Here is a 72,089-nt window from a genome sequence, read left to right as displayed (position 1 = left end):
GGGTATTTCCCAGTCAGTAGCTCTTGTCTCATACCAGACCAAAGATGAGCAAAAATCCCACAGTAAGGAACCATCTTCAATTTCAATTCTTTCTCTTTGAATTCTGGCTGTTGTGCATTAAATAAGATATTTTCTTCCTTTGTAACCATGTGATAGAAGTTCCCATAAGCACTTTCCTTTCATCAAGAGAATATTATTTAGACAGCCAAAAGGAAGGTAATTGTAGCATTGGATGATCACTAGGAAGAGAAAAGAACGCCTCCTTATATTTACATTTTAGAAAGCATGAAATTCTGTTTCATTTACCCGTCATTATCCAGTATGAGCTAAGACATTTGCAGAATATGCGCTCTCCAAAACAGTTTTAAAAGATAAAGTATTCTGATTGCTCTGAAGTGTAGAACAATATTTTTCTCCATATTAGTGTTAGAGAAAAATAGCACCAAAATGTCAGGAACTATAACTCATTGCTCTTTTTTCACATAACTTAATCATGTGCCTTCATTTTGAAGCCCACATCCAACAAAGCAAATTCACTTTGAACGACATCTTTAAGAAATCATCCTTCTGTACCATCACTATTACTGCTTGGCCCCTTTTGTCTAAGTTTTTTTCTTCTTGTAAATGCTATTGTAGATGCAGATCTTTAATATCACATTGATACCTAGGTTTTCTCCTTGAGCTCCCTTTGTTGTAAGAGAAGAGGAACAGTCTTTACTTGTCACAATGACAGACGGATACAACCTCTCACTCCCAAGAGGCACTGGTTTGCTGCAGAGAGGCTAGAAAAGCACAGTTAAAGAAATGAACACTTGAGATGGCAGAACACTGCAAGAAAGGTTTCAAATGCCATGCAGGTTATAGGTCTTTAAAAGGTGCATGGATCTGTCATATTCCTTCCCAGAACCCAATTTTGTCTGCACAAATATGACATACAACTATCATTCCTCTCACATATTAGGCTTATCATGTCCTTGCCCTTTATAGACTTCCTCATGTCCTCTGTTAGCTCTAATAAAAGCTAATCCATAAGAAAAGGCTCCAAAGACCAAGCAGAGCAGACCAAGCTCAATTAGTTCTTTGATTAACTTCATAATTGAGCAATAAAGCCACAGAGCCAGACCTTCTTCAGCTGAAAGGGATGACACTCAGTAAGTTAGAGCTGCCCAACATGAATTTCTGAACAATTTTATTTATTATTTTAATTATTTCATAGTTTTTCTAACTTAATGAATACATGCAGGGGTTAGGGGTGTATACCTTGGTTAACACCAGGTAGGCTGCCCACAGCTGTGCCCCAAATCTCTCTTGGGCTCATGACCCTTTCCCTGACACCACACTTCCATTTCCAGGGTTTGGTAAAGGGGTAGCCTGGGTGCAACATGAGCTTTTATTAGAACACCAGGAGATAAGCAGCCAGACCTAGACATTAACTTTTAAATCTGCTTTTAAACCTGTGGTGAGAATGTCCCTCTGCAGTGTACTGCAGAAATGCCATCCTTTTTGAAGCAGCTCTGTAAAGAAGCATTATATTAAAGAGGGTGAGAAAAACAAGCATTTGGGCTGGTCCAGGAAAGGTGCTGAGACACCAGTGTTTGGGAGTAAAATCTAGATGTCTGTTCCTGCAGGGGGGAATCTATCCTTCTTGTCACAGTGTGCAGTGTGTGGGGTTTTCCATGCATGTTCCTGCACTGAGGTATCCACTGAGATAGACAAGGCACTATACGTGCTTGGAGATGAGACAGAGCAATATATTTATGAGGACTCTGCAAAGAACTCAGACTGGTTTTCACAAGTTTTCTCCTGAAATTGAATATTCCAAAAATTCTCTCACAATAAATGTATGCCCATCTGTGATATTCACAGCTTGTTTTAACTTTATGATGGCGGAGGCAGACCTCTAATCTCAGCTGGTGCATTCTCGCTGAAGAAATGGCCCTATAAAAGATAATGGGTAATTAATATAATAAAAAAATTCCTCAGTAATGACTGGGGATATCAGAACTTGGCTCATATTTCCTTTTGGGACCCTGGAAATAAAATTTTATATTTCCCAGCCAAAAAAAGGCTGATCTCTGTATTTTGAGTACATGCAACAGCAAATAGTACACTTCCACAGTTTTGTAATGTGCTGGCTGGAATTTAATTTCTTCCTTTATTAGTAAAGGAAGGAAGATCTGAAACATCCTCAAAGTCTAACAAGATGCTAATATGCTAAAAAGAGCCTTTGAATGAGCTTTTTTTAGTCAAAATATTGCAAGTGTGTTAATTCTAAGACCTCTAATGACACTAAAAACACTCATTGACAAATGCTTCATTTTCTCTTAATAACACTTGCTTTAATGTTGCTGCAAATGATGTCAACTTTGCCATAATGATACAGCACTAGCATTTAAAATCTACTTTCAATGGTTATTTGTATTTTAAATTTTGCATTTTCATTTGATCCCATATGCTTTTGACAATGCTGGATTGATTTAGAGCCGGCTGATTGCAGAACACTGAATTAAAGAGGAATCTCAGGTACATTACAGAGGTGAAAGAGCAGTTAGATCCTATGCAACACCTGAGCTAATGTCTCTTTTCTAATTGAGTGATAGTCAGGCAGTTTGCAGTGCCAGCAAGTATGGTTAAATCAAATTGACTTTTAGTGTTAGACCAATGGTGCTAATAGACTGGGTTCACTGTCTATAATGGATATGGAAAGACAAATACATTAAAAGCAAAGGTCATTCTTATCTTTTGCTCTTGGCAGCAAAGACTTAACTGTACAAAGTTAGTTTCCCCTCCAAGAAATTATCGTTCCTACAGTTTATCTCAAATGAGTTGGTAATGAAAATCTAGAAGGATTCTTTTCTTTCCATGTCATCCTCCATAACTCAAGACTTATCACCCCTATGCCTGGATGCATTATTTGCCTTTTCTCCTCATGCTCAGATGGGAGTAAAGGATTGTTTTCCTTTATATTTTTGCTTACAGAATCTATTATAATGATCTCCTGATCTTTGAGTCAAGTGCTAATGTATCAACTAATAAGCAACAGTGGGTCCACATATGGGAAACGGGAAGACACTTTGGGTTGCCTGGAGGAACAGAGCCTGTGGTGGGAAATATGGACCATTGCTTCTTTCAGCAGTCAGAAAGAGAAATAGGCATCTTGGTGAACTTGAAACACTATTCCCCTGCTGAGCTCATGAACTTTTTACCAGTGCTAAAAGACTGTCCTTTCTGTACAGCTGAGTACTGTGGGCAGGGGAAGAGTTTGGATACTGCTTTCAGCATTAAATTTCAGGCACTGAGGGCTGCAGGAGTCTTAGCCCATTGATTTGTGTGGGGCTTGCAGTCTGCTTGAGGTTAAATATGTGTGTGACTGTCTTGGCTCAGGATGGCAACCAGAGATCTCTGAAAGCTCATGAATTGCAGATTAATAACTAGGCAGGTAGCAGTTAGGGTACAGAATAACTTTCTTCAGAACAGTGAAAATGATGCATGTTTGCTGCTGAAGTTTTGAAGCTCTGATGATGAGGCAAGGTGAAGGGAGTTGCATTTCAGTAAGGACTTCAACAAAAGACAGTAGCTATATCTTATGCTAAGAAGAAAAGGATTTTGTCAGTAAATAGCAGGATCCACTATTGTCTGATGTTGGCAATGTCTGATTTGTAATGTTATGTTGTATGCAGGACTTTCTGACCCACAATAGACTATGGAGAGCCATCTGGGCAGTGCCATGCCCCACGCCAAGTCACAAATTCAGAAGGAGAAATTCTCCTTCTGAAATTCTCTGATCTAATGAGGGGGTCCATATGGGATACACTTCAAATCCGAACAGCACCCACAGGATGGGACAGGAAAGAGTTTCCTTACTTCTGTTTTAGATCCCTCTGATACACCATACCTGATGGCCAAAATTCAGTGGTAATTCATCATTCTCTCCCTCAGTGCTGCCTTACCAAAGAGCTTCGCTCCACTTGCAGACTCAATGGTTTGCTTAGCTGCAGGGTGCACATGGAGGGATTAATTTATGCATGCTTGGGTTTATTGAGTTGAGAAGAAGCAGTGCTCTGTGCAGCGCTACCGCATCATCCTGCTTGACACAGTTTTCTCTAATAGTTTTATTTTATCCACCAATAGTGCTGCCTATTTGTATTAGTTTGAATGATTGGTAATTTTTAAATGCAACTTTCATACTCTGCATAATGAATCACCTTCCGGTGATTCTACCATGCTGTCAAGAAACATTTTGACAGTGTAAGAATTGAACTTTTGCTAAAACATTTTTGACATTCATAAAGGTAAAATTTTAGTATGGTTTCACTATAGATCAAGTACAAAATTCTGTTCCACAATACATTTTGAGTGTGCAATTAACATTCCTTACTTGATTTAAGAAGGACAGAATAAGAAGCAAGCTGAATAGCAAAAGATTGGAGTTTCTAGCAAGTTGAAAATGTCATGGTTTGTTTTCCACTAATACCAAGAGAGATAAAGTTAATCTGAAAGTACACAGAAATTCACATTTACAAAATCTGGTCTCCACAAGGCCGTGAAATCCTTAATTTGTTTATTTCTCCCAGAAGAATATAAATCACTGTTGCATCGCCCAAATGTTTGTGAGTTTATCGAAAGGAGCATTTATTCAGCATTCACTCCACTCTGTCATTAAATCCTCTGGATTATATGGCTGTTGTTGTCTTTTAAATTCCTGATAAATATGTTGCTGACAGCCAGCTGTTGTTTCCAATGCATCATAACCAACAATCCTAGGGTAGATCATTAGTCTGCTTGCATCCATCTATTTTATTTATGCCATTCAGGGAGATTGCAATGGCCATCTGCAACTGTGGGCACTTTTGTTTTGGGGGAATGCACCATCAGTGGCGCATTCTGTGAGGAATGTGAGGGATGGGGCAGAGCTTCAAGGATATCAGCTCTCTTGGAGTGAAAAGCCTTGCCTGCTCAGTAGAGGGACACTTTGGTGTCTCTGTTGCCTTCAGCCCTTTTTGCCCTGAGGCACTTGTGGAGCCATGCACACTGGTGACCCTACAAGGAGCCTCTTGGGGCTGAACCCCCAGGTGAGGCCTGGGGAAATGCCTGACCCATCTCACCACCTGGTAATCCCTGGGAGCAAAAATTTGGGTGTACAAAAATTCTCAGTTATGGCAAAGACTCTTTCTTGTCATACTCCTGTGCCACATTACATATTCTATTGTTCTGTAGAATGTAGAATGTTCTTCTACTGTTAAATAGAAGATCAGAGCTTTCCAGATTTTCCCCCTTGGCAGCAAGCTGAATTTTCCTGCTGCTCTTTTGACTTTTCAGTGGTCTGAAGCACCAGGTTTGGTTCACTCACAGTTCAAGCTGTCAAACTCCCATGTAGAGCTCAGTTAGAGTTTGTTTCTGCTGGGGAAATCGAACGGTACATTTTCCAGTTTGCAGCATTCAGCCCACATGTTTTTTTTTTCCCTCAGAAAACAAGGGAATGCTGCCCCTTGCACTTGTAATTTACAGTAATTAGCAAGGAAATGGTTCTTGCTTTTAGAGAAAGAAGCACACTGAGCAACTCATTCCTAAAATGAAGACTTGGAAAGGAGGCTCACATTGGGAAGTAGTACATTTTTATTCCTGGTGTAAACATAAATATTCAACACTTCTTGCAAATCAAAAATCATAAGGGAGAAAAGCAGTGATCTTTGGATTGACTGAACTTTTTTTTCCCTAACTTATGCTGAAATGCTTAATATTTCAGCTGTGTGTGACATGCAAGTAACCTGATAGATTGATTGTATTAATTGGAAAAAAAAAACTAACCCAAAAAAATCCTAGCTGAGACATTTTATTTTCAAAGAACAGATGGCTTTCTTTACTTACAGCTGTAGAATATTTTGCTGCAACATAAAGGCATATAGTATATCCTCTGGGGCTGAAGGAAAATGAGATGGAGAGAAAGCGTTGCAGGGAAAATCATTAGAAGCTCTAGAAATAATAGAAATACCAGGTCTGACTGTTGGTACCACTAACCTTTGTTGGCTTCAGATGACAAGTCCTACTTGAGATCAAGGCATCAGCAGGACCCCTACTTGCCCTGAGTTTCCCACCCTGCTCCCCATGAGGACAGCAGCAGGAGAAGCCCCATCTGCAGACATTTCTTGTGGCAGAGGATGTTTTTTATGTTTTCTCTACCAGCCTGCCTGGCTTAACCTTTTGACCATCCTTCAGCTGTCTCTTAATGTGACCATTTTATCAACGACTGCAGTTAAAATGGCAGTCAGTTTAGCCAGCTCTGTCTGCTGCTGCTTGAAATTTTATGTATTGTGACCTTCTTTGTGCCCTTAATTTCTGCTGGAGATGCTCATCTCCTTGCACTGTAACCAATGAATCAATTTTATTTTCTCTGAAAGAGAGAGAAATTTTTTTTCTGCTGAAACTGGGGGGGTGCAAAGCAAAATTCCTCCCCCTGCTCCTTATCTCAAATAAGAAAACTCCTGCAGTTTTTCTCTCTTTGTAACTGCCTATTGATTGTGTATGTCAACTCTACGTCTGTGAGCGCTGAAGGATTTGATTTTATTTCTGTTTGCTCAATGATATCTAAAAAGTGACTGCTTGAAGAGCTGCTGAGAATTGGGGGTTTTGTCCACATGTTTTATAATGCATTATTTGCATCTAATTATATTGGAACTGTGTAATTGCACAAGATATTTCCTTTTACTTGTTTAGGTATTCTTGTTGGATGATACATGCATCTGCAGTCCCAAGGCCCCAGAACTGCCATAGGCAAGATTGCCCCATACTGCCTTACACATGGCCAGATTTAGTGCTCTTGCAATGAGCTGTTTGCCAGTAAATAACAGTAGGCATTTTTCTGAGTGTTTGATGGTTGTTGGATGCTGCCCTCACTTCTGTTGGTCTGGGCAGTCGTCTGCCACTGACAGTGAGTCAGATGTGTGCCTGAATGAAACAAGGAAGTCCTTGGAAGGACTGAAAGAATTGCCCAAGGAATGAGCAGCAAACATCAACTGCTTGCTCAAGGATTGTGGGGACCCAGGACATTCCTCTGGCTGCCCTGGGTGTTTGCAGACCCTGGCAGAGGGTTCAGAGACTTTGGCACAGAGTCAAAAACCCCTGTGCCTTCAATTTTAGCCCATGGAAACAATTACCAACTTTGTGTGAAGATTTACAAGCCACAAGAGTTTGAGTAGAATGATAGTTAATTTGTGACAGGGTGAAAAATTAGAATTATGGGGTTTCAGAATGGGGGTTCAAGAAGCAAGATGGAGGAATCTGGGCGGATCCTGTCCTTCTCCTTCTTCTGGTCCTCCATCTTCTGCTGGGATGGTGGCACTTCTGGATTGATTTAGAGTAGAGACAAACTGTCTAACATAGGTGATAGGCATTAGAAAATTATTGTAAATAAAGTACATGTAGTTCATAGTATAAAAAGTTAACACCACCCCAAGGGCAGGCACTGTGCCACAACCCAACCTGCTGGACAGATCTCACCAGGTCAAAGAAAGAATGTAACAGGTAGGAGAAAATAAACAACCTTGGAGAGCAAAACTGACAAATCTTGACTTCTTCTTCAGTTGCGGAGCTGGGAAAAAAAAGACTTTTTAATACCTCGGGGGTCATCTCAACCACAGAAACCCAAGAAAGGATGAAAAAGTGTTTGGTAGGCTACTTAGTTAGATGGCCAAGCACATCTTGCATTTGGCTTCAGCATCCTGGCCTTGCACTTGTAGCACATCTCCTGTCATATCTGTGACACTCGAGCAGCTCAAAGAGGGAACTTGTGAAGCTTCTCAAACTGCCTGTCAGGGCCAGGGCCATCAGCAAAGGAACTCTGAGAGGGAGTGGCTGAGATGGGCTTTGGTCCATCATGGATTCAGAACCATCAGCACTGGGGTGGGGCAGTCTGTGGGGACTTGAACTCCTGCGAATGACTGCTGAATGCCCTCTGCAAAGCTCTCACACTCTCACACCCTCAGTCAAAGTCTTGTGTGTGCCCTTAAGGATCTGGCTATCAGGCCAGATACCAGGGTGCGATTCCTGGGGTGTCCTGGGCAGGGCTCAGAGTCAGACTTGATGATTCTGATGGGTCCCCTCCAACTCAGCATGTTCCATGATTCTGTGATCCAGTAGCAGGTCATGCTGTGTAACTTGCATGACTGTCATGTGTGTGAGTGGCAATTATTCTAAAATTGAGATTTCCAAGCCCAGTGCAAAAGTGTTTGAGGTACAACTTCCAGCAAATATTCGCATGTGATCAAATATACTCTATCTCTATTTAATTGTAGATGCATAATCAAGATCACCTTTATTAGATTTCAGGAAAGCTTTATTGCACTGCCTATTCCTGGGAGAGGTGCCCAAGGTGCTAAGCCCCTGAGCAGAAGCCTGAGTGAAGTAGAAGTAGTTCTCAAATTACCATAGCCCTGTTCAGTTTGTCCCTGTATCTGTAAAAGCACAATGTCTATCTCCCTTTTACCTGCTGGAGCCTGCTAAATAGGAAAATGTGTTATGCAGAAAGAAGTGCCTGAGCAGCTCCAGCCCTTCAGAGTTTAGAGCAAAGGAAGCAAGGAGAAGCATTTGGAAGCTAGACTCGGATAGTGCCAGGTATTGTAGCTCACTGCTTCAAGATTTAGCTCTGTGCTTGCAACTGGATTAAGGTGGGGTGTTTGGCAAGTCTCTGAATATAGATGAACATTGTGCTTCACATTGGAATGATACCTAAAAATGGCAGCAAAGTATTAGTGCATATATGGGGCAACAGGGCTGGAATTGGTTAACAATATATAAAAGACTCTACATCCTCAGTGTTTTGCAATGAAGGGGTTTTCCTGTGACATAATTGTGTATATCAAAGCTCTAAAAGCTAAGTAATTAAGAGTTTGAATGACAGGCTTACAAGTCCAATGCAAAGCACCCTCTGCAAAGAGATGACATAAACCAGAGGGTGGAAGAATACAGTGTGTGTGTGTATGTGACAAAAATTCCCTGTTGGTTCAAGAATAGGTGCTTTGTTTTTCATTAGATACAATATTGGAAATGTGTCATCTTTAATCCATTTCTGTCAAGCTCGGTTGTCAGAAAGAGTGAAATTTCTTTCAAAAAAGACATAGCTGCTAATCCCTAAAAGCACAGTGCAACAACATTCTGGTCCTTCCAGATCTCTAATCAATGTCTGTTCTGCAAAGATGCCCTAGAACTTTGGAAATTGCCTCATAATATTAATAGAAAAAATTAAAAGTACCCTTTTTTCCCTATTCTTACCTTGAGGAGAGTGACACCTTTTTAAATATTTGTTGCTTTTGTAACATAGTGTCACAGTTTCATCAGTCAACTGAAAGCTCATCAGCTTTTCAGTATGAATTAGAATTCCAAAAATTATTGATGTGGTGGTCTGTTTTCTTTGGATCCTGTCTTGTACTGCTTTAAAAGAGTCCCCATATGGTGAAACCTGCAATTTTGAAACAAAAGCCTTTTCCTATTGAGTATGACCAGGTACTCGGAATACTGAAAGGAATCAGTCATAGAGCAGTATTACTTTTTCACAGGAATAATAATATGTGTTAGGAAAAAACTGGTTAACAATCAGATTTCTTTGACAAAAGATGTGAAGTTTGCTTTTTTAAAATATGGAATTCATTAGTATTATTGAATAGCCTTATCATATTTCTTTTAACTATAAATGATTTCCTCATACTTGGTTCCTGAGTTTTCAAAGGCTTCAGAAGTTACATAAAAGCAGGTTACATGATAGAAGACTGGGCATTGTGGAGGTGTTAATGTGTGGCAGATTTTTTTTTAACCTAAGCATACGTATTTCAGGATCCATTATCTTGTGTTTTCTTTTGATAAAGTGGTTTTAGATTGACTATTACATTCCAAGGAAATTCAACACAGAATATTTCAGTGACAGAGTGGGCAACACTGGACAACTGTTCGTCCAGCTGGACAAGATGGAAAAATAAATGTGTTCTCAAGTGTCCTCTCAGGGAAGAACTGGGTGAGAGGCAGTTTCTGGTGTGCTACACAAATGAATAATCAAACATCAGGACCAGGATAAAGGCATGGAACAGCTCAGCTCTTGGAGCTGATACCTGCAGAAAGATTGTAAGTCTGAGTCACAGGTGGCTGAAGGATGTGCAGAGACCATTAACACAAACATTCTTCTGTGGTGCTAAACATGTGTGATGTGAAAATCACCTTTAATTGTAGCTGTACAGCAGCCTCTGTGCACTCACCTATGATGAAACAGACCTTTCATAAAAAAATATTGTTCATATAGGTACTAATCTGTGTTCAGTGACAGCACAACTCTTCATGTACATTTATTTATTGAACACTGGGGTAGGCATAGAGCGTGTTTCTCTAAGAGCGTCCATGAATGTTAATGCCAAGGAATATCACTTGTAGGCAGCACTTGTGCCTAGGAAAATATAGAAAAGGAAAGCCAATAAAGCATCATGTAAAAAATATTAGCTTGCTGAAAAGCTTTTTATGGTTTGAATTAATTTTTAGTTCAGCAACACTTGTTAAACCTATAAATAGATAAATAGTCTCTTGCCTTCCTATAGCTTTTTTCCTCTTACAGTTTGCTTTAGAAGTCTTCACATTCAGTGATTTTTATTTTGTTATATTTAGTTAACACTGCGGGGCTCTCTTTCAGAGAACTGCTTTGATAACAGGCTGTTTTATCTCAGTTCCTAGTGTGATAAAAGCCAATTTGGAGTCACTTACTTTATACAAAACAATGCAAAGGACAAAATATTTTGATGATAATAGCAACTTTTAAAAAGGATGACCATCTGCCTTTATTCACTTCTCCTGCTTTCAGTGTCCTTTTGAGCTCCACTTTCCCTATGGAAAGATGAAATCACAGAGATCATTTTCCTGTCAGCTGCGAAGATGTGGTAACCATCTTATAAGACAAACATATGGCTGGGTCTTAAGGGCTTTTTCAAACTGGGAATCCAAATATAGGCTGCCAAGTTGTGTACAGAAGCATCTGCCACGTCAGTTCCCCATCACAACGCCTCCCTGCACCACCAGAAAGCCTGAGCTGGTGCCTGCTCTTTTCCAGGTTGGCATTTTATGGCAAGAACAACCCACAAAAATGTAGAGCTCTGTATCTGGAGGTTTAACTTTAGACTCCTTAATCTGAATGTTTTAGGAATAATTTGGGACAGCTGGGACTCATCCATGTGGAGATTTCCAGCAAAATTCCAATTTTAAGCTGCAGGGTGAGCATGGAAAGACCTGGAAGTTGAGCAATCTCTGCATGTGGAACAGGGATTATTTTGAGATATACTTTAGTCCCATGGCAATGCCATTCACACAGTCTTTATTGGGCAGGCGAGGAAGGATCTATTCATACTCCATCTGGTTTGTTTTTACATTTCCTGACCAAACTGCTGTCTAGTCCCTGTATCTTGCTTTATTTGTGGTCTCCTGGTTCTGATGGTTTCCCTCCTGAAGAGGGTTAAGCGGGAATTGCCACATACACGGGTCTGTAGCAGCTCCTCATGGCTAACCAGAACATGTTTCCAACTTCAACCACTTGATTTTCCTGCTGCCCAGCGCTCCTGCCCTCCTCCCTTTTGTAAGGAATGTGGTAATTTTTGCCTCTGTGAGCTGTTATGGCTCTTGTTAGAGGTTGACTTCCTCTGACCTGGAAACGTGGTGGGATTCTGGTAGTGGGGTGACCTTGCCCATGCCTTCCTTCCACTGGTGGCTCTGGGAAGTCAGGTCTGCACTTAGGAGAAAACACAAATGAAAGAATTTGCATTGACCACTTGCTTCCCCATCAGCCCCTCATAGGAGAAAGATCTGGATATATAGAGTTTAATGAGGCATTTTTCTCCAGGTAACCAGCGCAATTATGAGAAGCTTCCTCATTAAAATGTTTGTGTGAAGACAACTATTTTGGTTGAAAATGTGCGTGGGGCTTGTGGGCTAAAATCACTGTAGATTTTTTTATATAGGAATACTTTTATTTTATCTGTGTGGGGTTTTTGGTGGTTTTTTTTTGTTTGTTTGTTTGGGGGGTTTTTATGCTCTATAAGCAAGGCCTCTGATACATTTATCAAAACCAAGACTGGTGATTTTTATAAACCTTTTTTTTTTAAGCAGAGCATGCACCCTGTCCCCGTTCCAGGAAGTTAACTTACCTTTTCTAATTGCATGGAACTTGCCTTGAAAATCAGAGGAGGATGTGTAGGAAGGTAAAGGTGCAGGGAGTTAGATTTATTGCTGTTTGTGAGGCCATTTAGCACTGTTCAGAGCAGTTTTAGCTCATCAACACCCCACTGGTGAAACTCAAAATATCTATCATGTTTATCTGAGACAGCCTTCTGCAATGTATCTTCATTTGTTCTTACCTAGTGTTTGCTCTCACCCTGTACTTTACTTTTTCCTTTACTTCAGGAGCCAAAACTTTTCCCCTCACCCCATGCACTGAATAACCAACTAATAAACGGGGGGTTAACAATTCCAGAAGTATTTCTTCCACCTAAGCTAACTATTGAATAGGAACTGTGTTCCTAGCAATTGGAATCCCACTGGAAACATGCCTTGAGCAGACTTAAAGCTGCAGCCATGGCAATCAAAAGATTAAAAGATATCTAATTGATTTTAATAAGTTACTCTCCTATATGGACTACGTTAACTTTAAGATTGCTAAAATAAGAATTATTTTATTAATTTAATAAACACAAAGGGAAAAGAATTTCAGTAGCTGGATTAAAAAAAAAAAACAGACAACCACCTTTATTCACACATCTAACATTTTCTGGGAAAACAAGACTTCTAAAAATATTGTGGTTAAGTATTTGATTAAAGAGTACAGAAAATAATTTTTCAAAAATAGATCTTTATTAGCAGTCCGGGTTGGAGAATTGGATATTCACTTTGATTAGGGTTTTCCATTGAGAGGAATAAAAATTTTATTTCACAGGTTGCAAGTTAAAAAATATGGAAAGTGATGTATTTACATTACAAAGATGAAACTGAGTTACAGTGGCTAATAGGATAAGTGTTGCAAGTTAGACATTAGAAGAGGGATGTGAACCCAATTTACCAGGCAAATTAACTTTGTTAGAACACTTGAGCTGGAGCAAAGATAACAGCACCTTTAGGAGATGAACTGCCTGCCTTGCTGGTGTACTCCAGTGTTTCTCTAATGATTATAAAATTCTTTAGGCAAGATTTTTTTTACCAGCCTAAGGGCGCCAAAATGTGCAACAGAAATAGAATGAAAGCTGGACTCAATGCTCTAACTCTTCATATCCTAACACCTGCTGAAACAGTTCTGGTTCTTTTACTCTGCCTTACTGAAATTGAGCTCCTGCATGACATGGGTGCCACTGATTTGCAAAGAGAGCTACTCAGGATTTCCAGGGCTTGAATAACAAGCCCAGAGAATCCCTTAAAAAATAATGTCATGGAAAGCAAAGTAGCAGATAGAGTCTGGCCAAGGCAAAGGGGAGCTGAAGCCTGTCAGCAGTGTCCACCTGAAGCAGTTCAGATATGGACTGAAATGCATTTGGCATCTCTTTCCTGTGCCACACTCTGTTTCACCTTGTGCCCAAGGATTCCACACTGCTTCACACAAGTAAAGGTGAATGGTGTCTGGATGCAGTCAGGCACTGAACAAGGGGATCTGAACACACTTGTTAGTGCAGAAGGTTCTCTGCTATTCCCAGACTGTTCAGTGTGAGAAAGGGAAGTGATCCTCAGTGATGTACCCAAGGTTATGCCCCAAATTAGTTACAAGATGGGAAGCGGTCACAAGCGGTCCCCTTGTGGGATTGTGGGGCTGATCTGCCTGCCTAAAAATAAAAGAAAGACAGTCCTCTTTGCAATGAGCAATTTAAGGCAATTTGTATTAAACAATTTGTTATGAGATTTGATTTAAAAAAAACCAACTCAGTGAAGCTTGACTAAACAGTGTTCACAGCATAGTGGTCATCCTTTGATGTGATGCCTTAGAGGAGCTGAGGCAGAATGTGCTTTTTCTGTGCAGTTTAGTAAAAATAAGGCTGTGAAACATCTTATGATGAAAAAATCAAAAGACTCTCCTCAACATCTAACACTGAACCTTAAAATTACCATACCTGAATGTGGCAGATGAGTCATGTTCATTAATTTTAGCAGCATCTGTGCCCATTTACACCAGCTAAATATCTAGCATTCAATGTAAGCAATTTTCTTGTCCCTTTTCAATTAGCTCCATTACAGAAAATCTAATTAAATCATATCTTTTAGCAGGAACCAAGAATTCAAGAGCTAAATTTTTGCATTTAATTAAAACCTCTTCATCTTGAACTGTTAATTTCCTGAAAAAGATATCCAATAGTTTTTCCTCTGTTCCACTTAGTTCCTGAATGAAATGGCTCATTTACTCTGAGTTGGCTCTGGAGTGTACACTCAGGCTCCTACTCTGGTGGCAATCTCAGAAGATGATGGGGATCATAGCTGCTTTTCTTCTCACTTCTGGATAAAATCTCTTCAGATACAGCTTGTGTTTCTTCTGGGCCCACAGAGACATCTGGATGACCATCAGGAAGGCAAAGATGCCAACTAGCAGGGGAAAAGATTCGAAGAAAGGGATCATGTGTGCTCTTTCAGTGCCTGTTTCTGGAGATGCAGTAGGGTTTATGGAAATATTTGCAGTCTCTTTTGTGGGCAGAGGGAACACAGCAGTTCCTCTCAGCCTGGTATACCATAGCCCAAGGCTCAGCCTCCCCCTCAGAATTCACACAGATTACCTTCACATTTGTTAGACACACCCTGTACCACCTCTGACTTCACATAAATCCATATATCACAAGGCTTCCTTGGCCATGGTGCTGTCTCAACTCATGACCTCCCTCGACCATATTTCTAGTTTACTTTTGAACTCCAACACCTCTTTGTTTCTACCTCTGGCTCCCAACCATGGCAGGGAGCTGTGCTCCAACTCCCTGCTGTGTAGAGGGAGAGCTTGGCCCTAAAGCAAGTAGGCAGTAGCTGCCAGATCCAACAAATAGGCACCAAATAGGGGATCATTTTACTGCATTTGCATTTTGCAAATTCATTATCCTTTGATTAATGTGGAGGTGGTTAATCAGAAACATCCATTTGGTGTCCAGTCAAGCTATGTCTGGGACAATTACAGCAAGGATGAGTGTGCTGCATATGTTTCTGCTCCTGCCACTGTAGGGACAGCCCTACATTGTCCCCAGACTTACAGGGAATTTTCATACCAAAGCCTAAAACACAAGAACTTTTCATCTTTTCAAACAAAATTTCAATTTATTTTTTGCATGATGCAGTTTAACCCACTTTTGAAATTCGTTCTTTTCCATTTGTAAGCTGTGTGGGGCTACTTCTTACAAGTAGTTTTTATAGGTTTCTGTTTTGAAATGGAAAAATAATTTAAAAACTGAATGTTTTGGATAGCTCAGTCCCAGGGACCATATTTTTGTGTGAGTGTTTAGGTCTTCTAAGAATGCAGCCAAGTACTGAGGAAGAGTCTCAGATTCCACTAAGCAGGCTGCTCTTAAGAGCATCTTGGAGGTTTATCTCATATGGCAAATTTGATGGCAATATTTCATATACTATAAACTTTTTTGGCAAATCTTAGATTTCTAGAATTCTCTTCCACAGACACTTTAAATGCTGTCTTCATTCTGTTTCAAACTTACCTGGCAGAGTTTGTGTCATCACCGTGAAACTAATCCAAGACCCAGCCTGTTGCAAAGAAAAAGGCACAGTTAGTTCTATATTTTATGTAAAGCAAAACGGCAAGTTTTCAAAAGCTCCCCATGGAAAAAGAGTGTGGTACTTGTACTGGAAATGGGAGAGGAAAAATAGTAAGAAATTAACCCCCCAGTGTGCTGGATGCGGTGAAGGGATGGGTGGTAAATTTTAGATCACTGGGGAGAGTGTAGTGGAGGGAAATATAGAGAAAAGTCCATGTGGTAGGGATGTGAGGGAAGCAGAGGGTCTGGTGGAGAAATGTTTGTGGGAGCAAGGAGATTCTGACATACAAAGCACGAGGATGGATGTGCAGAGGAAACTGCGTGGAGGTGTTGCAGATTTTCTGCAGACAAAAGCTGAAACAGTACCCACCTACCCTTTGCACATAAGCAGAAGAAAGTCATGTACCTCATATGTGTAGTTGGGACAGGATACCAGCAGGAAGAGCCACGTGAAGGGGTTGTAGGTTGGACTTGGAAAACAGGTTCTATTTCCTTGTGAAAGGGAAAAAAACAAGGGTGGGGAAAATCAGAACCAGTTTCAGTCCAGGGAGAGGGGAGCTGAGCCTTATCACAGCCTGCCTCTGTAACAGCAATCCCCTGGGCCAATGCTCTCAGGGTACAACCTGTTAGAAAAGTTTCAGTGAAATCTTTTGAGGTAGCAAAAGCTGTATTTATCCCAGTGAGAAAGAACTTAAATCAATTTTTTGGCTCTTTCTGCTTTTAAGCTGAATTAAGCCCCTTGCAAGAAATAACATAAGCAGTTTCCTAACCACAGCGCATGAAAACATTCCAGAAAGGAAATTGACTTCTGTGTGTGTAGTTGATCATACTGTGGTATTTTCTTTAATAGGGTGTTCTAGTGGAGAAATTACACTATTAGTGTCTGAAAACATATTTTACTTTCTGGTATATATTGCATAACCTTTATTCTCATGACACACAAATGCAGAAACCCCAACCTGTTAAGAGCATATATATACACTGTATAAGTATTCATGAGTCTGTCTCTGTGTATTTGAATATATGCATGTACATCTTTGCCTGAGAAGAATTTGTCTAAAAACTCTGCAATATAATTTAGAAGTTTTTGAGACTTATTTAAAATTAAATACATTGATGTCAGTCACCAGCATGCTTTAAAGAACTTCAACACTTAAATCCATATTTAAATTGCACTTGTGTCTAATTAAGATAAATTTGCTATAAGTTTTGAAACAACAGCAGTGCTACTAATGTTTTCTTGTCACAAATTTTTGAAGGTGTTAGACCAATGGCATGGTTACTAGTTCATCTTTCTTTATTCAGTGGCTGTAGGTACATAAATTACTGTATAACAGCAGAAGATGGCTAGGTTAAGGAACAGGAAACAAAGACAGACCTGAATTGGTTTGGTGAGCTAAAGCTACGTTGATAAAGTGATTTCCAGCTTCACACATCTGCAAGACATTAAAAACATATTTTCAGTCATATGCCTAAAAGGCTGTGGCAACTGTGTGCAGTGCATAACCAGAACCCTCCCCGTTACAACTCAGTCTCTGTATCCAGGAAACATGTATTCCAGAAAACAGCCTGTGATTTCTGTCACACACATGAGTGTCCAGTGAACGTTGTGGAAAACATTGAGTGAAAGCCCCTGGAACATCTCCACAGAGCTCTGTGCAGCCAGGCCTTTAGTGGGGTTCCCATGCCCAGCCTGTGCAACATCCCTGGTTCTAAGGAATCCATCAAGATGCTCTTCTTGATTTTTTTCTGGATTTAATCCAAGCTGCAGAGAAGCAGGTGAAAAGCTGACTTTCTCGTTTTGTAAAGGTGTCACTGGTTAATGTCCCTACCCCTCTTCCTACACACGCTTTCAAAGGTGTTCAGCAGAACAGGAAGGGATAAAAGGGTGATTTAAAAAAGCAGTAATCTCTAAAAGGCAAACTGGTTGAAAGTTATCAATCCCTAGTCAGGGATTGATAAAGGAAGGGAGCCAGTCCTATTCCTGGTTCTGGAACTCTCTGGTTACGCCGTTTCCAGCCATAACCAACTGCTCAAAGATGGTGTCTAACATTCAGGTATTTCAAACCTTTGGTAGCAGTACCATTTCTCTCCATTTGGTTTTACACCCTGCAGCACAGGCTGATTTCAGATGTGCTTCAGCCCTTCAGTACTTCATCACTTACGACTGCTGAAAAATGAAAATCAATATTTGCCCATATTTAAAATGGGAACTGGTAGGAAAATCAGTTTAAATTCCTGAAGAAGATAACCTGTCATCACAACTATATAATTTTATGGTTTTCATTTTTTTCCCCTACTCTGTGAAGAAAACTAAAACGGTGTATGCAGTTCAAGCTCAGGCTGAATTGAACTTTTTTTAATAATTTCTGGTTTTGAAGGATGATTTGGCCTCTCAAATTGAAAAAATGCAGTGTTAAAATTTGCATTTTCTTATATAATTTATAATTCTATATCTTGCAAGGGTCAAAAATGTTGAAGAAATTAAAATGAAAAGGAAAATGTTAAAACCTAGTTGTTAAAATTGTGAAGTTACAAAATTAATACAAAAAAGGAATAACTTCAACTGTCATTTTTAAGTCAATTCTGAAAGTCATCCATAACAAATTTCTTTTGAAGCTAATTGAAAGAAATATGTAATTTCATTTTATATTGAAATGTGCTATTACCTGAAAGAACATTGTAGATAGAAGAATTGTTGAAGAATTTTCTCCATTTTGGCAGAGATTTTTGTGGAGTTTGTTTGGAAGATTCAAATCAGGTTTATTCATAAATAGATCTGTTATTAGCTGTTATTCTGCATGGATAGGTAGTTACAGTTCAAGTCCTGCTGTCCTTTTAAATTCTTTTAATTCCAGCTAACTGACAATCCTCTACTATAAATACCAGATGTAAAACACTAAATAGCCAGAAAATGAAATTCCATTATAAAATGCCATATCAGAAGCTATAACTCTAAGCATAGCAGTGGACGTAATTTTAATTTACATACTTCCAATTATGAGCTGGGAACGTGATTTGTTTTTTTCTGATTGGTATTATTTTAAAGAAATAGTTTTTGTGGTTAGAAGTGGTTTTGTAAAATTCTATAGTTAATGAGATGCCTATAGTATTGTAGAGCAAGAGATGTTCACACACTATAATTAACCCCTACTAATTCTAAGTGAAACAAGCTAAAGGCATTTCTGCAGGGATTTTTATCGGCTTACCTTTGACTCTGCAGCTGCATTCTGCTGTGATTAACTCTTATGTCCCTCTTTAGACATGTGACTGTAAATGTTCTACATGCTAAATTTAATCTAGTCCTCAGTTTATCATATATAAAATATGGGGCAACGGGAAACAGCAGAGAAAAAGCTGAAGCTATTGACAATAATAAAATATTGAAGCCTACGCACTGTTTCCCCTCTTTATATTCCAAGTGTACCCTATGAGAAAAACAATCCCTGCAAAGCTTAATTTCTCTAAACATGAGAATCTTCCAGGAGGACCTGCAGAAATTCTTCATATTACTCAGTACTGTTGTTTACAGCAGCTGCAGATGTATACACTTAAATCAGGATGTGTAATAAAGACAAGACTTAAAAGGGAGTCAAAAAGAAAAGAAATCTTCCAATTATTTTATTCATATGTTTTGGAAACCTGTGAAAACAGCTCAAATTATTTTATTTCGTATGTTGATGTTTTAAATTCTTTGTCTGGGAATCTGCCAACGTGAGATCTCAAAGGGACAGGTCTTGAGTTTCCATGGGTAGGGAGCTCTCAAAAGAGCTGTAAGAATGCAGAGCCTAGACCAGGTGCTGATGCAGACCTTAAGGGGATTGATGTATTTTATAGCAAACACCCCCAACAGGACTCATCCTTTTGCTTGATGGCAGCATTTTCCTTGCAGGGCACGTTCCACTGGTGCAGGGAAGGATGTTTCAAAGGAACAGGAGGCTTTCTCTAAGCAGAGACTTTGATGAGGACTAGTTTTGCTGGCAGCACTGAACATTCAGGCAAGCAGTTTGCTTGGGTTCAAGCACCCCCTGAGCCTGGGGAGGGTGCCCACAGCAGGGTCTGGGTGTACTGCTGGCTGCCAGTGCCACAGCCTCCTGTCTCTGCGGTACTGGGCTATTGCTTTTGGCTCTAGAGCATCATGGAGTGTGTGAACTTCTTCATAGAGGAATTTTTCTTGTCTTTGCTGTACCTTGTTAGAGCAAGAAAAGCTGAGAACTGCATGGACAGACTCAGAGACAAACACTGCCAAAACTGTGACCTTTAAGGGTCCTGTTTTACAAAAGCATTAAAATATTGCTAACGAGTTTATGGACGTTTTTCTGAATATTGTTTGCCTGAAGGAGCCTAGATTGTCCCATCACCCTGTCATATTTCTGGAAACTGGTTTGTATCTGATTTTCAAAAAGGATGCTTTGGCTCTGGCTCAGCATTTCCAGAGGACAGAGGGGATATACATTTCCATGAGAACTTCTTACCAAGCCTCTGGCTCGCTATAAAGTTATGTTCAAACAGCAAGTTGGGTAGTCTCAGCCATCCTTCATCAGCTACACTTTCCCTTAGTTTATCCCAAATTGGTTTTTCCCAATCTGGCAAGGTTTATTTATATTGTTTTTAATAGCTGTTGATGTAAGTTATTCAGGGTACTGAACAATTGCAAAGTCTGCTTGATACATAATACTTCAATGTTTTAAAAATGACAAGGTTCAGTCTGTCTAAATATTAGTGTTCTAACACAATTACCAGTAGTAATCATGCTGATGATGTTCTCACGGCTCTCAAATACAGTACTTCAGTTTAAACTCTGTGTACATAAATATTAGTAGAACACTCTCTGACTGAGAAACCTTAATAGATGAGTACTAAATCCAGTCAAAGTACACAAGGCTATGGGCATGGACTTATATGTACTTATACACACAAATGCACAGAAGCATTACTGCATTTTGTTAAATTGTGAGTTAATCCTATTCCATCATCATAAATAAAACTTCATTTTTGTACATACCAGAAAAGCAAGAGCAGCATAAGAAACTTGTTTGTGGCCAAATGCTAGAAAACAGAATGAAGTTATAAATTGCATTTTACGGTATGCACATGGTTTGCTATGGATGAAATTAATCTAGTGCTGAGGAGCAGAAATGCTTCTTTCCTGACAGGCTCTGCAGAGAGATTGGATATTATCACACACAATATGAAGACAATACAACCAGTAACAGCACTCTAGAAATGCCAGTTTTACACCACTGATCTCAAGGCAGTTTTCACCCAACTTTTTTAGTATTTGCCAGCTTCATCTATCCAAGTGTTTTGTCAAAGCAACTGGTGGTGGTGAATCCCCTCAAAAGGCAAGGAAGGGAGTGGAGTGAAGGTCAGTGTCAAAATCAGGCTGAGAATTGCAGCCTTATCCATAGACCCTTCTACTTCCAGGAGCAGAAAACTCAATGCATAACCTAGCCATTGCCTTCTTTTTACTTTAATAGTGAGGCAATGGTGAGGCTTTACTACACAGCCACTACCTGCTTCACAGTCATGCAGGAAATACATTTAATAATTGCAAATTTTACCTGCCATCTGGCTGCCCCCTCCTTTTTCTGGTTGTCCCCAAACCAGTGTAGGGCTCTACCATGTTCATGTCCAAAGGTTTACAATTCCCAAGCAAACCTTGGTCATGGCTGGGGGACACAAACCACGTGTACCTACCTCACTTGCCTTGGCCATGTCTCATCAAGCCTTTACTTTTGAGAACTCCCTTTTCCTGGCTGGCATAGGACCCCTCTGTGGTGCCAAAGGCATTTTAAAGCAGTGGCAGGGAATTAGAAATATTTCTTCTGGATGCTTCCTCTTTTGTGTCTTGAACAAAGAGCTTCCCCTATAAAGAAGCTGCACTTATTGATTTGATAGCCCAGACTGCTAAAAACTGTGTCTAGGGAGGTTTCTGCATTGTTTGCAGCATTGTTATCAAAGCCACACCAAATCCAACTGTCATTCAATGAATCACATAATTTTGAAATACAACTTTTGTATTTTGTTGGTGCTAGTTTGAAAGAAAAGCAAGTGTCATCTAGGGGAAATTTTTGATTGAAAAAAATTTAGCAATATAACTAAGTGTAAATAAAAATGGCAAAGCAAAGGTTTTTTCCCCAAAGTTCATGTATAAATCTGAGATACAGAGGAAAAGAAAGACTAAGGTATAACAAGGAAAGTAAGGTAGCAGAATATAAAATCTGTGCCAATTATTCTCAAAAGAAGCAAAAGTGCACAGAGAAAACAGAAAAAAATCATAAAGAAACAGCAGTGCAAAAATAAAATATGATGAGAGGGAACAAAATGATGGATGAAATCCAAAAATTAAAAAAAAAATATTTGTGTTATCAGCAGTATGTAATGGATTTTTACTGGTTTCTCAGAGGGGGGAAAAAAAAAAAAGCTTAATTTTCATGAAAAGGATGTATCTTTAGCAAATAAATATCTCCTCCAAGAAAATGCAACCAGCTCACCAGCTCTATTTCTCTCCTGACTTCTTTAGTACAATTGTTGTGTAGATAAGCAAAATATATTGATCTTTGTGTTTTCTCTGCTTGTCCAAAATGTTGTGTTCATAAACAGGACAGCGATTGACCATTGCTGAACAGGCACGAACATTCAGTGGCACAAAGCAGAGTTGCTTCCAACACAACAATCTTCCTCCTGACAGGGAGCAAAGACTGATTTCTGGCTGGATCAGCCATATGATTTAATGTGGGACCCATTTCTTGATTTTGGAGAACTTCAGGTTACACAGCAAAGACTTTTCCAGAGCGAGTTTGTCAGTTTTGTGTCCTGCCCATACCTACATGGCGGCGTGTACCGTGGGTGGTTGATGTAGTATGCAATCCAGGATGTGAATCCCCAGTAAAAGGCACAGCCCTGGAACAGACAGATAATTTTTTTGAAAGGGCAATAAGGAAGTGCAAACTGTAACTTTCAAAGTATAAATTCTGCCAAGAGCAAAACCTGAGACCATTGAAAGGCTTTGCAGTTGCTTGTGAGCCTTAGAATATATATTTTTCTAAGTTGCTGTGAAGGCAGTAAAAAATAAACTTGGGATATAGCGTAGATGTTTTATTATTTTGTTGTTTTATTCCTGTGGTAGGAATTGGCACTTGTCTTCTCCTTTTTTGATTTTACTGCTGAAGATCACATTTCTACGAGCAGTGCTATTAAAAATCTAGTGCTAGTTAACACAGCTGAGCTGTTACTGTATCTGAAATTTGGCATTTCCAAGCAAGATAGAGCAAGACAAACAGAACACTAAACCAGACAAAACAAGAAAAAGTGAAGCCCTGTATCGTAGCCATGTCTAAATCTCCTTCACCGGAATCCTAAGTGTTTAAAGGGAGGGTCTTTACATCACACTGAATGGAATGGGGGGGTGATACAAAATGGCCAAGACAGAGTGTGTAAAATAAAAGAAAAGAAGGCCTGTGAGTAATGACACACTGTTGAAATTCAGGAGGCTTTGGATGAGAGAAGACCTGGCCAGCTCAGTATCTTCCTGCCTGAGGCCTCCATCTGTAGAAGGAGAATGGTGTTTTTTCCTACTTGTAATTTGATTTTCACTCCCTAGCACAAGGCTGTTTCTTGCTCTGTATTTATACTGCACCAAGGAAGCAGTGTATGATTTCTGTCAACAATGCTAGATGTTGCAGCAGCAGCTATCACCATAAAATAGTACTGAGTCTGAAAAATAACCTGGACTTGACAATCAGCCCCTTGGGTGAATGAGTCAAAGTGGACATTTACATGCAGGAGCAAAAATGGACACTGATTTCAATTTATGTCCTTGGGGACATGGTCCTGAAATCCATCCTGTTATCTGTATTTTCACTAAACATAATTCCTGGAGCTACAAAATAAATTAATTTTTATTTCCCTATCTTCTTCCTAGGACTGCTTTGATATGAGGATATTCTCTTTTACACAAGATGATAAAAATATTGTCACCTTTATCATATTTTTCAGAGGAGTGTGCCCTTCCGAAAACTTGTGAACAAATAATGTCTCCAGAAGATGCCTGATGTAGTGTAAACAGTGACAGAAGCAGGCCAAGCTGCAAGACACAGAAAAAAAAAGAAATTAAGGTAAGTGAAAGATTGTTTTTATTACTTCAGAGTTAATGTCATGAAAGGAATAAGAACTAATACTCCAAAACTGCAGAGTCACATTAAAATTGTGGGATTTAAGATATTGTCTTAATCGAAGCATCTGGAACCAAAGATTAATGGAATAATTTTCAGTGTTAGACAAAGTTGCTTGCATTTTGCAGGGATGCAACTTATTTTTACTAGCCTTGAAATAAAAAGAGCTCCTGGAGCTCTGAATGTGATACATAGTCCTGACAAGACATTTAGACAGGACAGCTGCGTGTACAGCCAGGCGTCTGACGTGCCTTTCCAAAAGATGTCTCCCACGTTTTAAGGCCACCTTAATGCTCCTGTAGGATGTGTCTGACATTTAAAAACATTCTGAATGTCTTCTGAATGGTCTCCTTGTCCTTTGCCAACTCAAGTAGCTACATGGAGGTAGTTTGTGTTTCATTTCCTTGTGGACGCAAAATGAGATTTTGTTGCGAGTTAATCCGTTCTGATGGCTTTTTTGTTGCCTGTTATAAAGAAATGAGGCAATTGTGGTAGAAATTATTATATTGATTCTCTTTTGAGGAAGATTATGAAACAATAACAGGCATTGCTGATTTGCTTCTGAGAATGAGCTGCAGCTCCTAGTGATTGAGTTTCAGAAACAAATGTCAGGAGTGATTCCTGATGGCATTTTATCTTGGTTACATTTACTGTACTACCATAGCCCTTCCTGCTGCAAACCAATTACAAGACATAAATGAAAAGTGTTTTTCAGCATGTGAATTCTCAAATAATTTTATTATGCATTGTGTATGGTAGCTAAAGTCAAAGATTAAACAATTTCAAAGTAATTAAACCAGAGAGAGTTGAGCTAAGAGAATTTTGAACAATTAACGACTTATCCAAAGCCTGGAGCAAATTTCCAGCTTTGCTGGAAATTTTTAAATTAATTTGGCTTAGGATGAGGACCTCAGATGAACCCATTAAGGACTGGTCACTGGCAGGATTCTGCACAACCCTTGCCCACCTAAAAGAAGGCAAAGGCATTGCAGGTTCTTCTATGCTGCCAGAAACTCTCTCCTTTTAAGCATATGCACAAGAGAAGGAAGACAAGCATCTTGCAGCTCTGGATTTGAATTCAATTATTCTGTGTTCTCATTCCCAGCTCCACTAACTCCCTTAATGTCTCTCCAAGTGCCTGTTCCTCCATCTGTAAATGGCATTATTACTCACTGTATTTCTCTGCTGTGTACCAGTTCCCCTGATTCTGCAGTCACAGTGTGGAAAAAGTGTGTGGGAAAGCTGTACAGTCCTTGAGCCTCCAAGGTGCTTGTGTACCCTCCTATAAGTGGTCCAGGCTTTCCTTGATCACTTGTCACCCTTCTGCCAGGCACTAATCACCCAAAATGGGGACAATTCCACTGAAGGAAAGTCCCTTTAAGTGTGAAAGTTCCCAGTCTGCCTGGTGCATTCTACCTCTGTCCTGTGGAGATGCTTCTTTTGAGTTTCTTGACCTGACTCATGACGTGCACACTTGTGGAATTTCCTCCTTCCTGTGCCTAGGTGGGAGCTGGTTTGGGGTAGTTATCTTCTGTGCTGGATGCTGATGCTGCTCATCTCAAGAGCAGGAATGGGAGTGGGGCACCTGAAGTCTTGTCTTCTCTGTCAAGCATGACTTTGGGTTACTACCCACTGTGATTATTATTTGACTTTCTGACGTGATGTCAAAGTATTTGAGGAAAACACTGCATCTCCATGGTGATCCATTGCTGGGATCCCATATTTGGTCAAGCTTATGAGTGCTGCTAAAATGACACACAGGTATTGGTAATAACTGAATCTCCATGGTGATCCATTGCTGGGATCCCATATTTGGTCAAGCTTATGAGTGCTGCTAAAATGACACACAGGTGTTGGTAATAACTGAATCTGACATAAGGCAGGCAGCCTCATACCCCCTGTAACATCCTCAGCTCTGGAATTGCCATCTCCATCCCTTTGGTTTCTCATGATCCAGGAAGATAAAATAATTCCCACAAATGTCACTTACTGAACCACTGGGTGGCGGAAGTTCTTCCTGCTTTCCACTTGATCATAAATAGTTGAGAGGCGAATGTAGAAGAGCAGATATATGAGAAGAGGCCCGGTGTATTCTGTTAGAAAAAACTGGAAATGAAAAATAAAATAGCTGTGGCAGAGTAGAAAATTATATCAGGAAAGTTGTGAGAGAAAGAATACCCCTATCCACAACCCCTATTCATCCTTCAAATTACTTTTGGCTTCATTTTCAGGATTTAAATGACACATAAGAGATTCTTCTGCAGTCTCTTTAGCAAAGGAGTAAAATCCATCTAGGAAATGAGAGATAGGTTTCTATGCAGAACATTAACCCAGTCAGGAATGCTTCATGGAAGGTGGTCAAAATCACAGTTATCTCCTCTTTATATTTTTGGCTGTGCCATCAAGTGCCTATTTGGAATCTAAATAACACTGAGAAACAAGGCCAAGAAACTGAAGGCAGCTTGCTTTCTGCCAGTGCTTTTTGCAATTAAGTGGTACACCAGTTAAAAGCCAACCAGGCATGACAGAAACAAACACAGCTTTGAATCCTGGTAGCTTGCAGAGTCATCTGGAAGGGAGGCTATCATTGCTTGAAATTTGGTGGAGGATGGAAGAGCAGGACCAGCCTGCATGGTGCTTTGAGCTCTTTCTTGGTTACTGTGTGGTTCTCCTCCCTGCACAGGCACCAGCAAAAATAGCCTGTGGTGGGCAGACTGGACAAATTGCCCTACTGTCACAGAAACAAAGAAGAAACCATTTCATCTGACCACTGACACCCCTGCTAGGCACAAGAGCTGAGAGAAGGCAGAGTCATGGAGATGACATGAGCCACCCTTAGTTTTAAGGTCTCACTTTGGTTGGGTACAGTCTGCGTTGCTTTTTGTTGGGGAGCATTCTTAAGCCACACACAAATGGAAGAAGTAAAATTACATTCGAGTGATGAGAGATCTAGATTTGATCACCTGTCACTGACCACTGCACTGAATCCCAGAATAAAATGGAAGTGGTGTAGTCCTACACATTTACAAGGACGGGCAAATCTTATCTCAAGTGCTTATCATTGCTTCAGGGAGAAAGATTTATAACTGTTGGGTTATTTGGCTTTATGGTGTCTATTGGCACTGCTGTAGAATTGTAATGAATAAACACCTGTGGCTTAAGGAAGCAACACTGACTTCAGACCACCTTTTACAGAACTAGTATTTGGCTCCCCATCAGGCTGTTCTTCTAATCACTCTTTGGAAGAACATTGAAAGATAAAGGTTTTCCTACAGGAATATCTGGCAATTAGGTTCCCTTTTCCTCTGTTACAGGGGGAAACATTTTGAAATTTTATCCATTCATAGCAGGACAGTCTCCAAAAGTAACAACAGACTTAAGTGTTCTCTACCAGGGTAACATCAAATTCCCTTTTGTTCCAAGTGACACTGTGACTCCTGTGCTCCGTTTAGACTCTGCATGATCCCAAGAGCAGGTGTGTGTTTGTGTGTGTGCAAAAATATTTAATCCAGGAGTGCAAGAGCACTCATAGTGGGATACCTCACAGCCAAGGGCTTATTAGAATTTTGTCCTGATAGCAGTTGTATGGGTCTGTTCCAAAATGTGAGCCCACTGTGTCTGGCACTCTGCAAACACTGTAAGGGATGGCCTTTTCTATTTAAACCTAACAGACTAAATCTAGACTGTGGTGGTGTAGGGGACAGAGGTGCAGGTAATGTGGTCTGAGCAGGTCAGGAGAAGAGCCTGGAATGAGCTGCTTTGTTCAGTGGAGCTTTTTCTCTCTGCCATGAGCTGCACCACAAAGTACATCCGTGACTGCCAGCTTTCAACATCTGTTTGGCACAAGCACATTGCAAAGCTTCCAGGAGGAGTTTGGCAGGACTTAGCACCAAGTTGTGTTTACTTGTCACTGCACCAAGTGCTCCCCCCTTACCCCCTGACTGATTTCAGATGCTGAAAGGAGAAGGAGAGTTTCAAGATTTAGTAAAAAAATCTCTTTTTAAAAGCCAAAGCTCCAGACACAAGATAACAGAATCTTTGTGATGGGGTTTGATGTAGGAAGGGGAGATGCATGAGTGCAACTCAGAGAAGCAGCTGAGACGGCTCTTGAGCTGGGGTTTGTGATGGGGAGCAGCATCAGGGTGGGGACAGGGTTCAGCCTTGTCTGTGTGTCTGTCACATCACCCTTGTGGAGGCAGTGGTGCAGGGTCAGCCAGGAGATTTGCAATCACTCTGGGCAGGCAGGACTGTGTTTGCCTTGGTCATAACTGAGTCACACTGGCACATAGTTAAGATCAGTAACATTCTGTTTTAGATGATGAGGCTCAATTTCCTGCAGTAGTTTTTGCTGTCCTTTACTTTAGTTTAGGTAAGTTTCAGACTCTTTGCTTCTGTTGCATCTCCCATGCTGTGATCACTGCTCTCATTCTCTGGCCTACTGATTTTAAATTTGTCATAAATGAAAAACAAGTTTCAGAAAGGCAGGCAGAGAAACTGCTAAAAATTCCCATTAATTCAAGCAGGTGAACAAGAAAGTAGTCTTAAATTAACACAGCATTACAATTATTGGTTCTACCCACTGGCAATCAAGGGCAAGCACCATTCTTTTACTATTGATTCTCAATGATTATATGCAATTAAGCCTAACTAGAATCTTCATACTCATCCTATAGCTGACTAATTGCTGGGCTTGGGAGTTACTTGTTGTGTCAAGGATCAGTTCAACCCATCATTTTTATAGGTGCTCAAAATTAGTAATCTCTGCTGACACAATCTGCAAAAAAAATAATCACATTTTAAACAAAGGCCTGAAAGTAATAACATTGTAGCTTGCTGTTTCTGAAAAAGTATATAATTTTTTTTTTTTACAAAGTTATCATTCAAAGCACAGAGTACATTTACCTTGTAGAAATGTAAAAAGAAAAACAAAACCACCAAACACCAATATTTAGAGGAAAATTATTTTTTCTTTACCATCTTGTGGTCCTGCCTAGATTATTTTGATGCATTGAGTGCAACCAAATGTGGTGATCCATAATGAACACAAATATATTTTCCTGGAGGAACAGTATGTCTCTATAACAATGAGCATATCTCAATAGGATTTAACTGTTGAGCTCATCATTAACTCCCCGAGGAGAGAAAACAGGAGATTGTTTTTTCTTTCCGCTTCTTTACACTCTTCTTCATATCTTGCACAGTGTCCAGTTATCTTACCTTCCTTCTCTCCAGTGTCTGACATTATATACTCTGTAGACCTCTTATTCTCAGTAACATAGAGAAAGTGCTCTTAAATGAAAGTATTCTGGAATCAAAACTCTCCCCAGCAGGGTCAGCATACAGGGTGCTAAAATCAAGCTTCTTTAACCATCTCAGTTATCAGTCCTCAGAGATCTGATAACTAACACCTAAACTGGAAATATCCACTACCTAAACATCAAAACTGAGATCCAAAACCAGCCAAAAGAGAGCTAAGTAGGAGTTTCCATGATCCGAGAGATGATGGAACAAAAGGTAAAACAATACAGGAGAGCTAATCTGCAAATCAGCAAAGCATCTTGCATAAACCAGATTTTACTGGCTTCTTTTATCTCTTATTCAGCTCATTGTGCCAGGAACACCTTGCTGAAGAGAGAAACAGCCAGGAATTCAAATCCCAGGCCTTGTGAGGTATATTTAGGGAAGTATGAATGCTGCAGAGGTGAAAGGAGTTCTTTAAGGATATTGGAAAGATTTTCTGGCTGTTTGGGCTGACATAATGCCTGACACTGTCCCAACAGGTCTGCCAAAGAGAGTGGAAGGGACTTTGATGTGAGTTAAAGTCCCATGTGTACTGGCTGGGAAAAGGCAGGACAGGACAAAAGGAAGTTGTAAACACAGGCAGTGGAGTGGAGGCAATCTGAAAAAAGTCCAACCAATTCGTTATAAATGAACTGCCCACATATTAGTATCTTCACATGAGGGTATAGCTAATTCCTCTCTGTAATGTTTATGGCCTGCCCTTTCTGTAACATCACACAACACTCCCTATCTTGTTGCCTTTTGGCATAGGCTCACATTATCTCATTTATGACAAGCAGCAGAGCTGAGGAAAGGCCATAGAGCCTCTTCCCCGCTGATCCCTTTCCTGCAGCTCTTTCCATGCCATGTAGGGCCAGCTTCCCAGGCACCAATGCTGCTTGTGATGCTTTCTCCTCCACTGCCCACGGGATGTCAGGGTGGAAGCATGGGGCATGGGATGAGGGTAATGCCTGCAGCCAGGACAATGGCTTTGGGTCACTGTCTGTAGCCCTCAGCCCAACAAGAGAGACAAAACAGCTCAGCCATGTCCTGGGTGACTCTGATGGAAAAGCAGCTGCAGTATATAAATTATCTAATGGACAGTGTTAGCTTCTCTGATAAATGTGAGACAAAGGCATAGCTGCAGGTCTGGGCCAAGGTCAGGCTGGCACAGCACATACTGCACAAAGAGGAGGATCTCCTGCTGTCAGACAGACAGACAGACCATTGCTGTGTGTGAGTGTACAGAGCACAGCTGGGATTTCAGAGAAACCCAAGAGAAACAGGCAGTTAAATCCTCCCAAGTCCCCAGATCACTTTAAACTCAGCATATAACTGCCTTAGACTCCTTTTACAATCCCAGCCCTAAGTACTCTTGAGCTAATGATCATTAAGAAACATTATTAATTTCTAGTTTAATTTCTACTTCATACACTTTGTTACCTCATTAAAGGCCATATAGTTACCTGGGGATGATAATGGCATAATTTTAGCACCTTCCCTAAATCTTCACCTTTGTAAAATTTTGTATTTTCATGTTTGCAAAAATCCACAGCAGCAGCAATTTTGCATCAGGTAATACAGTTCTTAAGGGCTGCTTGAATATTCAATTACCTTTTGTTCCAGGTCTCATGGAACTGACTAATCCATTCTACAAAACCTAAATTGTGCATGGAGGGGCACCTGAAACTTCCATTTTCTGGGCAGATTTTGTAGGGACTCAGTGTCTGTGAGTATTTCAGGCTGCTGCTCAGTATTTACCACAAATACCAGAGATAGGGATGGATTTGTTTTAGGATTTTGTAGGCAAATTGCAGCTGACTCTGGCCAGTTTCAGGAGCTGGGGGTGAACAGTGATGGATGCTGTTGGTCCCTGAGTCAGGCCTGTGAAATAAGGGAAGTGAAATCCCAATTTCCTCCTCTCTTCTGCTGAGACTGACCTGTCTGAAACCATGGCATCAGACCACTTCTTACTATGGTCAACATTCTTCCACGAGACTACAAGCCCTTTCATGTTTCTTACTCAAAATGGAAAATTGTTGCAAATTAACAGATGTTATTCTCATGCATACACATATATGTATGTTGTATGTGTTTGTACTGATACATATTCAGTGAAGAATTCAAATTCTGTTTGTAACCAAACTCCAATGTGAGTTCAGATTTGCTGCCACATCTTTCCAGGTCTTTGACAGCATTTTGAAATCTGCCTTATAATGTGCATAATTTTAAAATGTGTATTTGTCATCTGCTATGTGATATGTAAACAAAGTAATGCTTTTTAAACACCTGGTTATTGTAAATAACCTTATCTTTGCTTTTCATCCAGAAGCCTCAAAGCACTTTGCAAAGTGGAAAATGCTGTTACTTTCTTGCCAATGTTTTGGAAGCTGAAATACAGAGAAATTCAGGGACTTGTCCATGGCAGTGGCTTGGGTGAAGGGACACCTGGTCCTCTCAAACACTGGTTCAGTCTCTGCTTCTCTGTGCTGAACACTGGTTCACCCTGTGGTTCACTCTTCTCTGTGCTCTCCTCACACTCTGGATGGGGTCAGGCAAAATTCTCCATAAAAAATAATTGCGCCAGGCTTATGCATTCTAGAGGGACTAGAACTGCTCAATTTGCATAGATTGACAAAATGTCAACCTCCCTAGTTCCGCTGAATACAAATAGGAAAATGTCTGCATTTACCAGCTCTGTACATCAGGCAGCTCTTTGTTCCTTAAGTAGCAGGAAGGGTTTAAGCATAAAATTATGTATAACTGAAAGAAACATTTTGTTCTGCTTATGTTTACTGAATTCCCCCTACCTTCTTTTTGCACTCAAAGGGGTAAAAACTCAAGGGCATCCCTATAAATACTTAGGCATAGGTCTTTCAGTCTTTACTTTGCTTAACAGTAACTAGAACCCTCAGAATTAATTTTTCTAGCAGCTCCCTAATTCCCTTTGGCAACTGAAAAATTGACACTCTGGCATGGTTCATCGTGGCATTTGTTGCTGAGACCAGAGAGAAATTTATTGCAACACTGTTTGCATCATTAGAAGCAGCATCAGAGGAATCCAAATCAGCCAGCTGGGCAGCTTCAGAGATCTCCTCTTCCCTTATCAGTTCACTTCATGCTGCCACTGGGCAGTAACAAAGAGCCAGAAGTGTGTGTGGCCCAAGGAAAGGCACAGACAATATAAAACCATGGCAAGAAATCAGGCAAAGGCAAGCTGTTCTCTCCTGATAACCCTGGAGGCTGAAAAATATTAGACTTAATTAAATGAAAAATAAGAGCAATCTTGTGTGTGTAGTTTGCCTTTGTGAGAGGTCACAATGTTTTAAAAAGTCCTCAGCTTTTGACTGGGATCAGCTCAAGACTTGGCCAAGTGTACCAAGGTAGAGCAACACGGAATGTGTGTTCTAGCAGAGACCTCTGCCAAGTACAAATTGTTAGCTGTAAAACAGAGGTGCTTTGCATTACAAATAATTGTAGGTAGAAAATGTGCTGTCAAGGAAATAGTGACTTCTTTTTTTTTTCCTGGAGATCATCTTCTATACCAAATTATCTATTGATCCAAGAGACTTAGCTATAAAAAACAGTTTGACAATTTTTCTGTCTTTGGCACTTTTTTGTAGCTGTTCTTAGGCCACTCACAGATTCACATAGAATCAAATTTTATGCTTATTTGGCACTTCTGCAAAGTTTTTCAGGCATCCACAATTCCCTGAGTGTGATATTCAATTTTTAGGGTCCCAGTCCCATGACTCATTCTGTCTGAATTGGCCACAAAATATGGAAACCCTGATATGTATCTGCTGAGAACCATATTCATTGACATTTTCCTATACATCAAACAGATCCTCAGCTCTGTCTCTTACCTGGACCTCAAATTCCTTCCTAAGCTATGATAATATGAGTTTTCTTACTCTTATCACCTTCATACTGTCTCACTAGTTTGCTGAGATTCCCAGTCCTCACCCTTCTTCAAACTCCTCAGATCCTCTCTTTTTCCTTCTCTTGTAATTGTCTGTACTTTTACATCCCATTGAGAGGTTATAAACCTTTACTGAAATCTCTTCTTCTGTTCCCAAATTAGAGAAAGTATCTCAAGTTGTTCCCCATGGGGAGTCCAAGTCTAACCTCTGTATAGAGAAGGTGGAGAAAATGAGTCTGCAGCAGTTTGGCTGGTTTTTATTCCAAACCCATCAATATGCAAATTGCTTCCTGTCACAATCACCCCACTGACTTCCTGGGACTGTTCCACATTTACAGGACCAATGGATTGAGCTGTGCCAGACAGAGCAAGCTGCTGCTCTCCTGCTCACCAACAGCACCAAAAACTTTGATGCAAGAGGAGAGAACCACACTGACCAAAACACTGCTTTCCCCTTGAGAGAACAGCAGCACCTCCTCCCCTGCCCACAGACCTTCACACACAGATCCCTTCCTGGCCTCTTGCTCATTTCCCACAGTGTCTAACTTGGTGATAAATTTGCTTGCCAGCCAGGAGAGAGCAGATGAATTAGTGAAAAATTAGTGGATTTCCAGACTTCAAAGATGCTCCTGGGTTTAAATAGTATTAGCTTCTACATTTCTAAATTGAGCAAAATCTTTTTTCATTGGAAAATTTGAAGTGGAGCAGTTCTGCTGCCAGCTTTACTGTTTTAAGACCCACAGGAGTCAAAGTACTTAAGCAATCCCTAATTTTAAATCACATTAAGAAAAAATATTTACTGAAGTACTGTGTTTCAGGATTATTCTTCTGAAATTCACAGGCTTGGTTGTAAAGTATTTTTTTTCAGTTCTATGCTGTTTTCTCAGTTCTATTTGGATCCTTTTGGTAGCTGGCCCAGGTAGTAACAGGACAACAGATGCTGATAAATCAGAAATTGCAATCTTTGCTCAAATAAGGAAAGCTTTAGCAGCAGTGTAAATTTGAGCCAGAAGAATGGATTTTTTTTTCTGTTTTTTTCCTCTTTTCACTACAGCAGCAGTGTGTATTCTTAGCAGTTAAACACCAGCAATGTTTCAAAAAGTCACCATGCCACATTGCAGTTATGTAAAAAGAGGTGTCTGTCAAACATGCTTAGACCCAAAACCGCATAGAGATTAAAAATAAAAGCTATCACTCCAGTGGTAGGAATTTCAAACATTCCTGGGGGTAAAATCCTATACAGGGCCATACAGAACAAATCTATAAACTCAGCTCCCATTAGTATCTCTGCAGCATCAGTCAGCAAACCTCAACTATGCCCTCCAGGCAGGGTAAAGAAATTGGTAAGCCTTGTGCAGAAGTAAATTATGTGTTTCAGGTAATATTTGTTTTATATAAAAGAAGGGAGAGTAGAGCAAGAGTTCTAACAAATTTCATGGTACTAAGAAGCAGGTTTTGTTTTGTCCCTGAATTATATTCTGAAAACCAGCCTTGAGGACCTCCTTTCTTGTAAAAGAGCCAGCTGAGGTTGAATATCTACTTTTATCCCAGAAAATGACCTCATTTCTCAAAAGAGACTGGCAAGTAATTGTTCCAGGGGAGGAGAATCACAAATCCCTCACCCCAATTTGTCCTCCTCTCTCCATGAGAGCAATCCAGCCTCTGGAACTTGTTGAAAACTGGTCAGCCAATCTCAGAGCTGTGGGGAAGTGTGAGCCCAGGGGAAGTCTGGCCTTCCACAGCACAGAACACCAGAAATATTTTGGTCATTGTGCTACAGTGTTTTAGGAAAGCTGAGGAGGAGGAGGAGACATCCTTCCCGCAAGGTACCAGCCTCTGGCACAGGGACTAAGCAGGCAACAGGAGACAACAAAGCCTTGAGCTGCCAAGGTGGAGTGTGACAAGTATTGTAAATTTGAGACTGTCCATGCTCCAAAAGGGAAGTCTTGATTTTGCCAGACTTATTGATACACAAACTTTTGTTTGGGAACAGACAGCAGCATCACCTTTTATTTTACAGCATGTTTGCAAAGGGTGCTGCTCCCAGGAGGTGGAGATCAATTCTGTTCTCCCCTTTTAAAAACCAGAAGTCATTGTCTTGGTGCAAATTCCCAGCACTGTGTTCTTGGCCCTCAGGTGTGATCTCCAGTGAGGTGACAGAGCCCCAGAAAACCCAACTCTGTGCTGAGGGCTCCCCTAGACTGACCTATGCCCAATGCATGGACCTCTGGAGAACCAACATGTCTCCATGCCCTTCTGGATCTGTTTTTGGAGTCCAGACCTGAATGTGGCCCTTTGAACCTTAGCTATCATTTTGCTGACAAGAATATTTTTATTCTGTGCTTTGTTTATTTAAATGTCAAATCTTTAAATCAGAAGCCTCCCTCACTGTGTGCATAAATCTGGTAGAGCATCAAGGGGGATGGGAGCACAGGAGATCTAAAGACAGTAAAAATGGCAGTAAAACTACACATCCTGTGTACAAATGCATTTCTAATTGCTCTTGTTAGAATACAGTCTTCTGTGAACCTTTTTTCTATTGCTATAGACTAGCTATAATATAAAAGTCTCTTGACTGTTTAAATGACGTGGCTAGGAAGATTTTTCCCACTGAGAATGGAGACAATTTAGACTATGGAGCAGAATGGGATAAGATGAATATTCAAAAACTCACAGAGTCAACTTTTTGCATGCAGATTAACTCATAAAAAAATGCCACTGCCTGCAGTACCTACTCCTGGTCATAACTGCAGTATTTATAATGGGATATTAAGCTTTAGTTATGTTACTGTCTTAGGCTACATAAACCACCAGGAAAAGAGAGAATAAATAAGGTTCTTGCAGATTACTTAATTGTAGCAAACAGGAAGCTGCAGTAATCACAATTTTGCTTTGCAAGGGAATTCCATGGTTGAGAGGTGGTGGAATGGATTTGTGAAGGAAACGGGAGTAGCATTAATTAGTGTGGTCCCAGCAGGCCATTAATCAGGATGGGGTAAAGCCTCAGTAAACTCACAGACCTCTACTCAAACAGGTAGGTCACACAGTGGGAAAAACTCCAGCTCCACTGAAGTAAACTGCTGGTCACCCCCTGGGGATCTGGATCCTCTTGGAACTGGGAAGGATGAACACAGGTCATGTTCCTCTTCACAGGGACTAAAAGCTGCCAGAATTTGTGCTGCTCAGGAGAGGGAGAAGTGCAACAGGGATGGATATGTGACCTTATACAGCCGATCCAGAGGCTGGCTTTTCCCAGGTCAAGGGTTACTGTTGTTGCACCAACCTTCACCTTGAGTGTATGTTTCAACAGACAAGGAACTGTAAAAGCAGCATGTCCATTCCAAGTGTCTTGTAGGAATGCTTCCTAGCCTGTAGAGACCTGTGGGAGAGAGAAACTGGGACTATCACCTGCAAGCTGCTCAAACACCTGACACTCAAAAGCTCCATCCTTGTAGGCACAGCCAAGGGAAGGACAGTGGCTTGTAGTCCCCTCATGTGAGCAGGGTGGAATCTGTGGGCTGCCTGAGGTAAGAATCTAATAATTTGACCACAGCAATTATGCCAGTTAGCAAAGAATTCACTTCATTAAAGGAATTGCAAGCAGTCAGTGGTTTGCTTTCCATTGCCATAAGTAGTCTTTTCATAGCATTTCTGGCTTTCAGAAAGTGTAGTTCTATCTTACCTGTGTTTCTCACTGCAGAAATTGGGAATCTCATTGCCTGGTGTACAGATGTGGGCTGTGTGTTACTTCAGCTCTGCATGCAAACTGCAGCAAAAGCTTGGTCAGAGTGATTGTGACACTCCTCTCATCTCCTCCACATGTGCCTGCTGCAGGACATTGGAAAGGTCTCTTCTTCTCCCATCCCTTCACTGTTCTTTCAAACCCTTCTACTGTCTTGTGTCTTTGGGCTGTGAGAGAACTTAATCTTTCACTTCTCACTTTCCCAAAGGAGCTGTAGGGTTAGAGTTCCCTATATCCCATTGGAGTGGAATGTACTGCCTTTCTCTCAACACCCTGACTTTCCCACAGCTGCTTATAGGAAAATAACTAAAGTCAAACCAGGTCTACATACAGCATAAGACAGGTACTATTGTCATGACAAATGCTTTTGTTTTACAAGGAGATTCCAAAGTTTTTACTCTTGAGCCTGGCTGGACAATTTCTGCCTGGAATCCTTGACCTCTGTCAGAACTGTTCTTTGCTTGAACAAAGAGTAAGGTATTTCCATCCAATTATTTTCCTGCATTAGTAACAGGATTACTAGAGATCCATATATTCTTTATAATATCCTTCCACTTTCAAAGCTGAGGAGTCTTTCAGAAAATTAATGTATTTGGCTACAGTTCTGCACAGGCATATGAGCCCAAGATAAGCTAAAACTGTTTTTTAAAATTGGGCTTTTTTCCTCAGGCAATATTTTTATGTTCCCCTTCTAATCTTTAATTGGAAGTCAGAGTTAGCATATTGATAACTTGGCTCACTCTCCATTTAATTCTGTTTTGAGTGCTGATAATCTAATTACACCATTTTACATAAGGAAGCGCAGGCTGAGGAAGTTGAAGCAATCTGATGCCAAAACATATGGCCCATTAAGATGTATCATGCTGACTGTTACAAGGACATACTTACTGTGGTCCAACCAACCTGCTGACCCAGGTCTGTGAAATACAGTGTAATGATGGAGGAGACAGCAAGGCTTTGGATGCTGATGGAATCCTTCAAAAAGGGCCCGTCTGCAGTGACAGAAATGGAAGAGGAGATGGTGTGAGCAGCAGGACCCTCTTGAGGGCTCAGCACAGTGCTGAGGTTGCCCTGCTAGTTCTCCAGATGCAGGCCCAGCTTGGATTCTGATTTACTTTTGTGGCTTGGTACTTCTTCTCCAGGTTAGCAGCTCAGAGCTCTTCCATGAGGGTTGTTCCCTTCCCATGTTAACAGAAGCGTTTGGCCGCGGTGACACAGGACAGCAGTGTGTGACAGCTGTACCCTGCTGTCCCTGTCAAGGTGGCCCATCAGAGGCAGGCCATGCAATCACAGACAGCTCCACAGGGCACTCTTGTTCTGGCTTGCAGAACTAATGGCAAAGTCTGTGTTGCACAGCCTCTCCCTCACTGCCATATTGTGCTGAAGCATTTGCATTCTCAGGCTGTTTTACAGCAGCAGTGTCTGATGATCAATGCAACCTCTTGGGCAAAGGCTCACGAGCCAAGATTTCTTTTCTGGCTGTCTGACCCAGGCAGACCAGGTGTATCTGAGCATTACATTACTGTTTGCAGTATTCTGAGGCATCTGCTTTCAGTCCTAATGGATCTAGAGTATACAGAAGGACACATGAAATAACAATATTTGGTTTGCTTTTTTTTTTTTTTTAATATAGGCCTTGAGCTGGCTATTGGAAAATTCCAACAGCCACTGGCACTGGAAGTTGCCATGGCTGCAACACCTCTTTGCTCTTTGTGAATGGTTTCCTTTTCAATATACATTTGTTGATTGTTTACATCAGTGGGGGTGCTAGATTCCATCAGGTGCTGATGGAATTTAGCACCCACCAGCCTCATTTTCTATGGCTTTGCATTTCTACACATCCACAGACCAAACACCAAACAGTCTCTGGCAGCTTTATCTTCCACTGCCATGTCCACCAAGAACTTGTGGACTGACACAGAGGCAGCCAGCTGCAACTTCTGGTGAGGAAGTGAGCAAATATTAAAACAGGTAATGCAGTGAGGGAAGGAAGGGGTTGAATGGGCTTAAAACTGCTTGTCTTCATTGTGTGATCATAGACTGTATTCTGGAACATCTCACTCAGTGGTTATGAAAACCACTAGGTTCCTTTACTAATGAGAAAACTAGTGAGGTAATAATTGATGTCAGTTGATGAAAATGTACCGACTGCTCACCCAATAACACATATAGAGAGAGCAATGCTGTGAGGAGGAGAATCTGCCAGAGGATTAGTAATACATTAGGTGGATTAGTAATTAGTAATACATTAGGTGGACTGGTAATTAGTAATACATTAGGTGGCTGCACTCAGCCATATGAATACTCACTGTGTTCCAGTTGCAGGCCAACACGGGATGGGTACCACTGGGGACCTGTTCCAATCACAAAGCATGGCTGTTAATTTTGTGATAGAAAAGCTAATTTTTTTTAGGTTTGGGGTGGGGTTTTTTTCAGCTGATATCTACAGAAGTGAGATGGAATAAAAAGCATCTTTCTTTTGGTCTAATCCATACAAGAGAGCTGGGAGGAGCACACAACACACACTTTAGAGGATGAATCCCTTCTCCCATTTCAGTGTTGGAAGGGCCAATCTCAATGCTGAATGCTCCATCAGCACAGCTTGTGTGTGCAACACTGGGAAATATAGAGAGGATACTGTTTATTACTGTATTTGCCAAAACTCAGTACTAAATGTATCAGCCTTGCCCCTCCTTCTAGAAAATATGCCTGTGCTAGAGTCTGCTCCAGGACTTTGTGTTTCCCATTTAGGAATGTAAAACCTAACTAGGCATGTGTAGCTTGTATTAGCTCTCAACCAGAAATTAATCAGGGAAATAGAGGCACAAAAAGTAGAAGCACATGGATAGCTAATTCTGGGTGACTTATGACTCCCTTGATACCCCCAACTTGAGGATGTTTCCTAGAAGTAGATTTTTAAATGCTGTAGTTTAAAGGTCATTCCAAAATGCACAATAGCATTGTGCATTTGTTATTGGATTCCCTTTGGTGATTTGGAGCAGAGACCTGGTCAAACAGGTATGGATCTCCAGCTGCCTTTGCTTTCCTTGGTATTGGAGTGAGCAGGGAATTGCCACCAACCCACTGCAGAGGGGATCATGGATGTTCAGGTTGTAAATTGGCCAGCTCTTTAGTTGTGCAGAAGGCTGTGCTTCTGCAGCTGTGCTGCTGAATACAAACACTCCTCCTTTGCATCACAAGGGCAAGTAACTGCCTAACCCATGCACAATCTTTGGTTTCCTGTTGAAGGTTTTTAGCCAGCACATTTCTGGGCTCAGCTGAAGCAATGTGGTGAGAACTTCCATAGTCCATGGTGTTGACTGACATTTGGGGGAAGTAGAGATTGTCAGAGAAAAGTGAGGAACCTGCTGCAGTATCACCACCTCAGTCATTTCTACCACACATTTGTCTTTATTTCCTTTGACACACCTGAGGACAGTTGATAGCCTGAAGGAGATTTGCTTTGTCTTTTCAATTCAAAGCCTATGTGAAATTGCTCAGGTTTTTCAGATGTATCTTACAACTCTTAGTGATCCCGTGTGTAAGGTATAAATATTCCCCTACCTCTAAATGGACAAAAATTGTTTGCAGTGACTGTGATCAAACATGGAAACATTTGCCCCAAGAAGCTGTGGGATCTCCTGGACATATTCAGGCCTTGTCTGGGGATGACCTTGAACAGTCTTATAGGGCTTTAAAATTGGCCCTGTTCTGAGCAGGAACCTGGATCTGGAGATGAGCTCTGAAGGTTGTTTCTCCCTAACTTATTTCAGGGTGGTGAGGAGAGCTTGTTCTCTCCACCAGCTGCCAGCTGGAGGGGAAGGAGCTGTACAGGGTGTGCACTGTGCAGTGACACTCAGCACACTCATTTCAAAAGCACTTGGTCTGACTTTTGTAGGCAAGAACAGGCATTAGATGAACCCATGAACCAGGGCTAATAGCAGGAGGTGAGACATCCATCAAGTAAGTTGCAAACATTTTTTTCAAGGTACCACAACAATCCATGGCTATTAAAGATAACAAAGGGAAGATAGAGAAGGAGCAGCTGTCTGACTTGTCAGGGAAGATATGATTTGCTCCAGGACAGCAGATATCAATAGTTATTTGGGAGTCTGAAATGCAATGCATTTGTGTTAAATTGGAATCTTCCCCCCAGCTTCCCCCCTTCATATTACAGTATGTTTCAATAAAAGTCAATTTACCTGATCCTGTGGCAATGCTCTTTTAGGTATGGCTCATAATCTTCACAAGGGCAAACAGAGGTTGTGCATTTAAGCACGTCATCCCACATTTCCAGTCCTTTAGCCTCACTACACCATTATACTCAAACATACTCAAAGATTTAGACAGATGGAAGTGTGCCTTTGCTGCTGCTCCTCTGCAGTGACCTTGTTCTTACATCAGCCTGTCTCTGGTTTCCTGGCCATGCCTGGAAAGCTGTGTGTATTCTTCTGGAAGGATCTGGAATTAGCTGTTCCTTCACTGCTCTTACTCTTGGTAGGGGGCCACTAGCTAATGTCAAGTGGAAATGCTAAACGGAGTGGGGGAAAAAGCCCAGACACGTTTCTGTGTTGGTTTGAGTGAGATCACCAAGGCTCCCCACTTTCAGCAGATTCTAGCAAGGCTGTTCCCAGGTGTTAGCTGTCCAGGGTCCTGCAGAAACCAGCATTGCTTTCTGGGGAGAAGTGTGACCCCACAAGGAGTGTGCCCTCCTGCCTTGATAAGGCTCCTTTCAGATAGGAAATCTCACACATTCCTGGGTGTCCTGCTCACCACTTGGTAACAGTCAGACAAAGAGACCTGGCCCCACCTGTCACCCCTTATCTGCCTTCCTCCTGTGACTATTTTCCACATGGATCCTGCAAAAATCCCACTAGAACAGCTCTGGATTTCTGTTTGGCAATGTGGGAAGCTATTTCGATCCAGCCTGCCTACGGCAGACACACATTCCTCTCATTCCTGTAGCAGGGAAACTCTTTTCTTTACATAGTGAAAAGAAGCCAAACTGAGGGACTAATTACCACTTGTGTTAATTCTTGCTACTGCCTGTCAGAATGAGGGCTTGATGGCTCTCTTGTCTACCCAGAGGCAGGGCTGTGTGGCAGAGCAGCTTCACCTGGCACCAGCAGGAGTTCAGGAGTGCCTGTGGAGAGTCCTGCTCCCACACAGGGTGAGCACACACATCACTAAGGGCAGCAGAGGTACAGCTGCAGCTGTGGGCAGCATTTGAAGGCCCCTCTGCACTCCCACACCTGGTAGAGCTCCCCTTGCTCCCAGTCTAAAGCTGAAGGGTTTCTCTTTTGCAGGGTTGTTTGGGGGGGGGGGGGGGGGGGGTTAGCACTATATAGTTCCCATTTTTTTCTTATTAACGTTTTCCATTGCTGCCTCCTGCAGAGATTAATGGCAATCCAAGGCCATGGGTGACAGAAGTTTCTCTTGTGACTCCTGTTGCATCTAAGATCAGGCATACATTAATATTTACTTTCTGACAGTGTGACGGTGCATCAGAGCTCAGCCACAGCAGGTCACAGTCTCTGTATAATCCTTGTGGTTAGCAGAGCTGTTCAGCTCCCTCATGCAGGGTTTATGGGTTTGGATGTGTATTTCACACTTGGAAGAAAGTTGTAAAAATAACATTTCAGCTCACTTATATCCCAGAGTGGCTCTGACTTGGAAAAGCAGCTACAGACTGTCCAGAGAGTAAGAGTGGCCATAGTGGTTCAAACCACAGGTCTGTTTAGCCAATATTACATCCTCTAATGTTTAGTCAATATTGTGGTTCCTCCACATCTATTGCATTTCTAGCATTTATGTAAAACAGCTCTGGTTCCTCTCTTTGCAGCATCATTGGACAGCTGTTGAAATGTCTTCCTAGTTTTCCATCTCTCTTTGAGTACTTCTACTCTGCTGGCTTATCCTTCTCTGGAAGGCTGTTTGCCTCAGACCCCAATATGGTCACCCCACAAATGCAGGCATGCTGGCGCCTGAAAGCTTTGCCCATTCTTCATATGAAAAGTCATTCACAAATTCCTTGCATTTAAGTGACATCAATTTCATTCTTCCTCACTGTGCAACTTGATTTAGCTGAGGATGTTCCTGACCATGCCAAGGGGGCTGGACTAGATGATCTCTGATTGTCCATTTTAACCCACACTGTTCTACAGCTCTGTGAGTTATTAAAGACATAAACATAACACACATCCTGTGTGTTACAATTCTGTTATAATTCAGGCAAAGTCATATCTATGTGTACAGGCTTCCATTAGTCTGCAACTGCAAGCAATTATGACAGATCTTAAGTCTTTGACCACATTCAATCTTCTCTATAAGGAATTTGTTCCAACTTTGCATTTAAAAAATCCATACATTTATTTTTTTTAAAAAACCGCTTAAAATATTTTAATTCTATGATGTTTAAGGCATCGTTATTTTCCCAAACAGGATGGTATTTGCTTGGAAAGCAACTCAATGTTTACCTTTAATAACTTCTTTTAAAAAATGGATCTGAGGAAAAATATTTAATTTTGTGGGGGTTATTTGTTGTACCTGTCCATATTTAAAAGAGAAATTAAAATACAAGCAAACTGACAGGGCACATAAAAACAGACAGCCATCTTTAATTTTCCCATAGCCAGCTATGGAATTAGCTATTAATACTGGCTATAAAAAGGAGATGTAGTGCTGTCAAACAACCATACAAATACCAGCTAAAATGACAGCCTCAGTTCCATGCCCAGCTGCAAATACCACTGCACAAAAATGCACAGAAAACCAAATTCCACTGGTCCTGCTGCCCACATGGTGGGTTTTTTTCACTGCCTGTATACTAGAATCTCAGTAAATGAGTCAGCTAACCAGACAATCCTAGGAAGCAAGAACAGTAAGAAAAGCCCCTATGCAGCTTTAACACTGTCCAAAGGTACTCTGGACATGACTCAAGCTGACCTTAATGTGTGCTCCACCACTTAAAAATGTCACAAAATGTTTTGAAAATTTAGCAGCTCAGAAATCAAAGTACTTGGTACTTTTCAATAGTTGTGAAACTGAAGGAATTGACCTAATTTTTAATAAGTTTCTTAAAGAATCTTCTACAAAAAAAATTAGTGCGCTGTCTGCTCTGCAGTAAATTGCACAATCAAATGCCCATTTGTCACAAAGTATTTATGAAGTTTTGTGAGCCTGTATGAGAACAAAGGTAACATAAATAAAAACTCCCTTGCTGGGGAATTCAGTGTGTTCCTTAGAATGCAGACCTACAAAAGTTATTCTATTCTGCTGGGGAGAGAGGAGTCTGAGAAATGCAAAACACAACTGACAGACACAATTTGGAGATAATTAGCAGATTGACTTTCCATCATCAGCTAATTTTATTACCAGTTAAATTGTTTGCTTCTCATTGTATTTCACCACCCATGCATCTCTAATAACAAATAGCCTTAATAATTACAAACAATACCTGCTGTGATATGAATAGGGTGATATGAACAACAAAATTACTATAATCAATCATCAGCAGCATGTTGCTTAAATTTGCAGAAACAGTGGAAATTCCAAGGAAGCACGGCAGCACCAGCCTCCCCTTATCTGATGACAAAAATGTTGCAGATGAGCTGAGAAGAGTAACAGCACCTGCTCCTGTGAACTGAGCATGGCTGGAATGCATTCCACCACCTTGACCAGGTGGTAGTTTTGGTACCCACGTAGCAATAAGAAGCGTTTGCTAGGGAAGATTCACATTTTAGTATGTGTGGGTGTGCTGGCTTTGTGCATCATTTCTAGAGACAGGCAGATTATCTTAAAACTTGCTGAGGTCTTTTCTTGACAATAAACACTGATCAAATACAGCTGTCCCTTGTCTGTGGTCAGACAGTGGCCATGCTGTTGTCTCCCTTGGTTGCAGCTGCCCTGTCTGAGTGTTCCCAGGATCACTTTGAGAAAACAAGGATAGAGACATCACCATGCCAGCAACCACAGCCTTTGCAGGGCTGAAGTTTGCCTACTTCTGCTTCACTGAGCTGCCAGCAGGAAAAGCAGGATGCTGAAATGACTGGAAGCTATTGCTTTCTGCTTTTATTTGGAAAAAAGGGCCGTGTGATTTATTGTGCTAACATTGCATTCTAGTGATTCCTGGGCATGATGGCAGAGACCAAAGCACACCAAGGAAACCCCAGTAAAACTAAGCTGGGCCACAAGATCGAGAGAGAAAGTATCTGAAGTGATTACTTACTGTGCTTGCCTGCCCTGTAATAAATGGCAGCTGCTGAGAGCTGCAATCTGCACCACCAGCCCTCTTGAAGGATTGCAGCTCTCAGCAGCACCCTGGGGCAAGCACAGCATCTCTTCACATGGCCCCTCTCAGAAGGCCCTCCGTGGCTGCAGGCCGGAGATGCTGTGACACACCAAGTGCCAGCCCAGTCACCTGGCTCTATGTTCCAGGGCTAGTGCAGAGCCCAGCTCTGGCCAGGCCCCCCAGGTACCCCTCAGCCGACACCAGACTGAGCACAGCAGGGCTCACAAGGGCCAGGCTGCCAATTGTGTGCTGCTCCCACCTCTTGCTGAGTCTTCAGGGCACAGGCTGACCTTGGGAGGGCACTTTCTGCATCCAGGATCATTCAGCTAGGCTGTGTTTTCCTGGTAGAAGGACCTTTGAGAGGGTGTATCAGCATATTTAAAGAGCAGGAGCAGATCTTGAGCTAGATCCATGTTTTTATGGGAAGTTAGTGGAAAGAGTAGATCCAGTGTTCAGTAAAATCTCAGCAGAGTATTGAAATGGATGTTGTTTTTAATGGCTCCACAGCTGTTGATAAATCCCTTTTCTTTGTCAGCTTTTTTCTCTGAATATTCTCTCTTATTTGTTTCACTTGTAAGCTTTCCAGGGAAGATCTTTGGCCATGTGTTTTACAAAGGCACCTTGAACTCTAGTTGCTATGGGGACACAAAAAAGCACTTTCTTAATGGCATGTGGAATTTGAAAAATTAGCTATTTGATCATAAGCATCCATTTCTTTCCTCTGGTTTTTGCAGTGCTTGAATTCATCAAGCTACAAGCACAGTGCTGGCTGGGGGAGAGCAGGCAGTGATCTGGCTGAGCTGGTGTCTCCAGACTCACTGGCCAAGTGCTAAGGACAGGCTCTGGCCCAGGGCAGGACAGCATGCCCTTCCCACAGACTACTGAGCAAGTGAAGCCCAGCCTGACTGAATATCTGGCTAAATGCTTCTGCTTTACCTGTTCATTTCATTGTTCCCATTGGCCTTCAGTGTTTAAAATCTGTGACCACCTATTTTTCCTTCATAAAGCCATGTACCAGTCACCCTGGCTGCTCCACTGAAGCCTCACAGAGACTGGTCCAGAAGGTTTCTCAAAGCATACCTAATGACTCTATAGCCCAATGCACATAACTCCTGCACCCATTCCCCTTAGAAAAACTGTCAGAATTTTGCCTTTCTTTCCCAAAATGATAGCCTTGTCCATATGTTGGTTCCTGGGAGCAGTTCAGCTGCTGTGACTGTGTCCAGATGTGAAGCTCCAGCCTGTGGGACTCTGCACTGCACCTTGAGTCACAAATTTACTTGACTGCATTTTGATTAAAAAAACTTCTATAAATGCCTGAGCTTGTTGAGGAACATAAAATCCCCCATGCCTTTTTTTTTTTCCTCCACTGAAAAAAAATTAAAGTCTCATACTTCAGCTATATTCTGATCAGGCAATAATGGACACATTTCTTAAGAGTCAGCATAGTTTTCCTTAATGGAGATTGATTCTTATTAGTAGTAAACAAAATATTATTTGTCATTTGAATGTCAATTTATGTCACTGAGATTAACCTTTCAATATTCCTTCTGAAACAGTTTGTAAATGAAAGCAACTGTGGAATTTCAGATGAGCAAAAAATATCAGGGGAAAAAAAAAACCAACCAAGCATGCAACATTTAGATGCATATGTTAATATTTTTCTGCATTGTTTTTCCTTTGCACTTCCAAAAAATCAAGGAGAAAAGGGAAAAGCCAGCCCTGTGCATTTCCATTTTCCATGTAGCCTGCTGCAGAAAGCATAATTAATTTTGATCTTTCTGAGTGAATTTGCATTTAAATTAATGTGCGTGGGCAAAGGAAGGGAAAGGGAATGAGGCTCACCTTCTATTCCATTAATAACAGCCACAGACCAGAATACAAAGAAACAAGAAAATAGGTGCTCTGACAAGCCTGGAGCTGGAAGGAACTTTCCCGTGGGGGGCTGTCCTTTAGGGAGGTGAGGAGGAGCTGGGCAGGTGGTGCTGTGCAGGGACAGCAGCGTGACCCCCACGGGCAGTGGCACTGCAGGGCTGGCCCCTCGCCCTGGCACACTCACACTGCAGGGTGGCAGGGGGTGGCCAGAGCAGCTGGGCTCTGCCCAATGGGTTTGGGCAGTCCTTGGGCCAGGGAGGGCTTTGTCTGGCCCTCCTGCACTGTGACAGAGCTGGGTTTGTTTCATCGTCACAGTCAGTCATGTTCTGGCTCTGAAATGCCTGCCCAAATTAAAAGAGAGATGAGTAATGTATGCCAAGTGAGGATTTGTATTCTGATAGTTGTGTTTGCCTTTGAGTCTCCCATCTCTACAAGTCTGGAAAGGGTAACAAAGATAATTGTTCAGGTATCAGGGACTGTGAGTATCTGAGCAGGATTCTCTTCCTAAATATAAGCTTTATCAATGAAGCCTTCACACAAAGGGCAACACCAACTGAGAAATTGCACATTAAGAAACACACATTTGCCAAACTAAGTACGTGTTTCAGGGTTGAAAAAGATCCTTCTCTATCTTCTTGCCCATAATTTGGCATGGGATTTCTAAAAAACACAGCTTAATATTTGGTGGTTTATGGAATCACTTGCTGTCTATCTCAGCCCATAAATGCTCAGCTATCTCTGCTAGTGTGGAGCTGCCAGCCCAGACAAGGTTTTCACTGGCAGCAAAGCAGAGCATTTAAACCCAGGTATCTGTCCACCCTTGTGGCCTCAGGAAACACAGGCAGTCAGCTACTAAGGCCTGTTTTAAAATGTTCCTTTTAAAACCTTTGTTCCTGCTCATCCCGTGCCAGGTTCTGGGGGAACAAACAGGGCTGTGCCTTGCAGTGTTGTAGATATGCTGTGCTTCAGGGCACTGATAACACAGTTTTCACTGCTCCCTCCCTGCACAGAGCTCTGGTGTGGCTGCTGCTGCAATCAGCACTGCTGCTGAGTGCATTTAGGTAGCAGCTCTCCAAAGCTGCAAGAGGGACAGAGAGCAGGGAACTGGTGAGGTCAGTGTTTCAACCAGTGCTATTTGCACGCTGCCTGAATGCATTTCAGTGCCAACAAAGGCTACAGCAGGACTGTGGCCCTGCTGGTTTTATGTTCCAGCATCAGAAAGTACACAGTGGTCCAGCAATCACAGCTGATACAGGAAAGATGGCTCAAAAGCTCATTTGTGCCTTCCCTGCTGATGTACTGGGAAGAATCCTACCCCAGGCCCTAGCTGTTTCTTTAAAAGCATTCCACAGTCAATTAGCTAAGAAATTATGGTAATTAAGTATAATTTTCTGTCAATATTGACTGTCCAGGGGATATTGCTCTCTCCAGCCACTAAGCTAATCAGGATGCTTTCCCTCACTGACCCCCAAAGCAATGTGGGTTTTGTATCTAATGGCCACACCAATGCCATCAACAATTAACTGAGCACATTTGAATTGACACGATTTCGTCCTGAGAACAAATTAACTTCTCATAAATTCATTGGTAAATTCACCACACTGAAAATTAATCCCCTCTAAGCACAGGGCTAAACTGTAATTTCTCCAGGAGCAATGAGAAAAAGGCAGCAGAGATCTGCCCTGCTCTGGCAGCAGATCAGACACTAGCATGGGAGCCAGAGGCTGTCATGTTCTACTGTCCTTCCTGGGAGAAGCTCATTAGGGCTGGTTTAATTCCCCCATCCCACCACTTTATTTAGGCTGTGGAAAGGCTTTTGTGCCTCAGAAGCACTGCTATGAAGCTTGAGGGGACCTTATCACTCTCTACAACTCCCTGAAAGAGGTGGTAGGAAGGTGGGGGTCAGGCTCTTCCCCAAGGCAGCCAGTGCCAGGATGAGAGGACATGTCCTCAAGCTGAGCCTGGGGAGGTTCAGGCTGGGCATCAGGAGGAATTCCTTCATGGAAAATGTTCTAAACATTGCAATGGACTGCCCAGGAAGGTTGTGGAGTCACCATCCCTGGAGGTGTTCAAGAAACAACAGAACATGGCACTCAGTGCTGTGGTCTAGCTGACAAGGTGGTGATCCGTCAAAGGTTGGGTGCAATGATCTCAGAGGCCTCTCCCAACCCAAAAGTTGATCAGCAAAGTACTTTCCCACAGCTTTACAGACACAGCCCATAAGGGATTTGATTGTGGTGACACTGCTTGTTGAGTTTTCATTCTCATATCTCAGGGATGATATTTCATCCCAATCTATATGGCAAACACTTCATGGCCTTTGAGCACCTCTGCTGCTTCCCCTCTGTAAATGTGACAGACACAGCTCATCCAGGCTGTTTGTGCACTCTGAACTTACAGTCTAACGGCAGAACATAAAAAAATATTGCCTTCCACTAGTATGTATTTAAACCAGAGCAACATACATTGTTCCAGTACAACTCACACATCATTTGTTTCAGCAGTGAGCAATTTTCAACAGCAAATATATTCAATATCATTGCGACTGGGGACAATTTAGAAAGAGGCAAAACTCTGCTACATTATTTTTCCTGTGAATCATTTGTTCACCTTCTTGTCTTTGATGCATTGCTTTCATTAATTTGAAACAGTTGCAAATACCAAATTTTGTTTGAAAGCTTTCTTATTTTGGTTGTTCTTAGGGTTTCTTTCCCACCATGCACAAATAAGAAAATAAAGACAGAAATGGGCTACAAATTTGAGAGAGAGCTTGTGTCTAAACAAACACAAAACAAGCCACTATCACAGGGTGAGATCTTCCACATGAGGTTCTGAATAGCCCCCCTTGCTCTTGTGCTCACCTGACCCACCCCTGGAATTGCAGCTGCTTGTTACAGCACAGCTCTTGGCCCCAGAGAAGGGAAGGGCTGCAAAAGCCCATCCAGGGAATCCATGAGGAAGAGAAGACCTGGGGGAAAGTCTGAACTTAGAAGCTGAAGCTGCTGCCTCTTCTCTAGCCTGCCTAGCAGAGATGACACCATAGGACTTGTCATTTATTTCTCTTGTTCTCACAGGTTTTTCAGGGAGGTAGGTTCCTCTCATTCTGGCAAGGAGATTCACTTCCTCCCCTGTTATCCAGTGCCTGTTGGCTGCCTTTCACAAGAATTCCTGGGACATTTCATACGCATCCATTCCAAGCAGCTCTTTGTAAGGGAAGCTGTTGGACCTTTCACTAAAGCCACGTGCCAGCTTAGGTGTTCAAAAGTGCAGGGACTCCTGTGAAAAACCTGATGTAGATGCAGAGCACATCTACAGCCTCAGGTGACCCTGACCCTGCCTTAACCAACAGACATCTCTCTTATTAATGGACATGAGATTCTTTTCACACTGATGAAGGCCCACTGGGACTTTTAGCATCCTGAGTTCCTTGAACGAACATGAAGCCCACGAGTCTGCCGGCGAACACCAGGTTAACACTGGAAATGAGTTTGTTCTTCAGACAAAAAACATTAATATCTGAGTTTAAATTGGTATAGGAGCAGTTTTAAACCTAAAACTACTTTGGCATCTTCTGTTAACAGTTGGGTAGGCTTTAATTCCTCAAGACTGGATATTCCTGGGGTCTGGATTACTTCTATAGGACCTCCTACTGTAATTTTTCAGTTGCACCATAGGCACTAATGTAAGACACATTGTAAATAATAACAGGCAATTCTGGTAAACAAATTTGGATGTTTTTCATCTAGATCTGTCAATTAAATCTACTGTAAAATCAAGAAAAGCAAAGAATCTTGCTATGAAATTTCCTTCCCTTAATGAGGCATTTAAATAGCATCTCACATTTGTTCTCCAATTGTTTACATAGGATGTCATTTGTGATGCATTGTTGGAGCCCTGTAAATCTCAGCTGGGAACAATATCCAAGAGAGCAGGGGGGACAGCTCTGCTTCAAGCTACATCTCAATAGATTTTCTGCCTTTTCTTTTATTATGTTACTCATCTGAAATGATATCTGTAATCCTGCTAATGAAATGCAATAACATCAGATGCAGCAGCTGTCAAAAAAAAAAAAAAAAAAGAGAAATAATGTGAATTTTCATTAAACTTCTGGATTTGATCTTCACTTTTTCCGTTGCTGATTATTGCTGGTTTTGTGAAGGTCATCTAATTTCTATAAAGCTTTAATGAATCCTGGCTTTTGTGTTTTAGACACCTTACTCCCTCTGGTTCAATAGGTCATTAAACATACATTTAAGTCTTTCTTTGTCCCAAGTGTTTCTTATGGGATCACAGCCAAAAGAGACAAAAGATCCCAAGGTGGAAGAAAGGCAGGTTAATTATTCTTATTTTATAGATGAGAAAATGAAGCTTAAAAGGAAAAAAGTGTCTAGCACACAACTCACCCCTGTCAATAGCATGACTCCTATTGGTCAAGTCTTAAAGACCTAAGTCTTAAACATCACATTTATTTCAGTGTTAATCAGGAGACTTCAAAAGTCCCAGGGGACTTTCTGGCTTTTATGATTCTCTTTTGAAGACCAGAATGCTTTAAAAATCTGTCTCTGAAAGTCTTGCCTAAAGTTCCCTGTGCCCTGCTTCTAAATCAGCTTGGTGAGCCAAACCTCCACCATAGTTTCCAAATTAAATAATAAAATATTTTTGCAACTGTGTATGTATTTCAGAAAGCAAAACCTCATGGGTACCTGGTCAGATGCTTTTCAGACTGCTGCACTATCTCTTCCTCCACAACTTATAGTGAGGTTCAAGTGCTCAGCAGAGAAATGAGCTTGCAGATGCCTGGTTTGGTGCTCATTCTCACTGTTGTTATCTCAGCAGCCCAGCTAGAAATGTCCAAATGCAAAATCTGGGCCTTAGCAGTGTCCAGAGACATGAGTCAGGCTTGAATGGGAGGCTTATGACCACAGCTCAGAATGCACAATTGTGTCTGTGAAATGCACAGAACCTTCTGGAGGGCGTATGCCATGGACTCCATGCATTGTCTGTCCCTTTTGGAACAATTCCAGAATCATTTTCTCTGTAATTCCAGCACAGAATGGGGTGTGGGGTGTGTGGTGCCTGAGTATAAGGTAAACCTTCATTCACTCTGAAGATTAAAATCATGAGGTTAACTCAGTTTGGCTTCTCCTTTCTTTTAACAGTGTTAGGTCAATGATGCCATTCTCATTTCCTCACTGGCTGTTGCAAAGGAGTGAAAAAAATTCCCATTCAATTCAATTATTTTGACAGCCAAACCATCAATTCAGGTCACATGAATCTGTATCAGCAGACAGACTCCTGTATTTTGTACGGAGAGATTTGCACAGATATGTCACAAATAAGCTGAGAGGAGGTCATCCTCCTGATGCTTCTCCCTGCACAGGATAGAAATTAAACTGCTGGACAGGCTGGTTTTGTGACTAAAGCCCCATCCTGAGGCAAGAATTCTGATAGTGCTGCACAGGCACGAAGTAATTTACTCATGGCTGAGATCTCTGATTGTGAGCTGGGAAGGAAGAGGGTAGCAACCAGTTTGAGTTTTGTGGCAGGAGCTGTTGCTCACTTTGTGCTTAGAGCTGGGAAGCAAAAAGTAAAGAATTCCAGAAGATATAAGCCTCACAGTAGCAGAAACAAGAAATTCAAGGAGTTTCTAATAAACTGGGTTGTAGTGACAGGTATGGAGAAGTAAAAAGATCTTGGAATTGTGTCATTTGAGGGATACTGAAATTCATCAGGAGCTGGCATCCTATTGATCTCTGCTGTGTGACTAAGACAAAAGAAAAATAAATTGTAAATACAGGATGAAATAAATACCATGTTTCCTCCTAATCTAGTAATTTCCATTTACAGACAACCCAGATGAATGAGAAATTTACACCGATGAAATCATTGTCCTTCTTAGGGCTCATTTGCAATAACTGCCCATCCCCAGCCATTCGCCTTCGCTGTGTGGTTTCCAGTTGAGCTGTTATGAATGCAGAGAGGGGAGAATTTATGGAGAACAATAGCTGGATGTGACTGCCAACCCAATGTGCTCTGAGAATCCATACTGGGGACGTAATGCTGGGGCCTCTGAGCTCTGCAATCAGACACTGCACAGCAGGATATTGTCTGTCCTTTGGAAAACTCCTTCACATATGGATTCTGGGCTAGTGTGAGCTACTTAGGACACAATCAGGGAGGAAGGAGTTTGAGATCTGATAAAAGCTATAGACTTTGTAGCTGCCTTTCTGTCCAGGGAGTGCGTCCAGCTCAAGGCGACTCATGGTGGGATCAGATCATTGCCCTCTTTCAAACATTTTGACTTTCTCAAAGCCTGATCTCCTAATATAGGACAGAAGAAAGATCCCTGTGGAAGGCTCTGTGCCCTAGATATAACTTATTTGGGTCTCTTTGGTTTGTGAAACACATGGCTGATTGACAGGCCAAGACTATGAAGTCAACTTTGCTGAGCCATAAATAGCATCATTCAGCTTCTCTGAGTCCCCAGCAGATGTATTCATCAGGCACATGAGTCTCTCCAGGCATCAAAATTGACAGATTTCATTAACTTTCTGCAACCTGAGAATCCAGTTGTAATAGACAGCGTGGAGGAATCAGAGGAAGTGCAGGTTCTCAGCAAGACTGTGTTATCAGACAGTCCTGATTATACAGAGCCGCTAGGCAAGGACTGGCTTAGCAGTCACTGCTCTCCCTGGTACTGCTCTTAATGACTAATCCCCACAGCATCCTCCCTCACCTCTCTGAGCCTGGCAGTTTAACATCACAGCCAGCCTCCAGAAGGGAATTACGTGGTGCAATACAACCATCCTTTCCAGCAACAGCTCTGCATCTCTCTCTCATGTGTCAGCACAGGCCTGGCAAAATCCAGTTATTTCTGGTGCCCTTGCTATTGAAATCCTGCTGCTAGGTGCACCTGACTGCTCAGGTGTCATGAAAACCAGGAAAGTTTCACATTCAGGGCATGAAAACCCTTAGCAGCCTTTTTAGAAAGGAGGAAAGAAAGAGGACTTCCTCCACTAAAGAATTATTTTTACTACTTCTTGTGCCTTGACCTGTGCTCACAAAGCCTGCCTTGTGATTTTTAAGTAATGAGGGATTCTCCTCCTTGCTCTTCATCCTGTCAGCTCAAATTCCCCTGTTCTGTGTTGTGAAGATGTGTTTCAGGGTTCTAGGTGAAGAGGGACCTGTTGATTTTAAAATGCTGCTGTCCCTGCTGAGCACTGCCTGAACACTACTGATGGGTGATGGGATCTGCAGGGCTGCCAGTTCTCCTGTGGCCTCTGGGACACATGCAGGATGAGAGCAGTAGGCAAAACCTGGCAGATGACTCCTAACGCACTGCCCTACTGTAAGGAGGAGGCTGAAAGAGATTGGTCCCCTCATGAAGAAGGATTTACACTTTTTCCTGGTCCTCTCTCTAGAGAAAAGCAACAGAGACTATTTCAGCAGCATTCCAGGGAACATGGCTCCCAGGATCACTACAGAAATACCTGTAAGGAGCAGTTATAAGATGGTATAGCAGGGTTCTAAAGTTTCATATTGTTCAGAAATTATGCTGTTTATTCTTGAGTGCCATCTACTGACAATTCCTGTCTTTATGATTTGCTTTCATTGATATTGCTTATTTTAAATGCCCTATATAACTTCTGTTAGCTTAGATGTTCCTTATTCCTTGAGCACTATATTTCCCTCTGAGGACCAGGATGCCCTTGGCATGATGTTTTCTCTTGGACTTCCCTTTTTCCTTCCACCCATCACCAGGCTTCCTCCTTTCCCTGCCTGCTCCTCCTGCCTAGAGGGCAATTTCTGGCCTTCCCATGCTCACCCTTCTGGCTTCAAAATGTATCTGCAGCTGTGCTGTCCCCCTTGAGCAGGAGCTTGCCTCTATCAGTGTGTTACAGCACTGCTGAGATCTCATTCCCCCATTTCCTTTCAGTCCTTCCTCTTCCTTCAAGAGCTTTTTCAGCAACTTTCATGCAGTAACCTTGAAAATATTTAATGATCACTGACACCACTATATTATAGTGTTCTAGGAGTATTTTATTTTAGTAATGTGATACTTGAATTAGCATTATTATTACAGTTTTTCATTTTCTATCTGTAAGATTTCCTCCCCCAGCAGTCCAATACATTTTGTAAAGATAAAAATAAATTAAAGGTGAAAAGTTATTGCCAAGGACAAGAGCTCAGGAAGTTTAAAGTTTAGCCTACAAGATATTTCTTTCTCCATCAAAAACATAATCTGTATAGATAAAGAAAATACCAGGTAGCTAACTCATTATAAGCAACTGAGAAAATGGGTCAAGAGACTTTTTTCTTATACACTCAGTTTTTGGCTTGGTTCCATCTCTGCCAGCTAGCCAAAGGAATGAGGAAAATTCTAGTAAAGTCTCCTAGTGCATGGCACCGTGCCTCAGACAGCTCAGCACCGTGGCCAGTGATACCCTGACACAGCTGCCACTCAATCCCAGGCAGAAAACATCAAGCTGTAAAAGTGTAGACATTTCTCCACAACAGGCTTATACTGTGGAACTCCTTCCCAGAGGATTTTGCTGAGGTCAAAAACTGTAAGTAGGTTTAAAAAGGATTAGACAGATCCATGGTGGGCAGGTGTGATGTTTGCTATTAAGCATGACAGCCTGGCTCTAACATCTGTTCCAGAAAGCTCCATCCTGTGGAGCTGATGGCTGCAGGGGGCTGCAGCAGGGAATCTGCTGTGCTGGGCTGACCCCAGTGGCTGCTGCCCATCCCTCCCATGGGCAGTGGCTACAGCAGCCAGGGGATGATTAAAACAGCTTCAATCTGGACCAAGCCTTTGAATTCCCATGAAAATAGCACTTTGTCTTACATGGTTATTCTCCACTGAGATCCCTGAATCTCCAGCAATAAAACTGGGATTGTGCCCCTGAACTCAAAGCCACAAAAAGCACAAGGTTAGGCCTTTCTGGGGTTCTTTCAGTAGAGACAGTTTTGCTGAAATGAGGGCTGAGGAGTATTTCAGTATTTATTCCTGGACTTCTAAATCCATGTTCTGCCTTTTGTGTAAACACACATCCAAACTAATATTTGACTAACTTAGAAACTGCTTATCAGTAAGATGGCAAGTGTCGCTTGCATCCCATTTCTTTTATTTTAATGACTAACAGCTTGTGCTGCAATTCATAATTCAGTCTCTTTCCTCCTTTCTTGAGTCAGGCAGCAAAACCTGATCAGTGACAGAGATGATTCTTGTGAAATTGCTGCACAGGGGTTCCTCTCACTGAAGGGCTGACAAGCTACCAGCTGAGGAGAAGGCTTAATTGCATGGGTGATCAAAGGAGAATGTATGAGGCCAGGGAGACTGCAAGGGGATGTGCGTAGGAGAGTGTTTTAATGAGAGATTATAGGGGAACATGTGAGTCTGGCACACACAAAATGACAGAAATGAATGCATGAGCCAGTACAAAATAGCATGCTAACCAAAGGCAGCCACAGATCAGCTTCAGCCCCTTCTCAGCCCTTGCCTAAGAGAACTGCATTCTATTAGCTGTCATCCCACTAACCACACAAAGAGAAAAAAGTGAAGGTTTGATCTTTGCAACTGGGAAAGGAGGAGGGGGGGGGGAACGTCATGAGACAACAACATCCAGGCTGAACTGGAAAACAGAGATCAAAGCAATGAGCTGAACTGAGAAGGGACACAGGACGCTGATACGGTGTCCTCCCGGGAATGGGATGAATTGACGTAAAAAATGAGAATTTAAAAAGCATTGAAGGCACTTGCCAGCCCTTCCATGTGCTGTAACACACTGCACAGACAGAGATTTTCTTCATGATGTGTACTGTGCTTTCTTGTGTGCTTACTGTCTTACTTTATACTCAGCTGCACTTACATCACTGGGGGTACTTGAGGAGTAAGATGCCTCCTAATATCAAAACAGGTGCCATTAAAATGGCTTATGCACAATCTCACATCATTTTAGCACAAATCCATTAAAAACCTCATTACAGTTATATTGGCATAAACCTCTGTGCCAGTGTTCTCCCACTGATTTAAACTGGATCAATATAAATTCAGTTTCAATTGATTTAAGAGATTCTAGGCAGAAGTGCACTGCATTTGACAAACTAATGGGAGGACATACTCTTATTGAAATATTAAAACTTCTGCACTCGATCTTTTCATATTCAGCAGTGTGGCTTTTGAACTTTTGCCATTTTGTATTTTACAGGCCCTTACAGGGAGGGAAAATAAGTAACTTTGGAGCAGTCAGGTTAATAGCCTTTCACTTCATCAGCTGAACCCGTGTGCAACCACAGATGCCTTAAGCTTTAGTGTTTTATAAAGTTATAAGGATACAGGAGAAGCATAATGCTTTTTCTACTTACCCTACTCTGAACTCAAGCATATTAGTGGCTGACAACCCTTTTTTATTTTTTCCCTGTAAAAGGCATCTAGCCTTTAGTTGAGCACACCCCTTTTTTTGTAAAAATAATGAAAGCTCAGTATCTAAGATGCCACCCACTAGACCAGGTTGCTCCATTCAAACCTGGCTTTCAACCCTTCCAGGGACAGGGCATCCACAGCTGCTCTGGGCAGCCTGTGCCAGAGCTTTGCCTCCCTCACCAGAAAGAATTTCTTCTGTATATCTAAGCTAAATCCAGATGTTATTTAATCACTCTGAGCTCACGTTCCCCACTACAGCAGCTTTCTGGTCCACATGGTCAGTTTATGGCCACCACGAAGCAGCCTATTGTTACTGAAGTTTATCCAATATAACACTGGGAGAAGAAATGCAGTACTGGCTTTGAAATGACACCATGTAATGTTAAAAACAAGATAAAAACTACTGCCCCTCATGTGCTGGCAGTGATAAATTATGCAGTTCTCTCCTTCCAGTCTCTCCCATCTGCAACAGCTACAATAGAACCTTAATTCAAACACAGTCCTTATTGAGCTCTGGAGCTGTCAGGCCAGTCTCAGCTTTTGTGTGAGATTCCTGAAAAATAAATTTCTCTAAGCAAAAGGCCTCTAACCATGTCTCCAGCCTGGTAACCATAGTACTTACATGCTTTGTGGAATTTGTGTTTCACATCAAGAACGGTAGATGCTGGAGGTACCTGGAAAAGAAAGCAAAATGCATGCAGATTAATTCTTCTTTCTTCTTCACTTTGGGGTCCCTTCTCCACCCCTCCAATGAAGAGATGCTTAAATTTGTCTGCAAGTCCTTCAGGCTAAAATGAAAAAAATCAGCAAATTTGTTTTCACAGGTTGGTATGCTATTAAGGATTGTCCAAATTTGAATTATACATCAACTGGACCACCTCTGCTTGGTCGATGGAGGGGTAAAATCACAAGGGTCAAGAGGGAAAGCTGCTGGCCCTGCTTGATGCAGTAATCGCCCCCTAAATCAAACCACTGGGAAAACTTGAAGGATTTAGCTTTAAAGTCAGGTTCAAGCATGCTGAGGTCCATCTCCTGGGGACATGAAAGGATTGTCTGGAGGGGGCAGTAGCAAAAGTGGCAGGTTCTGTGCTTTCTGCCTGAAATGTCTTTGCTTCTGCATGCTTTTTGTTCATGTGCACTGAAACAATTCAGGCATCACAGTTTTAGAGGACAGTCTGGAGGCTTTTTAGGCTCTATTTTATTATGTATATTGATATCGTAATATATTTGGTACAAATTACCTGAGAAACACATTTAGAATTTACTAGAGCAAAATACTTGAATTTGCCTTTGTTTACAAGGAAAGGCAGTGGGACTCTTGAGGAAGTAGCATGTTGAGCTACTCATTAGTGGATTGTGACAATAACCATGCAAACAAATAGAGAAGAACATAAGAAATTCTCCTAGTAGAGATCATTTAGCACCTTAATATAGGCTGGTTTGTTGAAAAGACTGTTTGGAGAATACTGATGCAACAAAATAAAATTGCTGACTCTAAAGCAACAAATCAGTGCAGAAAGAAAAGTTTACTTTTATGTAATTTGACACCCCACACAAATATACAGTGTGTGTGCTTTTAGTACTTATGAGTAACCCAGCTTGCTTCCACTAATATGAACAGGCAGAGAGCTCAATACAGATTCCAGTGATCTAAAGATGTAAAATGACACCTGTGTTAAGAGGTAGTAAAGTATAGATATTTTTTATGTTTTTTCTTGGGTTTAGATGAGAACACTTTATTTTCCATAGTTACAGAAGGTTTCACTGGGCATTTACAGAAACTGCTGTAAATGAAACTCCACTTAAACCCTGACTTTTCTCTCTGATGTGGCTGCTAAGCAATGCCAACTCCACCCAAATCAAGGCCTAGGCTCCCTGAAACCAAGGATTATCCTTTTTCCCTGTCCCCAGCACCTGTGTTTTCCCAAACCATGTTGAACTGTACTAGGCCAGGCAAGAGACACTGCCCTTGGAGACCCTTTTCTTCCTAGCTACAGGAAATAATTGAAGAAGCCATTTTATCTTTCTTAGTTTAAAAAGGAAAGAAAATATTTTATCTGTGTTTTTTGCACTTGAGCCATTCCATGCAACACCCAGTAGAACAGCACATCTCCCATAGTCTCTGTGTATTTTTCCTATCAGGTGTGCAACATATGTGGACTTGGGGGAGTTATGTCCTCGAAACCTCTAAAAATGTCTGAAATTGCTTTCTCACTCTTTGTAATCTCACACCTGTGAGGCCTGGAGCCCAGAATCCACCAGGTATGGGTGCAAGCTGTTAGCTGGCAGCCCCTATTCAGCACACAAGCCTGCAGACTGAAATCTGTCATGTGTCCTAGCACGGGCAGATGTGCAGGTACGCAGGGCTGGCACTGCCAGCTGAAGGACAGGGGGGGATGGTGTTTTTCCACTTTGATGGAGGATGAGCTGGCTCTCTAAATGCAGCATAAGCCACATTGTTGCAGGGCCTGCATCCCTACAGATCAGCACCTCACTGTGACAGGTTCTGGGATAGAGTAGCTAGGGCCAAGCCTCTGGAGAGCTGATCAACACATTTAGGCAAGGAAAGCTGAAAAACTGTAAAGCTTAGCATGCCTAAAGAGCAGCGCTTGCTCAAAACAGAGCCAGGTCTCCATCTCCAGCTCTCCTGAGTATGTTTTGACTTCAGGGCAGAGCTGCCCTCAATCTGTTCAAAATGTCTAGCTGAGCCCTTGTTAGCAGCACTACCTTTACATCCCTCTCCCTTTTTTTCTTCCTGGGACAATCAGCCCTTTCTCCACTCTAAATCCTGACATGGCAGCAACGGGGCTCACATCACCTAATTTCAGCTATTTAAAAAATGAATCCAAGCTCATGGTTCAGGTTCACCAGTGGAACCACCCAGTGCCTCAGGTGTTTAGAAGGTACCAAGAGCCTGCAGTGTCCTGCTGCAGCCCAGGAGTGGGTGAGTGTGCCCCTGGAGGGTGATGAGCAGCACCACACAGCACTCCCAGCTGCAAGGGCCGTGCCCTGCACATCCCTGAGCGAGGCAGAGCTCATTAGCAGGACCCTGCTGTGCCTGGCCACATCCAAGCTGCTTTGGGCCAGAGCTGCTTTAAGCCCTGCCAGCCCGTGGGCAGAGATGTGCTGGGCTGGAGAGCCACGGTCTGGCAGTTCTGCTCGGCTCCACACAGGCTGCAGGGACACTGGGAAGGCATGGAGCTCACATCCAGCCAGGAGGGCAGCAGGACACTTGTTTTATATGAGCCAGCTGCCTTCCAGAAGGGGCCTTCCACTCAAGACAAACTACACAGGTTGCCAGCTGAAGAATAACACAAATACTTTCCCCCTTCAGAATGGGCTGTGACACAGAAGAATCGCAGTGTCCTTTCCCAGGCAGAATAATGAGGTTATAGCCACAAAAGAATGAAATACATTTTTTTATGATCTTGATAATTCTGTGTCCTTTTCTAAAGACCTCATAAAACAACCAGTGAAGTTATAGTTTCCAATATTGATCAAGGCAGAAGATGGATGCTGAGACACCAGCTTACTACTAAGAGTGTCCTCTTCGTAGACCATTAATTATCTTTTGTTCTTTTCATTGTACATCAATACAAGGTAAGGGGTTGTAAGGACTGGGAAAGCATCTGCTCTTATTACCCTTTGTGCTAACTAAATAAAACACCCTGGAATATTTCACTGTAATTATTAGTCTTACTCTCCTTTCATTCTTTTGAATCATGTCTGAAAGTGTTATAACCCTTTCTTTCCTCTATTTCAGCACTTTACAAATATGCAAAGGCAAAGCAGAGTGGGAGACCACCCTTAGTTTGTTTAAAGCAAGATGGATTTCTGCTCTTGTTTGGTATGTATCTTCTACAATCTGATGGTCAAGCCAGCTTTTCCCTACAACTTCTTCACTTGTAGTCTAATACTGGATTTAAAGTGTAGACAACTTTTCAGTAAGTGACTATCATGTGTAAGGTTCAAGATGACTTTCTTTTGAAAAAAATGTTATGAATAAATGCATATTTTACAGCTATGGATTGCAGTCATTTCACTTTTCATTCAGAAAAATATTATTTCAAAATGTCAGATCCTGGTTTTCCTGTACTTTCACAGCCAGAAAACTTTTACTTTTCCATTTGAAGCAAATGGAAGTAAACTTTTCATTTACAGGAATTCCAGAATTAAAGGACCTTCTGGGTCATCCATACCAGTTCTATTCTTCCTTCAGACACCAATGCACAAAGCACCACATTTCTTTTTGAGATTTAAAATATCATGTTAGTATTTTGTACTAGGACTGAAGAGCACTAAGTGGAGATATTAAGGGAACTTAACACTGCCTTTTGTGAGTGCAAGGTAATCAGATAGTTATCCACTTTCACATTTGTAAGTCAAGGAGTTATGCCAAGTCAGGTGGTCTGTATGTAATTGCCTCACACAGTTCTTGCACTAAAGAATTATTGTAGAGGTCAGAGGTCAGCAGAATATCAATAAGAATTTGAGTAATACAATTTCAGCAAATAAATAATCTTTCATTCAACATTTCTCCCTGAATACCTTTTTCTCTTTGTGACATGTGCACAAGACCACTGCACTGCTGAGTCGCCTACTTTGTAATAGGCATTTTCCATAATTGCAGAAATTCAGAAATTCTCCCACTCTAGTTGCTTGTTAACCACTGCCCCATCTTCAGCCAGAGTAAATTTGTTCAAAAGGGTGACATCAGTCTATTGCAGCTGAGGATCTGGCTGCAAGACAGATAACCAGCTAATGGGAAAGCCAGGTAATTTCCAAATTCAGCACTCAACAACTACTTCAAGCACTCAACAACTACTTCATCATTACTGCTTTTGCACCCTGTCCTTGCTTTGGGACCATGCTGTATTATAAAAAACCAGCAGCATTCCACAGAAAGTTAATTAAAAAAACACCTGTTCTAGCTGATCTGTGTGCTTTGTGAATTTGACCTCTAGATCAGATTTGCTCCTTCTTATTGTCAGTTTTCAAAGTCACAATTAAAAATTGGGCACTGTTTTGCTTTGACCTTTCCCAGAGTGTCCCACAGAGCTCTCTTGGTGAACCAGTGTGCTGGTCATGCCCAAGGAGATATAAATAAATGAGCTCACCATGGGCATGACGTGGAGGTACCTACATAGAGACAAGTGCTGTCAGCAGCTACACAAAGGCTTTATCTAGAGCCCAGTATTTTACTCAGCAGGCTGCAGTGAAGTGGCTACCAAACAGCCCAGCCCTTCCAGAAGCAGGAGATATTCCAAATTACGGCTTGGGCTGAGGTTGTTTCCAGCACACGGACGTCAGCACAGGGCTGCCTCACTGAGCAATCTTCCAGATTATTTATTATCTGGTCACATGAACCTTGGCATATGAGATAATCTGACTGACTAATATTTCCAGTGATTATGGGCCAAATTAGCTAAGAATACACAGAGCCACATGCCTGCTGCGTGCAGTCATGTCAATTTACACCAGCCAAGTTTGTCTCTAAAGATGATTTATTGTTTTTGTGCTGCTAGCTGGGTATTTCTATTTAAAAAAAAAAAAAAAAAAAAAAAAAAAAAAACAACTCTTTGCAAGAAACTGCCTGAAAAAGTGTCAGACACCAAAAAGAGCTTTTTCTCTCTCTGCCAAAGATGAGAGTGGAGGTAAAAAGAGTGTGATTCATTAGCAGAGAGAAGGCGTGCGGAATTCAACATGCACACCTATTTCTGAGCAAATCTGACAAGATTGGTACATCCCCATGCCCTGTGACCTTTCATTATGGGGAGCTGAGTAAGGTTATTGTTCACCTCAGCAGCTGAACAGCAGAACCTGTCAGGAAGCCTCTGTCACAACACTTTTCTACCAGGGAAATAGAATTTTTCTGGATGTGTAAATTTGTGTTGACTTCAAATGTTAAAAATTGAATAAAAATTTATAAAAAAATCTGCTTCCGGCCCATGCTGGAAAATCATTTTTTTGTGTTATATTCATTACTTTTTATTTCTCATCTGTATCGAACTTTCATTATTTCTGCATTATTTTATGACACATCTATCATGATAGTGCAAAATAATACAACACATGGCTCTCATGTCATTGAAAATAATCCAATAGGAAATAATATGCAAATAAATGCACTATTAAGTTGTAAAATAAATTGAATTTGAAATATTTATTGTGTCATAACAGATTGAAATATTTCAAAACTAATTTGTAATGTAATCTTTCCCAAATTCTACCTCATCAAAAATTCAGGACTCATTTTTTTCCACTGTCATTTTCAAAGAAAACAACATTTGGGATATGCGCTTAAAACCAAAATAGTTGACAAAAATAAAGTAATATAAACCACAAATAATAAAATAAACTTTTAAAAATTATAATATTTTATTAGAAATAAATATAGTGGTGTTTTATTGAACAAAGTATAAATAATAAAGAATAATAAGCAGTAATTTTGGCCCATATTTCTCAGGAAAAAAGTGAAGTTCAGGGTGGTGTTTATGGTTTTTGTTGGGATTTTGATTGCCACATAAAGCATATGGCTGAGATGTGGAACCTCTGAATTTGTCTTCCCTTTTCTATCAAACAGCTGTATAGATTTTTTGTTTGCTTTTTTATATCTACATACACTGCTAAAATTAAAAATCAAGAACTGCACCAAAGAAACTCAACCAATATTTATCACAAAATGGTCACAATCTATTTGGGGGACTGCATGAAGTAAAAAAAAAAAAAAAAAAAAAAAAAAAAGCCAAAAGATCAACGAATTCAAAAGAAAATTCACAGAAAGATATATTTTGGCAAAATAAGTGATTCTGTGGGTAGGAGGGGTAATAAAGCAGGCCCATGGAGGGGAGTTGGAAGCTGAGAAGCAGCAGAAAGGAATGGGAAGTGAAGGTGATACATGAGAACAGCCAGGCAGCATCAGGTCTGTTAGAAATCCAAGTACTTTTCATTGTTCAATACTAAGTGCTTGCTGTGCTTCTGGTAGAGGTCCTCTGATTGCCACAATTTGTTCTTTTGAAGCACAAGAAATGTAGCTGCTAAGGAAGAAAACTCACATTTTAAGGACTTTTTAAAATCCAAAACGGCTTAAACACAGGCAGATACAAAAATAGCATTAACATGTACTGCTGGGTATTTACAGACCCATGACTGCATGGCTCGGGTGCTCTGTGAAGAATCACACACTGGATTTCAGAAAGGACCTGAAGCATGTTCTGATGGAGCAATAGATCATTTGCAGGAGTATTTTAATGCTAATAATGCCTCTAAGAGATGCCATTATGCACCTAACTCTCCATCATGGGCTGTGCTGTTAACTATTAGACCAATAAAACACCTACTGCTCCCTAAGGTCTTGTCTTGCTCCACCACCTTTATAATTTGCAATAATCCCTGAATTATCTCTGATGCAATAAGGCAAATGTGTGGCTAGGGTAAAATGTCATAACTTTGGTGGGAAAGAGGACATTTCCACACCGGCTGGGGATCTGTCTCCACAGATGCAGTTTTGGCAATATTCACTGCTCTAGTGGCATAGCTGGCTTTTGCTGCTGGCCAGAATGTTCAGGAGGAGTTGGAGCACCACCAGTGTCTCACAAATTCACTCTTGTTTTTGTTCAACTTTGAATGCAACTTTAATTTTTTTGAATATTTATTATATTTGCTTCTTCATTTCTTCCCCCAGGCTTAGACTTTTTTATCTAAAATAAGAGATGTATAAAATCTGTCATTTAAAGGCACTTCTAAGCTTTGATTGGAATCAGCTGAAGCATTAGTCATCTGTTGCAGCTTCTGTAATTCTTTAAATTATCCCTTTGCAAATGCTAAATGCCCTAAAGTCACCAGCTTCTCCCCTCCCCAGTCTCTCTCTTGTAGAAAAATCAAAGGCCATTTCTCCAGGTATTCCATTTAAAAAGCCATCTCACAGCAAGCAAAAAGTAATATGTATAGTTGCCTCTTTTCATCTGAAGCCATCCGTAGCTATATTGACACTAAAATTATGTGAATTTCTAGCAGAGCAGGAAGAAATAAGAGTCATGAATTGCTACAACAGAATTTGAATATATTTACCTACTTTACCAAGTGTAAGTAATAACTGAGGAGGAAAATACTACTGTCATCACTTCCAGCACTGTGGGCTGGGCATGAGAGTCACAGCTTACAGGCAAGAAAAGACACATATTTTATAAATGTATTTTTTCTCTGTGTCCCCCAGCAGGGGCCAGATCCCCGTTGTGCTGGATGCTGTGAAAACATACAGTGAAAGACACAAGACACCATGAAATCCTCCTTCCAAAAGGAAGTAAAAAAAGAGGATTTCCACAGCAATGAGCCTACATCCTGCTGGTTTTGTGTCTGTGTCCCTCCAGCCATTTTGCTGTGGGAATTGCTGCTATGTGGGACTCAGCATCCATGTCTCACTATGGAAGCCCCCTACTTGGACACAGCTGGTTATTCAGCCCCTTTTGGGATCTCTGGCATCAGAGGTGGCACACCATTAATGAGAGATTGCAAGAATGAGAAAAATTATTATAAAAATCCTCAGCATGAAATGAGACCACTGTGGATGGTCACAGGTTCTGCTCATTCTCCACAGAGAAGAATACACAGTCCTCTGAAGTGAAATATTAGAAGTGAAAGATTTAGGGGGGAAAATACCTAAAATGGGCATGAAAGTATTAATCTCTTTCCTGGGAAAGGACTTCTTTACTCTGCTTCCCTAGAATGAGGCTAATGGGAAGAAGCTGGCATTAGAGGCAATGTTCTGGTGCTGCAGAGAGTTCCTTTGCAGAGTTTCATTGCCCGCTTTAATGACTGCACTGGCTCACCTAAAATGAATGTGGTATGTCTAACCTCCAAGCCATGATGTGAGGAGCTATTTTTATTTGCTAGAGCTGACTGTGCAAAAGAGATGACTGTTCTCCTCGGCTGCTCCCTTTCTGTGACAGAGCAGCAACCCACAGGCAAGAGTCAGAGATTTCTGATACCAGAGACAGCATTTCTGCATGCAAATGGCTTTGCTGATATGCCAGTGGAAATTCATTGCATTGTTAAGCCATAGCATGCAGGTACAAGCACACTGCTGCTTCAGGTGCTTTCCAAACAAACAAACAAATCAAAACAAAACAGAAACAAACAAAAAGCTTATCACTCCTTCAGAGAAAAACAGGCCTTTCAGAGCAATCAAAATAAGCTCTAACTCACCTTTGGCAAAAGATGCAGGGATATGCACACTGTAATATTTAACTGCAAGAAGTGTTGAGTATGTACAAGTGACTGGGTTGATGCCTGGATTTGTGTGCAAGGGCATTTTAATTCCCTAAAAATAACAATATTCCCATGACATTCATTGCAGGCATTGCACAGCAAACAATGCCTACAGCTCACAAACATACAGCTAGAAGTTCCTCCAGTGTGCACTATGAGCCATAAATGTTCAATTATCTCTGACTGGGTTTTACAAAGACATTTCAGTGGGAGAAGGCGCTGGGTGGAGGATGGAGAGCTGGCTAAAGGAACAGTAGGAAAATAGCCTCCATTATCTTTGCAACACATCAAGGAAAGAGGCTCCTCCTGCACATCTGAAGAAGCAAGATCTCTTCTACAGCCCTTGGGAAGTGTTCTGAAAAGGGTGGGGGTCACTGCACAGCAGCCAAAACCTGAGTTTGCACCTCTGTTTACAGCTTAACTTGCAAAATCGTGCAGCACAAAACTACTGAGCTCTGAGGCTTTTGATGGGAAAAAGCTTTCTCTGCTGGTTTCTCCAGAGGTGATTTATTCTGTAAAAACTGTACTGTGTAACATTTCCTGCCCTAAAAGCAACTCATGCAAAGTTAATTACATTGCACTATGTTTGTGGGAAAATACATTTTACTACAAGTTAATTTGAAGAAAAAAATATTATACAATGAATGCTATAAAAGAAACAGTTATGAGTTGCTTTAACAGCATTTGTAAATCAAATCACTGCACATCAATAACTTTAAAACCAACCTACATCAGGTTTTTGGAACAATGTATGAGGGAAACAGTTTTTGAGTAGCCATGTATTTTTCATAAGTTGTGGGTGGCAAAAAAAATGTGGGTTATTTGTTAAAAAGTACAAAAAGGAATTGCTTTCTTTCATTTATAAGACTTGATGATTTTTGCGTGTTCTGCTGTTTTCTGTGACTTTTTGAAAGCAACTCAGAAGCCAAAATCCTTAGACATTTTGTGATGTTTTTTAATTGAAAATATTTTTTTCAAGAAATCATTAATTACATGCTTTCCTCTTTACACAGAAATAGGAATTTCATCCATACAAATTAATAAATTGTGAGGAAAAAAGGGACTTTTGATTATCCAGGCTCACCTGTTTTTTTACACTGACCAAAGAAGAGATTTATTCCTTGCTAATACTTCTTTCACTCACTGAACAATAAACATGTATGATTCATGTTTCAGCTACAGAATATCTTCACACAAATGCAGTATTGCTGTGCATGGTAAAGAGCTGAATGTTGGCCCACAAGACATTCAACTCTTGCTTCCCATCCCTTGACTGTCAAAATATGGGCCAAATTTCTTGGCTAAATTTTTCTAACCGTGGCTTTCAGGCACCAGCTCTTGTAAAGCCTTTCGCTGCTTGGGTAAGAGCCTTCCTGCTCAGAAGCATGCTCTCCTGGGTCTGCCTCTCTGGGGAGTGGGGAAAAAAGAAGGAAAACCCAGGATGGGGTCCTGCAAAGTGGCCCTGACACCTGAACTCTTATCCTGCCATGGGCAGTGTGTGGAGCAGCAAGCTGTCTGTACACCTCCTCAAAACTTCAGTGCCTTGTCCCAAGACACCTCCTCTGAGCATTTATATACTGCTTTTAAGGACAATTGTAGCCTCAGTTTAAATAACTTTCTCTACTTGGAGACTTCCCCTAGTTTGGGGACATTTTGTACAATAACTGGGAAAAAAAAAAAAAAGACCTGAAGCTGGTTTGTGATTCCTCCCCATCCTCCAAAATCAGACGCCTCTTCTCCATGGCACATCACCTCAGAATTAATTTCAAGAGCAAATCTGGGGGAAAAGATCTCACACTGCTATTATTTCTCTTCTAAATTCTTTAAGTAGCTCACTGGAAAAGCTCGTGTGCACCAAGCTACTTGCATAATGTCATAGCCATAGCAGAGAAAGTCCCCAGAGCAGGTTGACAATATTAAATAAAAGAAATTGTACTCCTATAAAGAATTTCATGTTCACAGCATGCATGTGCAAAATAAGCTGCCACTGTTGCTGACTCGTGTGAATTTAAGTTTTGCAAGATTAGGTAATTTTCCTCCAAACCCTGCTCCTGTAGGATATGACTATGGGACCAAAATGTCTGGGATTTTTATCTTTTTCTGTTTCCTTTCATTATTTTTTCTGCCTTTCCTGGTTGTGGAAAAGCCTGCAATATGATGTGAGTGTGTTTTAAAGGCTTAAAAAACAAATACCTATTTATTCTGTTCCTTGAAGTTAAAGACAATCAAGAATTTATAATAACCACTTAATATATGTGGCTGAACCTTCTTAAAAGTGTAAGATAGCATTATTTCCTTGAGTTTTCTTACCTATTTTTCCTTTTTTAAATGGATAATTAATTCAGAGAATTAATTGTGCCAGATTCAAAGCTTTTGGATTGATGCCAACTGATTTCTCAAGATGACACAGCCAAACACACCTTTTATAAATTCCTAATATTGCATTGAGGACAGGAAAATATTTCTTGCTAAATGCCAGAAGTAGTTAAATGTACCATAATTTTGCAGACTTTACAGAGCTCCCACTAATGTGAATGGGATTCACAGGCACATGCAGGGATCTCAGAGAAACTCAACCTCTTGGAAGCAGCTCCTGGTGTTTAACCACAGAGCATTAAGCATTGAGTCACTCTGCCTGAGTTTCTGTTGGGTGGAGAAAGAAAAGGTTCTTCTCTCTGCCATTATAATACAATTTTTCCCTTTAGATTTATTAATCTGAGAATATTACAAATTCATTTGCTAAATTATAATGTTTTGAACGACTAGCAATATGCAATAAGAGTCTAAATACATGCATTTTAAAATCTATGGTTCCTAGTCTCTCCTCTTCTGGCAAGCAGTAATTACATGCAAACCCAAGAAATTAAGTTAATCATAACCATCTCACAAACAGGAAACAGGCATTAGAAGTGTCCTGTTGGGCCTGTACCAGTTATATTTAATTAAACAGAAAATGATGCATAATCCAGTACACCAGTCTCTTGTTTGCTCTAACAACCAACTGAAATTAAGTTAACCAATACTAACAAGTGTTCATGGAAGCAAGGAACTCAACTTCTGAAACTTCAGGGTTGACTTAGGGATTATCACAGCAAACAAAGTGACTTAAACAGCCAGGTGAATGAGCATTCAGAAACCAAATTCTTTAGGCAGTCTTGGAAATCTCAGCCTAGTACAATCTATGCTTGTACTAATTCCTTGATACTGTGCCAAAAATATTTTTTTAAAAAGCCCATACTGCTGGCCATGTAAATTGAACATATATTTCTGTTTCTGCAGCTGTTATAGCTACCTGTGTGTATTTTACCTCTGAATAAAGAGTACTTGCCAATCACCACTCATGTCTCTCTTTTCACTGCTAAGTGGGCAGAGTCCATGGTTTGGAGCAGGTGTAGAAAATCTTCAGGGTCAGAAAAACTCAGAATAAAGATTAAAACGCAGGTCTGGTATCATCCCAGCAGCATGGAAGGATTCCCGAAATCTGGCTCTCTGCCTAATGCTGTTTCTGTACCATACTACTTCTGTACTATACTATAATAGTACATATATTTCAATGACATTATAGGAAAGCCCAAGATAAGAAACAGATTTGTCTTTCTTTTGATCAAAACTTATTCTAAATGTATGTAGATAAAGTAACAACTGTGTAAATATCACTCAATAAAGTAATGTGAACACTACCATCAAAATTGTTATTAATAGTCATCCTATGTGTTTGACCATTTTGTGCATGTTTCCTCTTTGGCCAGGTTAGAAAAAATAGTAGAAAATATTTTGCCCCATTAAGAATTAAGAAATGAGACATTTACCTTTAACTAGGGACACAAATTGCAAAAACACCCTTTAAATTACCAAGAACACTGGATATCTGGTAGTATTCCACCCTGCATATTTCAAAGGCATGAAATTGAACATTTGAAGCAAACTTATCTACCTGTTCCAGCTGTTACCAATGAGGATAAGGGAATTTTTTTCCTAGAAAAACAGTAAGTCAGAAAACACCACTAATTTACTGAAAATTCCATAGGCTAAATAGATTGGGATTCCCATTTTCAAGGCATGAAAGAGACCAACTCTTTCACTGAGGGACAATGACTCATGAAAACTGTGATGAAAATATTTATGAAGCACTTTTAGCTGTTATTTATGAGTTCATGAACTTCCGTCCTACCCAGTCCTCTCATCCTATTCATGCAATTTGGCTGTAGTTTATATTTTACTCACATTATTAAAACAAACAAACAAACCAAACAAAAATTCAAAACACCTCTTTTAGCAGTCTTTTAGCTAAGACTGTTTTGTTTTAAATGAAAATTTGTTTAAATTGCCAGGTCCAGTCTAATAAGCAGGGCACAGCTGAGTACATTTAGGTACCAGCAAGCACTCATAGCATTGCAGAGATGGGAGGCTTTACAAATGCATTAAAAATGAGTATCCATTCTGAAACAAATGTTTAAGTATCGTGCTCTGAAACAGACACTGTGATCTAAGTGTCAAGAGTCAGCCCAGGGACGGAACTTTGAGCCCACAGAGCTGCCAAGAGGTCTAAAACAAAGCAGGGCAGGATTATTTGTAAAAATCCTGGGGAAGAGCAGCCCAGGGTTATGACTCACAAGGAATTCTTAGTGACTCCCAGAGAAAGGAATGAAAGTACTTCCACTACAGAGCAAGAGCACAGCACGCCGCAAGCAGAGCGGCACCATGTGAGCCAGGCGCAGCCCCAGCGCGCTGGGATAACGCACTCACCTTGTCCACAATGCAGATCTGCTTCTTGCTCTGCACATCAACAATCTCTACTTCAAAGTAGGTGATTTTCGAATGCTTGAGCGCCGGCGATGGTTTGATCTGGCCAGCAGAGAGCACCAGCTGGGACAGGTTGAGGAAGGAGCGAGAGTCATTGTGAGCCATGGGCAGAGCTGCTCCATGGGCTGCGGGGTCCCGGCTCTGCCTCCGGAGCATGCTGAGCCCCGGCAGCAGCGATCCTCATATCAGCAGGGGACAGTTCCAGGGGAAAATGTGTCCTCCCTGCTGCAGTTAAATACGGCCACGGAGCGGCCAGACACAAAAGGTCAAGTGGCATTCCATCTGAAGTGTGCTGGCTTATTTAGCAGGAGTGAAAACAATGGCTCTGTAATCCATGCCTATATTTAACCTGCTAGCGTGATGTCCTGTGTTGATGCTGCTGCTGCTTTCTTATTTTCTTTTTTTTTTTTTTCATTTTATTTAAACCAGCGTTTGAAACAAGACATCCTGAAATTCCCTATTAGCAGATATCAGATCCAGAGACCCAGAGGAGCAACCAGAAATGAATGCAGAAAATTCCACTGTTACCTACTGAGACAGATGTTTAAAATGTCCATGCACACACAC

At 41.2% G+C, this 72,089-nt stretch overlaps 1 protein-coding gene across 1 annotated transcript; it reads right to left on the bottom strand.

Annotated features, from left to right (window-relative positions):
• Positions 1-14,449: 14,449 nt before the first annotated feature.
• Positions 14,450-71,678, bottom strand: TECRL (trans-2,3-enoyl-CoA reductase like). The gene is made up of 12 exons (XM_054295798.1): positions 71,466-71,678; positions 58,075-58,126; positions 39,171-39,215; positions 37,750-37,853; positions 25,908-26,023; positions 23,724-23,829; positions 22,574-22,646; positions 20,746-20,789; positions 17,119-17,176; positions 16,147-16,232; positions 15,684-15,729; positions 14,450-14,577 (listed from the first exon to the last, which is right to left on the bottom strand). Exons 1-12 carry the CDS (start codon positions 71,676-71,678, stop codon positions 14,450-14,452), a joined length of 1,071 nt encoding a protein of 356 aa, XP_054151773.1.
• Positions 71,679-72,089: the final 411 nt, after the last annotated feature.

This window comes from Melozone crissalis, unplaced genomic scaffold (genome assembly GCF_028551555.1).
Source record: "Melozone crissalis strain CALT ecotype California unplaced genomic scaffold, PUWL_Pcris_2 ptg000006l_1, whole genome shotgun sequence".
In the NCBI taxonomy this organism is placed as follows: domain Eukaryota; kingdom Metazoa; phylum Chordata; class Aves; order Passeriformes; family Passerellidae; genus Melozone; species Melozone crissalis.
This window is presented reverse-complemented; position numbering and strand designations above follow the sequence as displayed.

Bases quoted from the DNA above. Each gene is read 5' to 3' on its own strand.
- TECRL (XM_054295798.1), bottom strand. From the start codon at position 71,678: ATGCTCCGGAGGCAGAGCCGGGACCCCGCAGCCCATGGAGCAGCTCTG. The intron at 22,647-23,723 runs GTGACAATATTT...TGTCTGTTCCAG, and splicing joins CTCTGAAAAATATGATAAAG to GGCTGTGCCTTTTACTGGGG. The intron at 16,233-17,118 runs GTCTGTCTTTGT...CCCTTTCACAAG, and splicing joins AGCTCACCAAACCAATTCAG to GAAATAGAACCTGTTTTCCA.